Raw genomic sequence first — 72089 nt, forward strand, 5'->3', positions numbered from 1 at the left:
CCATGTTATGAACAACTTTCGGAATAGACACCTCCAACTATCATGGTAAGAGCGGCTATCGGAATGTTACGAACATGTGGAGAGATTATTGATCAACTCCCAGCTGTAAAAAACAATTAATAAAAAAAATATTAGCGAGGGGAAAAAAACTAATATTTGACACAGTAGGCATACCGGGTGAAGAGAGGAATACCCCTCCCCCCCAAAAAAAACATCCATTTAGTCGTTGATGCTGTGGTAATGTTGACTCGAAACTTCTGTGTGTGATTATTGTTTTTATTAATTACTGCAATAATTTCACTCATCACAGTAATCCCCCCCCCAAATAAAACCAAAATAAAAAATAAATATAAAATCAAATGAAGGTTTTTCGTTTCATTTTGATAAAAAATAAGAAAAATGTAGAACGTAAAAAGCACATAAATAAAACTTTTGGGGTTTTACTAAACATGTACTACTAAAAATAATGTACTAGTTTTCCCCACAGTTAAAATATTGGTGTCTAACTGCTCTCGTGGGGAGGAAAGTAAATAACTATTATTTTTTAATATTATTTTCAGCTTTTTATTTCTTTTTTTAAATAATAAAGTTCCGTTTTCTGATGACGCGACTGATTAATTTCTGAAAACATAAAAGGTCAATGTGCGCTGCTTGTTCAACCTGCAAAGGGTTTTCAAAGTCGTGGAAAGGTTGAAAATGAAAATGCCTTTAGGAATTACAACCCCAACCTCCCTATGTTAAGAACGGCTTTCGGAATAAACACCCTTTGCAGGTTGAACAAGAAGTGGACAATGACAAAAAAAAGCTAAGAATCATTTTTTATAATTTTCTCAAAATTTTTTAATTTACTTTAATTTACTTTAATTTTAATCTAATGCTAGTTTTTTTAATTAAACTAGAGTAAAAAGGTTCAAACTAAATCTTAAATAAACCGGCTGACTGGGATAGCTTCTGTACATTCATATCTGACCTACCTCTGCATTTCATGTTTAAAAAGGATGTGTCCTCTATAGTATCAGACCTGATCGAATGGTTAATTAGAGGCATAGACCGATTCATATCATCCAAAAAATTCCAACAAAAACCTAACAGCCAGCCATGGTTCTCCCCTGAATGTGCTGCTGCCATCGCGCACAGAAATCACTTTTTCCATAGCTACCAACGTAATAGATGTACTGAGACTAAAGCTGCTTTCAGGACTGCCAGCAACCACTGTAAAAGAGTAATAAAAAATGCAAGCGAGCTACATGCTCAGTCTGTTAAATCCAAAGTAGCTGATCAGCGGCTTGGTTCCCACCAGTTCTGACAAATAGCAAACAGGATCTTGAACAGAAGTGTGCATTCTATCCCAACTATCATCAATGGACCTGAGGTCATCTCGTCAGCATCAGACAAGGCCAGACTATTTGCCAAGAACTTTGCAGCTAATTCTACCCTATGCGACAATGACCATCAACTCCTTGTATTTCCTCCTATAACAGACAACACACTATGCAACATACAAATATCTGCGCGTGAGGTCGCCAAGCTAATCAAGAACCTTGATTCCAGTGAAGCAACTGGCCCTGATGCCATTCCAGTTATAGTGCTGAAAAAGCTCCAACCAGAACTTGCCCCCATACTTACAAAACTGTTTAAGCATTGCCTTAAGGAGAAGTGCTTTCCAACACCCTGGAAAAGTTCATCAGTATGCCCTGTATTTAAGAATTCAGGTGATAAGTCATCTTCCTCTCAGTACAGACCAAGAAGTCTCCTGTGTGTCATGAGTAAGTTGTTGGAATCCATATTAAATAAAGAAGTAGTCAACCACCTCAACAGAAACAACCTTCTTAGTGACACGCAATATGGTTTCCGCTCTGCTAGATCTACAGCGGATGTGCTAACGGCTATATCACACAGGATTAGTGAATCTCTTGACAAAGGTTTCCTTTCCAGGGCAATTGCTCTTGACATATCCGAAGCCTTCGATAAGGTATGGCATAAGGGTCTACTTCACAAGATTTCCAGCTACGGTATTACTGGAAATGTTTTCTCAATCATTAAAACATTTCTCTCCGATAGGTTCATAAGAGTAGTGGTTGATGGGCAGAAATCAGAGGCCCACAGTATTAATGCTGGAGTCCCTCAGGGGTCCATCCTGGGTCCAACTCTCTTCCTGATCTACATCAATGATCTCCCAAAACACATACTTAAATCATTCGTTGACATCTATGCTGATGACACGACCATCTATGGCAACACGTCTAAGGCCATAAATGACAAAGTTCTCTTTAATTCTCTCTCCTCTGATCTTGAGCACGTGGTACAATGGGGGAAGAGGTGGCTGGTCACTTTTAATGCATCCAAAACCAAGCTTCTATCTTTACATCATCAACGCTCTGATCCCCATCTAGCATCAATTGAAATGGATGGCTCTCGTCTTGGAGAGGCTCCATGTTTTGACAAGCTTCTAGGTTTGACCTTTACCCCTGATCTAAAATGGAACACGTACATCAAATCTGTTGCCAGGGACGCTGGGAAAATGGTGGGATCCTTCTACCGCTCCAGAAGATATCTCACTACTGATGCAATTCTCTATCTGTATAAAAGCCAAGTACGTCCAAGGATGGAGTACTGCTGCCACATCTGGACAGGAGCCTATCCTGCCTTGTCAGAGTACAAAATAGACTTCGTGGTTTAGTGGGGGATGCCCTTTTCCTTTCCCTGCAACCTCTTTCCCACAGAAGAGACGTTGCAAGCCTGTCTTTGTTTAATCGTTATTTCCATAGCAGGTGCTCGTCTGAGCTCCAATCCCTCCTCCCTCCTCGCCAATCTTTCACGAGAAACACCCGTCTGGCTGAAACTACTGTCAATAATTTTCCCCACTTTTTATCTGTGCCTAAATCCAAACGTATGTTCCATGAGCAAAGCTTCTTTCTTAGAACTGCACGTCAGTGGAACTCTCTGCCGCTTGCCTGTTTCCCACCTGACTACAACTTGGACGTCTTCAAGTCCAACATAAACAAACTCCTGACAAACCGCCCCCTTAAGTAAGACACTCTATCAAAACCCCTAATACTAATGATTACTACAATACTATCTCATTGATTACTGTACACGCAATAACCCTTATCCCTGAGTGGCCTTCGAGCCTTGATAAGTGGTGACCCCCATGTAAAAAAAAAACAAAAAAAAAACGGTTACTTTTTTCTTTAATGTTGATTTCTTTTTTTTTAACACAAACCAAATTGTAAAACTTTTAAATGAAAATACGGAATAAAAGTAGCAGACAGAATTGGAAAGAACAATATGAAAAAAAAAAATTAGTCGTATAATGATCGGGAATAAAATCTCGTTCATATTTAGTAAAATCGAACCTTTTTCAATGTTAAAACTTTCTCCATTCAAAATAAATAAACTACGTTACATTAACGCGAACCTGAAACGCCTATATTCCGACTCTGCTCCTTATCCACTTGTTACACTGACGAAATTGAAATAACGTTGTGTTTTTTTACTATTTAAACCAGATCAAGAAAGTTGCGACCCTTGTTAAATTCGCGGTGTTTTGTTTAAAATCGGAAGAAGAAAAACTAGCGAACATTGTTTTGTTTAGGATGAATGAAAGTGAAAAAAATAATTTCTATATTTATCCCCACCCCTCACGATGGGATGATGTGATTCACAGGTCGAAAAGTAAGATGTGAAGAGCCAGCATCTGAGATGAAGAGGACTCTGGTCTGTAAAAAAAAATGGCTGTGCAGTTCCGTCAGCATTCAGCAGTAGAAACGCCTGACGATTAGCCATGAACTAATCCTTTTTCAAAAGGAGAAGATAAAGTCTGGGTGGGTGGACCTCTTAGAACTACACAAGGTCAACAGGTAAAAACTCATCTCAGCAAGTCTAGAGCATGTTGGCTTTTGGTGATGAGGGAAACCCCCGGAATTTTTATCATTAAGCATCATTTATTTTTTGAGGACGAAATGCTTGCATCTCTCTCAATATTTACATCGGCCATCTTTTAACTATTTAGTATGAAACTTCATGAGTTTAAAGTTGACATCATCAACTTTAAAAATCACATAATTTTTGCATATCGCGATTGCAAATCACAGCTTTCTGCACTTTTTGATTTGCCTAATCAATATTTGCGATGCCCACGGTTCGTATCTGCAATTCATTTGCAAGTTTCGTACGAGAGAAAAAAAAAAAAGAAAAAATTATCTTGTTTCTATTTCTTCAGTCAGTTTCTTCATTTAGAAAAGAGACTTTCGCCTCAAACACACAATGGTTTCTCTTGATTCAATTTGGATATATTTAGCAAAAGAATAACATAACAATATTATACAGTTCCCAGACGATACTACAGTACCGTAATTGTTCCATTCAATGGTTGAATTCTGCATGTGTTATTTGTTGGGGACAATTAATGCATTGATGCATACCTAGCTTGAAGTGTCTCTTTCTCGCTAAGTGAATCACAAGCAGAAAGACTTTATTATAATGATAAAATGTCTTTTCATTTATATATATATATATATATATATATATATATATATATATATATATAAATATATATATATATACGTATATATATATATATATATATGTATGTGTATATATATATATATATATATATATATATATATATATATATATATATATGCATGTATATATATATATAGAGAGAGAGATTGTTGAACAGCACGGAGTGTTTCAACTTAATCGTCTTTCTTTGAAATTTGTTCATTTTCGTATAGCCGTTCTTATATCTCGGTCGAATTTGTGTAAGAAAGTTCCATAGTCGTTTTTGTCCATCTGTTTTTCTATTTTATTTTTTTTACAAGTACTTTTATCTGATTTTCTCCAGTCGTTTTCAGGTAGTTTCTGTTTACTGTTCCGTTAAAAATCTGGATGCTTTTATATGATCCAGTTCAAATGAGATTTAAATTACTTAAAATAGTGAAGCGTCCCTTGTGTACAAAAAGTTTAAATAAATGTACGATGGTTTAAAAGTGTGATTTACAAAATGGTATGGAAGTTAATTTTTTTATTTATTTAATTTATAAATTAAAATCATGCGTACACACATACACACACACATATATCTCAAACATATATATATATATCCTATATATATCCAATATATATATATATATATATATATATATATATATATATATATATATATATATATATATATATATATAGGAGCCTTGACTGTCGTACAGACGGTCGGGTTTAAATCCTGACTGATGTAGTTGCCTGTCTAGCCGCACTGATTAGCTGTGAAACAGCGAAACAGTACTGTATGTGGATGACTATGTATATATATATATATATATATATATATATATATATATATATATAGTAGAAATGGTAATTAATAAAAACTGAAGAAAGTGCTCAATACTGTTGTAGAGCAAATATGCATTTTATATATTTTTTTTTTACACAGTGATCACCACTTATCAAGGCCCGGAAGCCACTCAGGGATAAGGGTTATTGCAAGTACATCACGTTAGTGAGGAGATTTTATGAAGTGTTTAATTAGGGGGGCGGTTCATTAGGAATTTGTTAACATTAGACTTGAAGACATCCAAGTTGTAGTCCGGAGGGAAGCAGGCAGACGGAACAGAGTTCCACAGGCGTGCAGTTCTAAGTTTAAAATCATTTTATTACCGTATCTTTCTGTTAAGTTACATTATTGTTTCAGCTACCCGACCTTTTGGGGGGGCGTCTGTAGCTTCCTCAGACTTTTACAGAAATGTTCGTTATTATGGGATGAAAGAGTGAAAGAGTGAATGATGTCAGGTGCGGGGTGCGAGAAGGGCGGAAAAAAGAGGAAGGGAACAAGGGGGAAAGGTGGGAGGGGGTTCTAGGTATGTCGGTAATGTTTTAGTTTTGGAGTTTAAGGAACTTGTGGGGGAGGGTCTGGGAAGTTCATTTCTGATGTGGCTGAGGGCATAGGGATACATGGAGGGGGAAAGGGAATATGTGGGGGTACGAGGAGGGGGTTACTTTAAAATTCGAGTCTTAATGTTAAAGTTTTTGGCGTCTCGTTGGTGAGATGATTTCTTGATAAGTATATCTTGATCTGTTGGGTGTTCGCTTAGATTCGGAGACGGGGGGGGGCTATGATTCGGTTTATTTATTTAGTTTTTATTTGTTGTTAATTGTTTGGGGAGGGTTAGCTAGCGGCCGCGAACACACACATGCGCACGTACACACATATATACTTAAAGAAACGTACATGTGAACGTTTCTTTAAGTATATATATATATATATAATATGTATATATCATGAAAATAATGGAAATAGTATTTCGACAAAATAGAGAAATAAAAAGGAACGAACCGTACTATGTGTTGATCAACGTTTCGTCTTTATTTCGAGACTTCCTCTGGATGAATGAGATTAAGAAACAAAAAATACCAGTACAAAATATTTGAAAATATTTCACGTGCAAAGTGTGACGCAGTTCTAGTTCAGAAAAACAGAAAAAGACGTTGGAAATGCAAAAGGGAGGGGGGCTGGTGCTGTTAAAGAGAGGGAAATTTTAGTGACGTTCTATAGTCCTTAATGTAATTTTAAAAAATATGAACGCAGTTAATATTCTTACTGGAAAAATGATAAATCTGTTGAAATTCAAATATAGGTTTGTAACAGAAATGAAATGAGTGTTTTTTGTTATGTAATTTATTGATTGAGATTATATGTATTAATTATTATAGGGGGTGTTTGAATGGTGTGAGAAGATAACCTGTGTCTACAGTTAAATGATGTTCTTTACATAAAAGTTTACTTATTAATGGCGCTATGTTATAGAAACCTGCACGGTGTTTAATTGTGCTTGAAATTGTGATAAACGCAGATTTAAGAAGTCTCCAACGCGGTTTATTTGAAATAAATTTAACTACTTTTGCTTGTTTAAAGTCAAAGGTGTGATTATGTTGCAATGAATGAGAGAATAATGCACTTAGAGAATTGCTATTTTTTATATCTCTTTTATGTTCACTGAGCCTGTTTTCCAATTTCTGTTTGGTTTCACCAACGTATTTATGATGGCAATTTTGGCAAGGAATAGTGTATATACCTCCGTTGGAAACTGGTTTGTTTTGGAGATGTTTCGTAGTTTTTAATATATGTCTTATGGTTAGTGATGTGGTTTGTACGATAGGAATTTCTAGTTTGTTTAGTGTGTTACAGATTATTGTATTATTGGTGTGTGTAGGTAAAAGAAGATGTCTACACCAGACCTTTCTCTCATAAACAGACATCTTCTTTTACCTAATTTTTTATTTAATGCATTTTAGTAAATATGTACTGTATTAGATTATCTCCACTTAACTGAAACTAATAAGATAAAGTAATTATCTCCATGCACCAGCTAAAATCAACAGAAGGCAGACCAGAAACCATGCAAAATCAGAACAGTATGTATTTATAAAAATGCATTAAATAAAACAGTAAAAAATTAGAAAATTCATATTAGAATAAAATAAAATATACAGAGATAGGAATAAGCTATAGTTAAATAAAAATGAATATCATTATAAACAATAAATGCGGGCCTCAATTTTGTTCCTCAGACGGAAACAACATGGCTGACAAGAGCCTAACATCATTTAGGTTTTACCATTAAGTGGTCACCTTTATGTTGGGCTGGAATAAGACGGTACCAATGTATTTTTCTGAAGTTCGGTACTATTAAATAAATAAATATAAAGCTCTTATATCGAAAAAGTTTTTCTTTATAATCGAGCATTTTGTTGGGATTCTTTCCCGCACCAAAATTAACAAATATATATACATACATACATATATATATACATATATATATATATATATATATATATATATATATATATATATATATATATAAACTTTTAAAAAAAAGGAAGGAAAACGTCTACCTTAAACCACTAACCTAGTTCTAAGACAGATCTTTTGTTCGATAAAATGCATGCCCATTGGCTGATAGGAAGGCGCGTGGTGGATACTAGAAAGCTGATTGGCAAACTAAAAATCCTCAACATATATAAAAACAAGAAGCAACCACAGAATTTGCGCATAAGCCCGACGAATCCTATAGTGGATGAAACGCTGAATATTCAGTGTAGCTTAATCGCCATATATATTTTATAAATTACTATATATATATATATATATCCAATATATATGTATATATATATATATATATATATATATATATATATATATGGTTTTAAATAAAATGGTAGGCGGCAGTTTCTCGAGAGCTCTTTCGGCTATCATCTCTTCAGGAGCAAATCGATAGCAATCTAAATAATATTGTGGCGAAAATAAAGAGTTCTATAGGGGAACTTATTTAATGTGCCAACGTACGGGGGCATTAATTAAATTTATTTACGTTTAAAAAACGATTAAAAATGTTGGCACAACGAGGGAGAAAGAAAAAAAAAAAAAAAAAAAAAAAAAAAAAAGCGGGAGAAAAAATTCAAAGTTCCCCAAAGAGAAACAATGCGTTAGATGTTTCTTTTTGCCGGCACAAAGAAGGTTGACGCACCGCAATAGAGACAGCCTCCAAAATCTTTAAATGATTTTTGGAGTCCGCTCTATGTAGCACCTCGAACCAATCTATTTTATATCTATCGGCACAGCATGGGTTGTCAACCAAATGCTGGCCAATAGCAGAGTCCAAGGCTGCAGAAGGAGGGAGACCTCCAAACCCCATCCTCCCTTGTCTGATCTTCGATGGAACATGCTGGTTTATACGAGTCAAAAGGTGCAAGGATGTTCGCCCAACATAACCAGCATCGCACTGGCATTTAAACTGATATACAATATTACTATTTTGAATGTAAGGCAAACTATCCTTGCGGAAAGACGGAAAAGCAGATCTCGTAGTATATACCACACGCAAGGTCACCGAATTGAAGCAATCGTAAATACTTCTTCGAATCTTTTTTGAAATTATATTACTCCCCTCCCCTATCCACGGTAATTTCAAATAAACCGGGCATTTCAAGGGTCCAAACTTTTTAGGGGATTTAAAATCCGCAACCTTTTTGCAAATACAATCATTGTTTCTCTTTGGGGAACTTTGAATTTTTTCTCCCGCTTTTTTTTTTTTTTTTTTTTTTTTTTTTTTTTTTTTTTCTTTCTCCCTCGTTGTGCCAACATTTTTAATCGTTTTTTAAACGTAAATAAATTTAATTAATGCCCCCGTACGTTGGCACATTAAATAAGTTCCCCTATAGAACTCTTTATTTTCGCCACAATATTATTTAGATTGCTATCGATTTGCTCCTGAAGAGATGATAGCCGAAAGAGCTCTCGAGAAACTGCCGCCTACCATTTTATTTAAAACCATATATAAATTCTGTACCTCTAAACATTTATATATATATATATATATATATATATATGATGAAAATAATGGAAATAGTATTCCGACAAAATAGAGAAAATAAAATGGTGAACACATAATACGGTTTGTTCCTTTTTTATTTTCTCTCTATATATATATATATCCAATATATATGTATATATATATATATATATATATCTCCAATATATATATATATTTATATATATATATATATCCAATATATATATATCCTATATATATATATATATATATATATATATATCCTGTATTTATATATATCTAATATATATATATATATATATATATATATATATATAAATTACTATATATATATATATCCAATATATATGTATATATATATATATATATCTCCAATATATATGTATATATATATATATATCTCCAATATATATATATATTTATATATATATATCCAATATATATATATCCTATATATATATATATATATATATATATATATATATATATATATATATATATATATATATATATATATATATATCCAATATATATATATATGTATATATATATCAAGTAAAAATTACAATTAAATTTACCAAAATGATCAAGATGGTAAAACTAAAGTATATTGTAAATATTAAAGAATTAATATTTATAAAGTTATCGCAGTCAGATGTAAAAGCTCGATAAAACCAAATAGGAGATAGAGCTTATAATAGGGGCAAACGGTTAATAAAACATGTTAAAAACACTTTGAAAAAGAGTTAAAACCATATTTAATCTGAAAAGGAAAAACTTGATAAGTGGATAGTTCTTAATCCGCGGAGTTTCGAAGAAATACTTTCCTTCTCATCAGAGGGTAGGAATTAGCAAAATGCGGGATCGGATTTTGCATACAAAAGTATTTGATGAAACAACAAGTAAATCAAATATCTTACTTGATAACAAAAAAGTGAAGCAGAGGGAATGTGGTGAAGAAAAGGGTGATTACACGTGAATGGATAGTCTGGTGAAAGATAAATAATCCAATGACGGTAAAATCCAAAAATATAACTACAAGAAAGTTAATTGAATTTCCATTTGCACAAGTAAAATCCAAGGAAATCCCGTAATTGGAAGATGGTCCAAAATAATCCAAAGGCCGAAATCCATGGAATAATTCACAAATATGAACAAGGGAAAAGGGGAAAAATTTCAATAATATTAATAAAAGAAAGATAAGACATGCTTTTATCACTGCTGTCGAGACATAAATATAAATAAGAAAGATCAGGGAAGAAAAAGGGGGGAAAAGCAGGGAAGAAGAGGGGGGGGAAATTAAATGTGATAGAATTAAATATAAAATAGAAAACAAAAGTCAAAATGACCCAGACAGGAAATGTTAAAAGGCGCGAAAAAATGTATAGGGCAAAATAATATAGGTCAACTGAAATGTACAGTTTATTACTTAAGAAAATATCAGCAAGAGTTGTTAAAAGACACTAAATGGAAAATAAATAAATAAATTAATTAATTAATTAATTAATTAACAGAAAATAAATAATAAATAAACAATAAATAAATAACTCTGAAGAAGGAAAACTCTGAAGCTAAACCTAAGGGGAGGAAGGCCTCTCCACTCTTTGATGACAACCTTCCTAGAGCTGGTGACTCAAACAAATTACCGGTCTGCAAACCTAAACTGTTTAAGGAGTAGATAGGCACTGTCTATCGCCCGGATTCCATACTCCTTCTTTGCCTATTAGCTAGGCGTAGAGGTTGAATCACAGGGAGTCGACAGACCTTCAGTGGTCGATCTTGTTTCCTGACTAGGGCAATGAACGCCGTTTTCCTCACTCCTGACACATCCCATCCCCTAAACTGGGCACTTGAGAGTGCTTGAATGCCATAATGCCAGTACAAGTAGATTGGGTTGCCCATCGTCTGATAGGTTGAGTGTACCGGATAGACAGTTCCTGGCTGCTGTTCCCGCCTGGTAGTATAGGATCCCTAACTCTTTGGTGGCGCTTAGAGCGGCTGCTCCATCAACAGTTGTATAATATTGGGTTGTTTGTAGTGCCATGTCGCGCATGGAAAGGGATCCTGCACTCATCCCCGGTGGGCTATTCCGAGGCCACAATCCTAGTAGATGGCAGGACAACTGATGGCCTGCTTGTGTTGCATGCCTGGTATTCTGCATAACCACTTGTTCAGCATCCCTTACCTAAACTGAAACTAAAAAAAATGACAGTACAATAAAAAATTACGCTAAAACCAGGCCCAAACTAATATTCATATATGACCTCCCTGACAAAATTGCCTGTGAGATGGGTATATATGCTGACGACACCACACTCTATAACAGACATGACAGGAAAACAAATGAACACATATCTAAAGAAATGGCAGAAGCACTAGAGGATGACCTCCGATCTGTAGTGGAATGGGGACATAAATGGATGGTCACATTCAATGCTGCCAAGACTAAACTCGTTTCCTTCAATAATTACAAGAAACTTTCTCTACCACCAATAGCAATGGCCAATGACTCTTTATCTGAAAGTACATCCTTTAAACTCCTCGGCCTAACGCTCTCAGGAAACATGAGTTGGAACAATTACCTCAAGAGTATCGCCAGGACCGCTGCGAAGAAGGTAAGTTCTCTCTACCGTGCTAGAAAGATACTAACGCCCGAAAGTATCCTATACTTCTATAAGGCCACCATTCGCTCATGTACGGAGTATTGTTGTCATATTTGGACTGGTGCATCTGCCACTAGTCTCTCGCTCCTAGACAAGTTTCAAAAGAGAGTTACCAACCTAATAGGTCCTGAACTGTCATCTAAACTTCAGCCTCTGTCCCATCGATGAAATGTTGCATCCCTCTGCCTTTTCTACAAGTACTTTAACAGTGAATGCTCTGAAGAACTGCAAACACTTGTGCTCCCTCGACGTAAATACCCCCGACAAACCCGACAAGCAGCTAAATCCCACCCCTTCACAGTAAAGATCCCTAGATGTAAGAGAGCCTTCTACTCCAGTAGTTTCTTCCCCAGGACAGCTAAACTTTGGAACTCCCTGTCGGGTCCCTGCTTCCCCAACTGTACTGACATGCAGAAGTTCAAGTGCAACGTGAACCGACATCTTGCTGCCCAACCCCCTACACAGTACCCCTGATGCCCATGTCCCTGATAGTAGCCTCCTACAACAAAGTGGCAATATGCCTTGTTTGGGGTGAAAATGTAATAATAAAAAGAATATATATATATATATATATTTAAAAGAGTGTAGCCATCAACAATTGTGGGTTTTTTTTAAAGGTTTTCATCATATTTTTATTTTAAAATATTTTTATAACGCGTTTCGAGCTTAGGGTGTGCTCTCTTCAGATGTTTTCGTAAGAAGTTTTTCTTTAAAATAGGAGTTTGTACAGTTACCTCCGCTGATATTAAATATGTTTTTCAGAGTGATGATGCGTGTGTTCAGACATTCTGGCTCCAACTGTAAGTGTTCAAATGTCCGGTCAAAGTTATTTTCAAAGAGTGTTTTTTAGTCCATATGGTGAAGGTTTTTATGGGTTTTTAAGGGTTCTTTTTAAAGACTTTCTTTCCTCATGTATAGCATACACTCACACACAATCACACACGCATACATATATATTTATATATGTTTACGATCTAACAGCCTCGCCAGACCTTACAGAAATGGTTCAGAACCATTTATGTAAGGTCTGGCGAGGCTGTTAGATCGTAAACACGGTCGAACATCCGAAACACATGTAACCAAACAGATAAAACGGTAATAAAAAAATAAAACACATATTTGCTCTGCAATAGTATTGAGCACTCTCTTCAGGTTTTTACTAATTACCAGTTTTACCAAATATATATATATATATATATATATATATATATATATATATATATATATATATATATATATTCATATATATATTAGCAAAGATACCCGTACATCGCACGGGACTTTTGTACACAGTTAGGTACGCGATTTTTGGGCACCTTTCCAGTAAGTGGATGTTGTAAGAGGGAAGTAAATTTCAACTCGATGCTTAAATCTTATCCAACACATTGAATACTGAAAACTGCCACAATCAGATCAGATCAGATCAGTTCTTCATCATATCCTTTTGTAGAACTTTTCATTGAAGAGCCTTGTGGTAAACTACATTTCTGCTTCTTTGATTTTGAGCCAGAATGTAGAGTTTTTCTGAACTTCCTGTCCTGATGAAGATGTAGAACTTACCGTGACTGAAGCAGTCTGATGTCAGGTCTACGCTAATGGTTTTAAACGTCTGACCTTGTCTTTTATTTATGCTCATTGCAAAACACACCTTCACAGGAAACATTTCTAAATAGTACAATTACAACAACGCCCCAACATCCCCTCCCGGCCGCCGTCGACATCCCCCTTGCCCCAATATAAACAAAATGTTTTTTTTGGCAGGGGGGGGTCAACGTGTGGGTGCTCATATTAGGTTAAATTATCATAGAAAAATGATCCCCACTTTATTGAAACTAATATTTCTTCAAAAAGTCCTAGGGTCCAGGAGTTCATACCATGCAAACGGTAAATTTGTGATGGGTTTGATTATCAAATTTGGTATCAGAAGAAAAAAATCGGTTTGTGTCAAAAAACGAAAATAAACGTCTTTTTTTTATCATAAAAATAATTATTTTATCATAAAAATAATCATGAGAAAGTGAAAGGAGGCCTGGGGTCATTTTTTGGCTCGTTTGGCTCTTTTTGGTATTTTTTAGAAAATGCACTGGCGGCCAAACTGTAGTGATTACGCTGGAGACTGAATGTCTTTAAATATGACTAACTACTCGCTTGCTCAAGAAATAAATGCAATATTCGTTCTCAGCGTCCCCCAAAACCTTAAAAAGTCGACAATTCAAAGGTGAATGCCGAGGGGTTGGTAAACTAAAAAAAATACCGATTTATGGTAATGATTATACCATAGCGATGCATGTGATATCATATATGGTAAAAAAATTATATTTTATATTAAATCGATATAATTATAAAACTCAAATGATCTTGCAATGGGTATTGCAACCCAATATCCGGTTTACGACTTCTGGTTGCATATACGTACATAAACCTACACCCATAACAGCGTAAACAAATAAACATAAATCGCTACTTTTCCAGAATTTGAGCATTGACCTGCGCACTAAAATATTAATGTTATTATTTAGAAATTATTATTTAACATGGGAAGGGTGGAGATGTTTTGCAACTATTCTGTATTACAACTATACTGTCACAATTTTCTTACAAATAAATCAACTCTAACCCATTGACAACGTATTGTTTCATCTCTCTGATACAGATATTGACGGTGCGAGACTCTAAGAAAGCAGCCCTTTTCATGGACATGCATCAGAGGCAGGTATGCATTAGTGAATACCTTCATGCAGAAAAAATGAACCGATCAACATTGATCGGCGCCTGTTGAACGTTTACAAAGCCGGTGCAGTTGATGTCGGCACAGTTAAGAGATATATTCGTCGATTTCAGAGTGACATCAGAAATGTGAGTGACAAAGCGTGCTCCAGACTTTTACGGCCAGGGTATCAAAATAGGCTTTTGCCAAGTGCATTCAGAATAGTGGTGACTATGTAGAAAAATAAATTCTGGAGTAAAGACTGTCGCTCATTTAAATGGTACCACTCCCGCTTTTGTATCTCTTCAACGTTTTAGTTTTTGAGTAAAATAATATAAGGCCCTACTTTTAGAACGACCCTGATATATATACTAGCAGATCAAATCTGTGCTTGGGTGTTGCTTGGTAAAATCGAAAGAGCAAGGAATTTACCGCTTCTACTTCTGAACTCCACATAAGATGATCTAATCGGTTGGTTGTTTTTGTTTTACGGCATATCGACCCTTTTCAGGTTATTTAATGCCAAATCCAGTGATTTTGAAGAAAAACTGCTAAATAGATTTTTTTTTTTCAAGTCGGTTTCTATTTAACCCATAGTTGGGACCCTAACAGTTACTACCACTCCGGGTCAGAGTGGACCTGGGAGCAATGGCAATTAAAGGGTGGCTTCACACTCCCCAAAACCCGCAAGCTGGGGCCTCACCATCGGATATAGTTTAAGGTCATATCCAGGACCAAGACGATCTGAACTATTAAAATAACTTTTATGCAAAGTCTGACTTTCTTTGTCAACATTAACTTTTAACTGATCTCGGCGCTTTTTCCAATAATTCGATACATTTTTGACACAACGGTTTGTCTTTGATCTTAAAATACACCTCAGTTTCTAATATCTCTTCTTCATTGCGACCAAAGTGTTCGTTTCATGGAGTAAAAGAAAATAAAAAGAAAGATAAGAGAAGATGTGGAGAACAGATTAGATGCAGAAATAAGTTGAAGTGGAATTTATAGTTTTGTTGCCATCTTTGGGATCAACTTGTGACACAGTGCATTCTAAATCCCGTGTATTGCTTTATTGCAGGTCATTTTTTTTTTAATTTTGGAAATTGCTATGAAATGCAGAAAAGTGAAATTTGGTACACTAGAAGAGCATAACAACATGTTTTATTTCACTGATTTTTGTGGAATTTAAACAAATATTTTGAAAATTATGCTAATTTTTCTATTTTCTGGTAATTTCAAATGTGTATCACATTTTTAGGCACATTGCATGTGCCTAAAAATGTATATTTTCGGTAATAAAACAATATTCTAACTTCATATTATTATTTAAATAAAACTAACGTTGCCCGGGCGTTTGTAGGTGTGTGTTGATCTAAAAAAAAAAAAGTTGTAGTAGGCAGGCAGGCTGGAACCCATACAGCAAAGGGGGTGGGTTGAAAGAATGTGAAAAAAAGAATTGGTAAATAAAAGACGAAATAAAAAAAATAAAATAAGAAGATAGCGAGAGAGGTGGGATCGAACTCAGAAACGTGGAGTGGGTGGTCTTTCTTGCTAACCATTGCACCATATCGGATAGTCAAATGAATGAGTTTGTGATTAAGTTAAGAATCACGCAGGCGCAGAAATGAATGCCACGCATGCACAGAAATGAAGGTTGCTTTTTAAATCTGGCTGAAGGCCAGTTAAGCTTCCCACTTTCTGCCGTTTTATTTATTTGGTTTCCCACGATGTCGGGGAAAGCCAGCTCCCCCCGAAAAGGGAGAACTTTGGCAGTGCCCAAATGAATAGCAATTGTCTGATATGAAGGGTTTCCCCCACATTGATCAAAGCTGATTGCCTTCAAAACGTCCCGGCTAGTAGAGCCAGGCGGTACATTTGCTTCGATTAGTTTTACTTTATTTATACAAGAAAAACAAACACAGGAAACCAGGGATTTTTTAAAAACTTGATTAAAAAAGATAGAGACAACGTCTGTTTTCGAATCTGGGATATTATAATCTAGTAAGTATGAGGACATTTCTCCAAAATAGTAACTTTGTCAAGAAGCTCGGCAAAAAAGCCTTTCTTGGACATGCACAAACGCTTGCTCCCATTTTGTGTTTTATATTATAGACTAGCAGGGGTACCCAGCGTTGCCTGTATGTTTGGAGGTGTAAAAGAAGGGAAAATGTTTTGGTAGGAAGATAGGCTCGAACCCGAAGCCTTAACACGGAGATGCAGAAGGGGAAAAAACCTGCTCGACTACGACAGGAGAGGAATGAACACCGTTTTAATTTAAGGATTAAAAAGTTGAATAAAAACAAGTGCGTGAATTTAATGCGGTCAAACATCACGTCATAAAGGGAATGAAATCACGCACTTAACTTTTGCTGCGAGGCAGTTTTTTTTTATTTTGTTTCATCAACTTTGGCTGCACGGTAGTTTTTTGGTTGGGGAGAACCCCCCCTCAAAAGGAGAGTTAGCAATTGTCTGATATAAGGGGTTTCCCCTGCATTACTCAAACCTCATTGCTTTTCTGGACGAGTACCAGGGAGTTTATTTAAGGTACGGATTCTATTTCGCTTTTATACTGAAAAGCCAAAAAAACATGTGTAGACAAGAAATATCGTGAAAATAGCTTGTAAAAGTCGTTGAAATAAAAGACAGACGCAACCTCCCTCTGCAAATCGTAGATATCATAATTTAGATAGTATATAAAAAGCGCCCCCAGCCTTTGCCGAACATACCATTTTGTATTTTATATATATAGATAAAGAACATATCCAGTAAGAATATTAACCAAAAACAAGAACAAATTTCACATTATTTTGTTTAAGGAAATATTTATTTATCATCATAACTCCCATGCTTCAAAATCACTTTGAATAGCCTCATGTCAACTGATAATGTCAATCGTCGGATTTAAGATGATATGCTATAGGAAACTTCCAAAATCTTCCTCCAAAGTTCATCAAATGGTTCGAAAATGTGGTGAGACGACAACAACTATGGAAGGACATAATTGCTGAGAATGCAAGAGATTCGGAATTCCTCTCCTGCTGCAGAATGCCAAAGGAATAGGTGTCGAAACATCATGAAACAACTAAAAGATGAAGACAACAGACCCCAATAAATTAACTGAGTCAATTTATTTTGAAGTTTTTATTGGTCTATGAACATTGTCTTGTGCCAATACCAATTGTCACTATCCAGCTCCCCTACTCCCCGGGGAGCTGGCCCCCATTTCCCCTTCAATCCTCACATTAAAAACTGGCCTTTTGCCTAATTTGCTCGGTGGTGGAGCAAATATATACCCTTGGCCAAGATCAAAGTGACTGGGATAGCTTCCGTACATTCATATCTGATTTACCTCTGCACTTCATGTTTAAAAAGTGTCCTCTATAGTATCAGATCTGACTGAATGGTTAATTGTAGGCATAGACCAATTCATACCATCCAAAAAATTCCAACAAAAACCTAACAGTCAGCCATGTTTCTCCCCAGAATGTGCTGCTGCTATCGCACACAGAAATCACCTTTTCCATAGCTACCAACGTAATAGATGCACTGAGACTAAAGCTGCTTTCAGGACTGCCAGCAACCATTGTAAAAGAGTAATAAAACATGCAAGAGAGCTATATGCCCAGTCTGTTAAATCCAAAGTAGCTGAGCAGCGGCTTGGTTCCCACCAGTTTTGGCAAATAACAAATAGGATCCTGAACAGAAGTGTGCGTTCTATCCCAACCATTATCAATGGACCAGAGGTCATCTCGTCAGCGTCAGACAAGGCCAAACTATTTGCAAAGAACTTTGCTGCTAATTCTACCCTATGCGACGAAGGCCATCAACTCCCCATATATCCTCCTATAACACAGAACAAGGTAGGTAACATACAAATATCTGTGCATGAGGTCGCCAGGCTAATCAAGAACCTAGATTCCAGTAAAGCAACTGGCCCTGATGGCATCCCAATTATAGTGTGAAAAAAGCTTCAACCAGAACTTGCTCCCATACTTACGAAACTATTTAAGCGCTGCCTTAAGGAGAAGTGCTTTCCGACTCCCTGGAAGACCTCATTAGTTTGCCCTGTATTTAAAAATTCAGGTGATAAGTCATCCCCCTCTCAGTACAGACCAATAAGTCTCCTGTGTGTTATGAGTAAGTTGCTGGAATCCATATTGAATAGAGAAATAGTCAACCACCTCAGCAGGAATAACCTTCTTAGTGACACACAATATGGTTTCCGCTCTGCAAGATGTACCGCAGATGTGCTGACGGTTATATCCCACAGGATTAGTGAATCTCTTGACAAAGGCTTCCTTTCTAGGGCAATTGCTCTTGACATATCGAAGGCCTTCGACAAGGTACGGCATAAGGGTCTACTTCACAAGATTTCCAGCTACGGTATAACTGGAAATGTTTTCTCAATCATTAAATCATTTCTCTCCGATAGGCTCATAAGAGTAGTGGTAGATGGACAAAAATCGGAGGCCTGCAATATAAATGCTGGAGTACCTCAGGGGTCAATCCTGGGCCCAACTCTCTTCCTGATCTACATCAATGACCTCCCTAAACACATACTTAAATCATTCGTTGACATCTATGCTGATGACACGACCATCTATGGCAACACATCAAAGGCTGTAAATGACAAAGTTCTCTCTAATTCTCTCTCCTCTGATCTCGAGTGCGTGATTCAGTGGAGGAAGATGTGGCTGGTTACCTTTAATGCATCCAAAACCAAACTCCTATCCTTACATCATCAACGCTCTGATCCCCATCTGGCATCAATTGTGATGGATGGCTCTCGTCTGGGTGAGGCCCCGTGTTTTGACAAGCTTCTGGGTTTGACCTTTACTCCTGATCTGAAATGGAACACGTACATCAAGTCTGTTGCCAAGGTCGCTGGAAAGATGGTGGGATCCTTCTACCGCTCCAGAAGATATCTCACTACTGATGCAATTCTCTATCTATATAAAAGCCAAGTACGTCCAAGGATGGAATACTGTTGCAATATCTGGGCAGGAGTTGCTAAAAATAGCCTATCCTGCCTTGACAGAGTACAAAATAGACTTTGTGGCTTAGTGGAGTATACCCTTTTCTCTACCCTGCAACCTCTCTCCCACAGAAGAGACGTTGCGAGCCTATTCTTGTTTTATCGTTATTTCTATGGCAGGTGCTCGTCTGAACTCCAATCTCTGGTTCCCCCTCACCAATCTTTCATGAAAACCACCCGTCTAGCTGAATCTACTGTGAAAAATTTCCCCCACTCTTTATCTGTGCCTAAATCAAAACGCGGATTCCATGAACAAAGCTTCTTTCTTAGAACTGCACGCCTGTGGAACCATGTTCCGTCTGCCTGCTTCCTACCGGACTACAACTTGGATGTCTTCAAGTCCAATGTTACCAAATTCCTAATGAACCGCCCCCTTAAGTAAACACTTCATCAAATCTCCACACTAACGTAATGTACTTGCAATAATCCTTATCCCTGAGTGGCTTCCGGGCCTTGATAAGTGGTGATCACTGTGTAAAAAAAAAAAAAAAAAAAGTATCTGTTCCGGCAGATACTGCAAGCAAAGACCATATGTTGCGGCAACCACACATATAAGACCTTGGTCAATGTAGGGGACACCCTTCATACCAATTGTCACTAACCAGCTCCCCTACTCTCCAGGGAGCTGGTCCCCATTTCCACTTCAATCCTCACTTTAAAAATTGACCTTGTGCCTAATTTGCTCGGTGGGGGAGCAAATAAATACCAACTCCACATATAAGACCTTGGTCAATGTAGGGGCAACCCTTCATACCAATTGTAACTATCCAGCTCCCCTACTCCCCGGGGAGCTGGTCCCCATTTCCCCTTCACTCCTCACATTAAAAATCGGCCTTGTGCCTAATTTGCTCGGTGGGGGAGCAAATAAATACCAACTCCACATATAAGACCTTGGTCAATGTAGGGGCAACCCTTCATACCAATTGTCACTATGCAGCTCCCCTATTCCCCGAGGAGTTGGTCGCCATTTCCCCTTCACTCCTCACATTAAAAATCGGCCTTGTGCCTTATTTGCTCGGCGGGGGAGCAAATAAATACCCTTTTCTTGGCCTTTTGGCCAAGATCAAAGTGTAGTATCTGTTCCGGCATATACTGCAAGCAAAGACCATATGTGGGCGCAACCTCACATATAAGACCTTGGTCAATGTAGGGGAGACCCTTCATACCAATTGTCATTATCCAGCTCCCCTATTCCCCGAGGAGCTGGTCCCCATTTTCCCTTCACTCCTCACATTAAAAATCGGCCTTGTGCCTAATTTGCTTGGTGGGGGAGCAAATAAATATAATTTTTCTTGGCGTTTTGTCCAAGATCAAAGTGTAATATCTGTTCTTACTACATGCTGTACTTGTGATATAAAGTGGGGGATCACTTTTCTGTGTTAATTTAATCTAAAATTATCACCCACTTTACAACCAGTCAGTCTCAAAGCCATTCAAGTCATTCTCCAGATCGTTCAAGTTGTTTTTGAAGGATTCCAGTTATTTTTTAAGCGTTCAAGTCATTCTTAAGGTCATTCAATTCATCCTTAAGTTCATTTAAGTCATTCTAAGTCATTTACTTTTTATTTATTTAAGTCATTTCAGCCCATTTTTCGGTCATTTTAGTTTATCTTTAAGAATTTCATATCAATCCTACATTCAAGCATTCATTCATTGCACAAGAGCACGCGACTAATGGCTATCGGCCTTCTTCAAATCCGAATCAATTAATGTTTCCATAAAAATCGTTATTTTATATATAAAAAAAGCGGATCGATTTTGTCGTTTTCTTGTTGCATTTGTTAATTTAATGAATTAAAAGCCATCAAATTGATGCACTTTTGCCCGGTTGTAAATCCTTTCCGAACCGAGCTTAGTTTATTCTAATTGGCTTAAAATGTTAAGCAAAAAACGAGTGTCACATTATATGCCAAACTAATAGGCTTTTCCAAAATAGGAAATAATTTCACTATAAAACAGAACGAAAAACTAGAATCTTCAATACGAAATGTTCAATTCAACGACTCCCACTAATAGCCTCTCATTAGGATGAGTTGCACAGCAGTTTCAAAAAACAAGAATGGATTTTCGTAAGATGCTTTCATTCAAATTATACAAACGAAAAATAAAAACTATATTTCAAACTTAAACGTGTCAGGGTAATGAGAATGCTATTTAAAAATTAAACATAACAAACTGACATAAAGACAAAGTTTTAAAGATACATGAATGTGTCCATATCTATATGATAAAATAAAGTAAATTTGTTCCCTATTTCATTGACCATTAGAGGTTTAGAACCAAAATCTTGGCGAATCCATTCCACCAACGATGTAGGCCAATTTCTGGTGCGCATTATCAGAAAATATGAATTCGTTTCCATTCCCTTTCAAATTTCCTTACATTTTTTTCTGGGTAAGCAGTATCTCTGAAAACGGACTTTTACTAAGAAGATTTCAGTTATTTTCGCTCTCAGTAATATCCACGTCTACCACCACTAATGACGCTAACTGTATTTCTTATTTCCAGCGTTTGTTACAATAATACAATACAGGAATAGTGATTTACCATAAAAGCAACAAAAAATAAAACACAGCGCCAATTTTTCATATTAAAAGTAGTTATTGAATTTTTCAAATTTCCAACATGAAATAATTCATGTCACAACAAAAATTACTTTCTTGCATTACATGAAATATGCTTAAGCGTTTTTAACTTTACTTCAGAATTTTCGTCAATTTACAGACATTTGCAAATAAAATCGTCAGAATATACTATCAATAAAATATACGGATATATAAGTAATTTCGTTTGAATTTACTTCTTAATTTCTACTTTTCTTATTTCTGTGACCCGATGGGGACCGGGCGATGCCAGGTGACCTTGCTAGTTGATTAAGGAACAGCTTGTCGTCTGGGTGGTCCTATTGACACGAATTCAGGGGAATTCGCACGGCTGAATTCTAATGATGATGATGGTGGTTCGATGTTGTTTTAAACAGAATACATCTGTTTCTTGATGGATAATCAAAATGATCTCCCCCCCCCACCCGCCCCAAGAATGGATAGCTGGAACAAGATGAGAGAGGAAAACCTTTTCTTTCTTTTTTTGCTTTCATAATTGTAAAGGTCGCTTTTTATTATTTTCTTTTCTTTCTCTTCTGTAACCAGACGTTCAAAGTGCGGCAGGACATTACTGCCCCCCCCCCCGAACAAAAGCGCGGCCGCTGATTGGTTGATCGCCACTTGTGGACATATGGGGAGAGGTTGGCTGTTGCAGCTTACCGATATTGATAAAAGAAGGTGAGAGAAAGATGAAAAACTTTTTTGCCACGCGCTTGAGCGGCACGCTTCTTTGTGTACTGACCTCTCCGTATACTGACAGTAGAAAAGACGAAATACTTGGTAAAAGAAAGAAAACTGCCAGCCACCTGTTTGCATGACCAGGCCAGTGTGTAACTATTATTTGTAAAGTCGAAAGCAATAATTATTCTGTTAAGAAAAAACAATTAAGCTTTGACTTTTTTTTCTTTGTTTGAAAACGCAGTTGTTGAATGCAATATATTCCTCAGACAGCCCAGGTGACAGTTTGGAAGCTGATTCAAAAGTCGAGACAGAGAGCGGACAATGGCGATGGAGACAAACTTGACCACTAGACGAAAACACGGGTAACGCCACAGGTATCGGCTACAGCTAAATCTCAACCCCAACTCTGTGCATCTGAGCTGCCCTGTAGGGGTTACATTCTTTTTTTTTTTTTTGAGATAAAACTAAATATTTTGCATTAATTTCATTAGCAAATAGTTCAACAGTTCAGCGTTGGGGCTGGAAATTTCTTGCATTAATATACTTTGATAAACAACACCGGCCTTGTTAGTATGAAGAAGTGCAGAATTTGTCATATAGGGCACAATCACATATGCGCACCAGTTCCCATTACATTTCCGAAATCAGTCGACATTGAGCCGGGTTAGTATTGATGATGTTTGGTCATCACTTGCTAAGGTAATAGTTGTTTTCTAGGTGAAAAGATGGATTGTCAGTCTGATCTGAGCTTTAACATATCTTCCATATGAAGGGCAACTGCTGGATGATTCTCTAACAAAGATGCTGATTGCTCTGTCTTTTTGAATAGTACGTTTCCTCTCGTGTTATTCAATATGTGTAGATTCAATAATCATTGCTCTTTTTGTAGCTTTTTTTTTTTTAAATTACATTTTCACCCCAAACAAGGCACATTGCCACTTTGGTGTAGGGGGCTACTATCAGAGGCAATGACTACTGGGGCACTATGTAGGAATTTGGGCAGCAAGATGTCTGTTCACGTTGCACTTGAAATTCTGCACGTCAGTACAGTTGGGGAAGCAGGGACCTGGAATGGAATTCCAAAGTCTAGCGGTTCTGGGGAAGAAACTACTGGAGTAGAAAGATCTTTTACATCTAGGGATCTCTACAGTGTGGGAGTGGGATTTTGCAGCCTGTCGGGTCTGTCGAGGGTGTTCAGGTCGTGGGGGTACAAGTGCTTACAGTTCGTCAGAGCATTCACCATTAAAATACTTGTAGAACAGGCAGAGGGATGCAACGTTTCGTCGATGGGATAAAGGCTGAAGCTAAGATGCCAGTTCAGGGCCTATCAGATTTGCGACTCTCTTTTGAACCTTGTCAAGGAGCGAGAGGCTAGTAGCCGATGCACCAGCCCAAATATGACAGCAATACTCCATACATAGGCGAATGGTTGCCTTATAGAGGTACAAGATACTTTCGGGTGTTAGTAGTTTTCTAGCACGGTAGAGAGAGCCCACCTTCCTCGCAGCAGCCCTGGCAATGCCCTCGATGTAATTGTTCCAACTCATGTTTTCTGTGAACGTTAGGCCAAGGAGCTTGAAAGACGTACTCTCAGATAAAGAGTCGTTGGCCATTGCTATAGGTGGTAGAGAAGGTTTCTTGTAATTATTGAATGAAACTAGTTTAGTCTTGGCGGCACTGAATGTGACCATCCATTTTTGTCCCCATTCCACCACAACAGATTGGAGGTCATCCTCTAGTGTTTCTGCCATTTCTTTAGATATGTGCTTACAGTATGCTAGGAACATCTGTTTTAGTTCGACTTTCCCACGAGTTAGAATATAAACCGAATTGTTTGAAGGGCATCTTCAAGCTGTCTTTAGACAGTTTCTGCTGTATTTCTATGGTTCTATTGCCTTTGACCAGCTTAGCATAAAGGAGCTGCTTTGTGTATTTTACGCTCACATGCGACATGTATGACCCGCCCAACGAACCTAATATTGGGTCTGTTATCTTGTTCTGACAGTTGGTTTTCATCAATCTACAGAGCTAAGTCATGTTTTTTGGGGTTTTTTTTTTACATAGGCGTCACAACTTATCAAGGCCGAGAGGCCACTCACGGATAAGGGTTAAAGAGTGTACAGCAGTCAAAAGGACAATATAGTAATCGATAGTAATGGAAGTTCGGTAAATTTATTAACTTAAGTGTAACGGCTTATCAGAGGTTGAAACCCAATTAGAGGAGACTAAACCAGACATATTATTTCTAAGTGAAACTGGCATTGGACAGATCATTTCTCTAGATGAGTTCGTAATTAAAGAATACTCTGATTTAACTTCCAAATCTGACCCCCAAATCGCCATGGGCATGGCCCTATATAAAAGATGGCTTTCCATGTGATGATGGGTTGCACTAGCTCAAACTACTCTCTATCGCCCCCACAACAGCGGAATTACTATCTTTAAAAGCATTTCTGAGAAAATTGACCACACCCTATCTGCTTACCCTTCAGCTAATATTCATGTCTGTGGATACTTCAATGTTAACAATGTGGAATGGTTAACCCACTGAAACAAGACCGATAATCAGGGGAGGTTCTGTTATGATTTCTCCATTGCTTATGATCTCAATCAGATTGTTCACAAACCCACCCATATGCCCGATAATGACGGCCAGTATGCAAGTCTCCTAGACCTTTTTCTCACAACTTGCCCTGAACTGTGTTCAGCTTCTGTTCTGTCTCCACTTGGATCTTCCGACCACTAAGTTGTATCAGTTAAGATAAAATTAAATGTAATAAGTCTCCAGATGTACCTCTCCACTGTACAGTATATCGATACTCTATGGCTGACTGGGATAGATCCGCACATTTATATCAGATGTATCTCTGCGTTCCATGTTTAAAAAGGATGTATCCTCTATAGTATCACACCTGACAGAATGGTTAATGATAAGTATAGACCGTTTCATACCCTCGAAAAAATTCCAGCAAAAACCTAATAGCCAGCTGTGGTTTTCTGCGGAATGTGCTGCTGCCATTGCGCATAGAAATCACTTTTTCCATTGCTTCCAACTTAATAGATGTACTGAGACTAAAGCCGCTTTCAGAACTGCCAGCAACCACTGTAAAAAAGTAATAAAGAACGTAAGAGAGTTGTATGCTCAGTCCGTTAAGTCCAAAGTAGCTGAGCAGCGGCTTGGTTCCCACCAGTTTTGGCAAATAGCAAACAGAATCCTGAACAGAAGCGTATGCTCTATCCCAACTATCATCAATGGACCTGAGGTAATCTCGTCAGCATCAGACAAAGCCAAAGTCTTTGCCATGAACTTTGCCGCTAATTCTACCCTTTGCGACCAAGGCTACCAACCCCCAATATTTCCTCCTGTATCAGAAAACATGCTATGTGATATACAAATATCTGTAAGTGATGTTGCCAAGCTAATTAAAAACCTTGATTCCAGTAAAGCAACCAGCCCTGACAGTATTCCAATTATAGTAATCAAAAAACTTCAACCAGAACTAGCGCCCATACTTACAAAACTGTTTAAACGTTGTCTTAAGGAGAATTGCTCCCCATCACCCTGGAAAATTTCATAATTATGCCCTGTATTTAAGAATTCGGGTGATCGTTCATCCTCCTCTCAGTACAGGCTCATAAGTCTCCTGTGCATCATGAGTAAGTTGCTGGAATCTGTGTTAAATACAGAAGTAATCAACCATCTCAGCAAAATAACTTTCTTAGTGACACTCAATATGGTTTCCGTTCTGCTAGATCAACAGCAGATGTGCTTACAGTTATATCTCATAGGATTAGCGAATCTCTCGATAGAGGCACCCTTTCTAGGACAATTGCTCTTGACATATCAAAGGCCTTTGATAGGGTATGGCATAAAGGTTTACTTCACAAGATCTCCAGCTATAGTATAGCTGGAAATGTCTTCTCAATTATTAAATCATTTCTCTCTGATAGTTTCATAAGAGTAGTAGTTGATGGGCAAAAATCAGAAGCTCAAAGTATTAATGCTGGAGTCCCTCAGGGGTCCATCCTGGGCCCAACTCTTTTTCTGATCTGCATTAATGATCTTCCAAATCACATTCTTACATCATTTGTAGACATTTTTGCTGATGACACTACCATCTATGGTAGCACATCTAAGACAGTGAACGACCAAGTTCTTTCCGATTCTCTCTCCTCTGATCTGGATCACATTGTGCAATGGGGAAAGGAGTGGCTGGTTACTTTTAATGCATCTAAAACCAAGCTTCTATCTTTACATCATCAACGTTCTGGTCCCCATCTGGCATCAATTAAAATGAATGGCTTTCGTCTTGGAGAGGCCTCAAGTTTTGACAAGCTTCTGATGAGCAAAAAACACCATGTAAACTGTACCACGCCCCGCATAAAAATCACATTGATTTTCTTAGGAACAAATTACAATAAATAAAACACGTGTTGAAAAGCTAAGAAAAGCGGATACACTGATTATATAAATTGTTCTTACATTGAATAGCGACACACAATAAAGAAATAATGTATTAGAAAGTCGTTTGGTTCGTCTGTTATATATATGTTTGGTTTTCTGGACAGTATTTGGGAATAGAGTCACTCAATCAGAAATAAAAACCTCATAGGCCAAAACTAGTGACAGTTTGTAATATATGATTAGATCGTCAGCAGATGACAAACATCTATACACTTTGAAAATCGCACCAGAAAAGTATCATTTTCCATGTATAGACAGAACGGGATTACAAACTCCTTCACTGGAGAGCTCCTTCTATATTATTGTCGAAAATAGGTATCAAAAGGAAGCTAACTTTGACTCAACACTTCTATAGAAACTCATGTTGTCTATAGCATTATTCAGTGTGAAAAGCCATGGATGGTGGTCAGCACGAAGAATATATTTCCCAAATAAGTTTGGAAGAGTTAAATTACTGCAAAAATTGTGGACTTCATTTTCTCTGCCATTTTCAATAAAAAAAACAGCAATGAAACAAACAAAAAATAAACAGCGTTTTGTATTTGTTCTTTTTTTTTCTAGTTTTCTTCTCTTCCAGTTTTCTGCTGGCCATCTGTTGGGTTGTTGGAGGTGAGTGAGACGGGTATAAAAGAAAAATAGGAAATAATTTGTGCTAAATATGGACAAGGAAATCTGTCACGTTTGAATTTATTTCCTCTTTCACTCACTGCCAGGAATATTTATAGACCATTGTCTTGGAGATGCAACAAATAATGAAATCTGTCAAATGAAAGCAATTCCAAATCATCCGCAAAATTCTTCTTTTTTGTAGGAAATTCCACGGTGGAAATTTCATGGTTACCTGCCATAAAAATAACTATTGCCTTTAAATAAGTAAAAAAAAAAATTTTTTTTAATTGATAGGAAATTCATAATCACATTGACACACCGGTTCCCACTGGATCACCGAAGTTAAGCAAAGTTGAACCTGGTCAGTAATAAATGGGTGACCATTTAAGACTTTCAGGTGCTGTATGTGTTCTCTGCTTATCTCGGCATTGTTCCCAGTCGTCCTGGACTTATCCTTGTTACTGGACTCAAACACTGCCGATTCAGCAGAAATGTGGTTGGAGATTGCGAAACCTTTGCCTCACAATCACAGGGGGTATCCTTTGTCTTTCGGGACTGAATGGAGGCATCATACAGGAAATTCAACTTATGATTTTTTATTCTATCTTAAAATTGATAAAATATTAACATTTAGCACCCAGACACACTCGATAGTCTACAATTATTTAGAGATGCTTCACTACCACATATTTTAATGGGTGCAGAGGTGATGAAGTACGTACAAACGAACATATACATTTCTGTTTAGTCATTTTAATATATTCAGAGAAATGGAACTATTTTTTTACTTTTTCTTTTAAAAATTTCTGCAGACCTAAAAAAATCTTGCCCCCCCCCCTTTATATTTTTTATTTTCGTCTTTTCTTTCAATTTTTTCAGCCGATTATTATCAAATGGACACTAGTCTACCAGATTATCAAAAAAAAAAAAATGAAACAGTCAATATTTAAATATTTGTAGATGTTGCTCAGTTTCTAATGCAACGTTCTAGTAAATTGATCCCCCATTTTAGAACCCCTCGATGTTTCTAAGCCTAATTTCATTAATTTAGACTTTTTTAAAAAGTAGTTTGGCCTTTTTTTGAATTTTGCTTTCTAAAATAATCTAAAAAAAAAAAACGGCTACACTGCTTAAAAAATGCTAATTTCGCTAAATTTGGTATAAAAACATCAAGTTAATTGATCGGTTAATTAATTTAGACATAAATCCTGTCTATAGAAATATATAAATATATACATAAAATTCATAATGACCGGTTAATTAGTTTATACGTATATCCTGTCCATAGAAATATATATCTACTCATACATAAAATTCAGAATGATCGATTAATTAGTTTAAATGTAAATATGTTCATATAAATATATAAACATATACACATACATAAAAGTCATAATGATCGGTTAATTAGTTTGAACGTAAATCCTGCCCATAGAAATATATAAACACTATGAGAGATGTAATACAGGAGGATTAAATTTGTAGTAAAAAAAATGTGAAAAGTTATTTGAAACTCCCAGTAGTTTTAAATTGTCAAAATACATAGCCACATACAAATATACAAAGTCATGAGAAATATTATAAAAGTGAAAGATTGTCTATTGTTTTTCTCTGGGAATTAATCCCTATTTTAGTCACGTAGCAATAACATACTGAATTTTCAAGAGTCTACGACAATTTTAAATGCTTGTACAAAACAGTCTGAAGGCACCTTTTATATTGCATAGCGCATATGACGTGCACGTGAGAAAATCAGCGACACCCGTAGAATTGCTGGCTAGCAAAAATATTAGCAGCAGCTGCTGCTAAGGCACATATGCAAATTAGCAAATGTGCACGTGCTGACGTCACGGGAAGAAGAAGGAGAAAAAAAGGACAGCACGCGATCGAGGAAGAAAAAAAAGTGAGCTCTAGGAAAGATTGACGTGTGAAGTTCAGGGGAAATGCATTTCGTTTGCACTTAAAAAATGCTGACTTGGATTTTTAATTCTTTTCTGTTTTGTTTGTTTCTATCCGACGCTACCAAACAACGTGTAGGTCCGGTAGATTTGAAATATAAAGACACAGTTAAAAGTAACAGCCGTTACATTTCTTCTTCCTCGCCGTTACATTTCTTGTAATTTGCCGTTGTAATTTTCTTTATATCTTCTTTGCAACTGACAACAACTTCATCTGCATAAGATACTCTCTCCCTCCCTGGGAACAAAAAAAAAACGTCTTTTTGTACAGTCGCCTCGAACCGCGATAGCTCCCAAATTTGCATTTATCTTCTTACATTTTGGTTCGAATGCGAGCACTTCTCTACAGAGAGTACACTCCAACCGTTGGTGCTTATTGCATTGGTTCTCCACACCCCTTCTTAATCTCATGATTACATAGGCGACATCCCAGTGGTGGTCGAGTATTTCTTCACAGAAATGGGGCTTCCTCGGGAGCGTGTGCTTCTACTTCTGCCTCACAAAAATCTCCCGGCTCCGTTACATTGTTGTCTTATATTAACCTCTTTGACTACAACTGGCCGACAATACACCACCAGACGCAACTGGCACACACTACACTGCCAGACACAAGTGGTCCACGCTACACAGTCAGGCAAAACTGGCCCATATTACACCGCTAGAAAAAAAAAAAACTGGCCCACGATATACTGTCAGACAAAACGCACGTCTCAAAAATCAGACTCGATTCATAATTTAATCTTTTCATGACGGCAACAAATTTCAAAAAGTCCAGCACCCGAATTGTGAATAAAAATTCTCTAAAGATCGACGAATTTTCACAAAGTGTGACTTGCATGCGCATATTAAAACTTCTCCGTAGCCTGAGAAATTTTCACAAAGTCCAATTTTTGAATACGTATTTAAAATTCTCCACAGCATGATGAATTTTCACTTTGACTTTCAAATCCTCATTTAACATTCAACCGAATCGTATTTTAATATATTGATTTTACGATAACGACAATTTTTCAAAAATTCGAATCGAATCCTAACACCGATGCCAATTAAAAAAAAAAAAAAAAAAAAGGTTCAACTCATTTCAGTTGCATTAACGTTTGTCCATCTTCAAGTACCGAGACAATGCATGCCTCTCCAGATACAATGTTTGCAGGATCGCCACATCATTAACCTTCAGCCACGCAATCACATGCCCCTCCCCGGTAAGCGGCCTCACTATATCACTGCTGGTTTTTATGTTCGCCGTAATAACGGCGGAAATAGCTTGAATGATTGTCAATAGTTTTTCTCAGTGAATTAATCTCTATTTTAGTTACGTAAATTCGTTCGACGTACAAGTCGTGTCCATGTTCGACGGAATGTTTGTTTGTTCTCAAAACAGAGACAAGAAGAGAAAAAAAGGTTGAATTCGGAATTCTTCTTAACAATCAGTATTCTAGTTCTTCACCATCGCCGCCAAAGTCGTAATTCTCTTTACGTCTTCGCAACTGACAACTTCACGTGCACGAGATAATCTGTCGTTCCCTTGGAACTCAAAAAACAGTCTACTTGTACTGTCGCTTCGAACTGTGATAGCACTTAAATTTCCTTTTATCTTCTTATTTTTTTTCTATCGGACAAAAAAATATACATATATATAATTCCAGAATTCCAGGTTAATATTTTCCAGAGGTAAAATAAACGACCAAGTTTAAAAAAAAATTAATACAAGGGTGCTCAACACTGAAGAAGGGTAAGATATACTTTTATTTGTTTTACATAAGCATTAATATGTCGCTACACATTCGTGAGCATATTTCGGTCAGCCAGTTACTAGTAGCGATGTTGCTAATACAAAAGAAGCAACATTGCCTCAAGATGTCTTTAGTTGTTAGTAACATGCTGATGTAAAATAAATAAAAACTATATATATATATATACACATATATATATATATATGCATATATATATATATGCATATATATACACATATATATATACACACATATATATATATATATATATATATATATGTGTGTGTGTGTGTGTTTTTTTCCTTCATAATTCTGGTGAGGGTTAAAAGCCAATATGATTAAAGGAAACAGATAAATAAAGCTAAGAAAACAAATAAAAATAAAAGTAATAAAGAAGCCCCCCCCCCTGCCGCCAAATATTGCTGTTTCTTTTACCCCAAACGAATCCATCATTGTCGTTAAAAAGCAATCATTGGGAAACAATGCCTTCCTACAAGGAAGACGTGGATTCCAGTGATAATGATAAAAATTCAACATTGGATGATATACGAGATGAATTGAAAAAAATCTTAACCTGCATATTTCACGAGAGATGAAGACGATGAGGAAGAAAGGATGGAGATGAAGGATGTTTATCGAGATTTCTTGTGAACGATGTCTCTTGCGATGATCAGATTTTCATTCTGCTTGTGGAATTTTTTTTCAAATTTTGCATTTTATAAAATGAACGACGATAAAGTGTTTCACTTTGTTGCATTGTTTAGCATTTGATAATTTTTTCAATAATTTTTCTTCAATACAACAAATAAGATGTTCCGTATATTGAAGCGGTTGGCTTCCAAAATGGTTTCCCACTAATATTAACTTCCTTTTTAGAGAAATAGTAATCTTTTTTGCTTTAGAAGCAAAATAAAATTTTGGATTCCAAATTGTATTGACTGCTTTTGGGAGCAGTTTTATGAGTAAATTAATCAACTTATTAATTTTACTGTTTGATTTTATGCACATTTCTTTTTTTTTTTTCAAATATTGTTTTCTTATTTGGAAAATTATTTTGCAAATACCAATACTCTAATAGTTTCTTTCCTCGAAATGCTAGATTTAGGAATTTCTGTTGTATGTTAGTACCGTAGGGGCTGGATTTCCAGTGCTTCTATGAAAATGCAGGTATCGATGGACGATCGAACTAATGTACAATGTTATTGAAATATAAAATATTTTCACTAGCAAAAAGAATGTTGGAAAATAAATATTTTTATAATAAGAGATTTTAAAGTTTAAATAAAATGTTTACAAATATTATAAAACCTGTTAAAATATTTGTAATAAACAAAGGAATTGCATACTGGTTAGTTTTTAGAAGAGTACTGATGTTATATATGTGTTGTTATTCATATTAGTAAGAGAGTCTTACAGTGTTCATATTAGAAGAGATAGTTTGACATTTATACTGTTGACAGTTCTGTGAATGGGAGTGTTTCTATAACATTGACACATATATTTCATTACCTATTTTTGAGATGATGATTTTCACAAAGTTCTCATAATATAAATTCATAATACCTTTCTGCTGTTGAATAACATAACACGAAGATACAAAATTATGAAGTTGCTCGTTTATTCCATTCTGACCTGTCAATGGTTTTGCATCAAGGAATTAAAGTCTTTACATGATTCTTTCTTCTCCCCTTCGCTTCCAAGGTTCCATGTCAACTCTGTCTCTGACTCCTCTCTCCTCCCCTGACTGACTGACTTACTCTTTGCCAAGCTCCAACTATATTGATAACTCATGACATCATTGCATGACCAACACGTGCATATCAGACATGTAGCATGACACGCCTCACGTTTCCACATAGCCGACTCTCTAACCTAATTTCTGATTAACCCAGTTTACATTTTCCATTGTCCGTTTTTAAATTCCTTATTTTAATTTCATTTCTTTAACAGAAACAAAATTACATCATTACATTTCTTTTTCAATAAACAGATATCTAACTATTTTATGTGAACTAAACAATGGTAATTCTACATTCCATTTTCAATAACATTCTGTATTATTTATTTTAACTTATGATAGGAATGCTCAATTCCAAATCTAGCTTCGCAAGTTCGAATCCTCGGCTATCCCATCTCATATTTACTCACTTACAAGAAGAGACGGCTGTTCTTTAACATTCCTACCACCCATATTTTCAAAAAAATGTACGCATTTTTAAATTCTAGTACATTTTTTCCTCTATATTTACACAACCACACGGCTAAGAAAGGTCAGGCTAAAAAAAGTCCTTTAGTCAGCCTTTCCAACTGATTTCACAATTATTATTTATTTATTTATTTTTATTAGATCAGACCCTTTCTGATCTTCTTAGCATTTGCTTTTGGGGTGTAGGGTATTCCTCCTCTGATCCACGTCAGCTGCTTTACTCAGCCACCCTTATGCCGTAAACTAGAGGTCTCACTTTATCTCTTTCGAAATCGACGACTCCTTTCGTCCCAAAAGTGCTTTGATCGTATCCTTTGTCCGGTTGTTCTATTAATTATGGATTTGTTTTCATTTTGTAACTATCTTATCTTTTCCGGGACATCTCAAAGCTCATAATTAATCTTCGTGGTTGGCTTCCAAAGTTTAAGATATACCTTTCATCCACTGATTCACTTGGATTTCCTTGCTCGGACTCTTGAAACTCCGATGAAGATTTAGAGGTCATCACCCTTAACTAATTAACCCCCAACCTTTGCACCATGATTCCTATTTGCACCTAAATTCTAGCTAATGGCCCGATTTTTGTGATCTTTCTTTTCTCTCATCAGAGCCCCCAAGATCCAGCAGAGATATCCCGCATTCATGCATCTCTAAAAAAAAAAAAGATATATCTTCTTACGTACCTACAGTATATTTTACTTTTCTCTCACCTCATTAATCAATATGTGATTTGCCTACGGTACTGCATCTCATAGGTCTTGGTACCATTAAGGATTCTCGTATCCTCTCCATGCCTGTCTCTAATTAATTGAGCCAAGTCTTACCTCCTGATTGGAATCGTCACATGCGACCAGCTTTTTTTCAAGCACTCAATTTCCCACATGATCCATTTTATTCTCCGAACGGGACATCTCTAATGCTTTCCCAGCAAGTTACTCTTCTTGTGAAAAATATTTATGGACTTTAAAAAAATACAAAAAACAAATTATTAAAAAAGAAAATCTCTCTTTTGGCTTGTCACATGTGTAAAAACTTCTCAAAAATACCCGTTTACGTAATTGTTATTTTTTACCCCTCTAAAATTCTAATTCATTCTAGGCCAACCATTTAACCAGTATCATCTTATTTTTCCTAAATCATTTCAATTCTAATGTATATAACTAATCATGACTTTGAATTCCTTTCGCAAAAATACAATAACATTTACATACTTTCAAGACATTTTACAATATATAAAACATTTAAAAAAAAACGTTACATCATACATTTAAACTATGATTTTCACCAAACAGTTGTAACTTTTCTCAAGAAAAGAAAAAAATTTCTTTTCTGTAACACAAAGTCCGTTAACAACAAAACAATTTGTCCCTTTTTTTCAAAAACAAAACAATTAAAACACATTAATAGAAAATGCTTTTTGCATCTTTTTTTTAACGATATACGTATTTTTGTTCTGATCATCATTAAAGTACAACGACCTTGAAAAAAAATTTCAACAATTCATACTGACACACATTTCGATCTAATTTCAACACACTGGTCTCTTTTTTGTGTGTGTTTGCGAACTGCATATTTTCCAAATATATTTAAAACAATGAATACTATTTATGGTTTGCTCAACATTTGTGCGTGTGCGTGTATATCTATCAAATAAATTTTAAACAATTCTTTTATGATTGAATTATGCATGGTGACAAATGAATTTTTTCCATTCATTATTACTGTTTTCTTTTGCGGCATATCGGCCCTTTTTTCTTGTATACTTTTTGTTCATTGTGTATGTGTGTGTGTGCGTATTTCTTTTTCTTTTTTTTTCTTAATTATTTTTTTTTTATATCGTCTCGTATTTATTTTCGTGGTATTTATATAATAGACCCAAAAACGTTGTGATTTTCCGTGGTAACCGAAGTTTCTTTTTTTCAAACCCACCCTTGTATGAGTGGACTGGTCACGATACGGCACCAAATAACATGTAGTATGTTATTTTTTAGAAGAGGACTGATGTTATATATTTGTTGTTGTTGTTGTTCATATTAGTAAGAGAGTCTTAGAGTGTTCATGTTGTGAGATAGATACAGGTCTTATATACAAAGAGAGACAGGGACATTTTAATACAGACATGATGGAGGAAGTAAAAATTATAGACAGAGAAGAAAGCAACACATATGCTGGGAGATAATCGATTACTAAGTAATATAGGAACTATTAATTATCAGTAACAGATAATATACAGTAATAAATAAACAATAACATTAATATATATATATATATATATATATATATATATATATATGCATGTATAGAGAGTAATATATATGATAAAGTACAGTAATAATACCTAGTAATGAATCGTGATATTCATAACTAGAGAAAAAAAATTGTATTAGAATTGTCCGCAAGGGCCCGTAACGCACCTGCACTTGGAAAAATCAATTGTAAAGTGATACCATCATGAAGGCTGAAGGTTCAATTTTCAGTGTGGGCGACTGAAAAATACAATTGCGAATTACTTAGGATCTCTATCCAGTCATGGCTGACGGAACAAGAACATACTACTCCCATGAAGTAAATAAAAGGTTGTATTCGAAATTCTATTCAAATTCCCGAGTTCGACAGAAACATTTCTAAGTTCGACAAGATACACCTGAAGAATGTCGGAGGTGACAATAACATTCAAGATGAGAACAGTAGTCTGAAGAATCCAAATAATATGAATAAGTAATCGTCATCTCAAAAAATTCAGAAATGTAAAAAAAAAGTTGGAATTCAAATTATACAGCAAAACAATAAACGATTGAATTAAAAAAAAAGATTTCTTTAAAATTATACACTTTTTTTCTTCGTTTCTTTGGTTTCACCAGCAATAAATGTTATTTGTTTATCCTGAATTTTTCATTCTTTTGCTCATCCTCTCATGGTATATCTGGAAACTTGGTTTTCTCATCCTTTTCTTGGCTTCTCTGTTTGCCTCCAAATACACATCCTTATTCACTTACCACATCGTTTTCCCTATTTGTCTCCAAATTCCTCATCCCATCACCAAAGGAAGAGTTTAATAGACATGTGTTCGTGTTAAGGTGATGTATGAAAGAAAAACCTAACCAGTGAGGGTTGAGGACATGAGGAGGGATGATATAAGAATGATACGATGCATATATAATGCAAGTATTAAAGTCAAACTAAAATCTGACGACCTCAGGGGAAATTTAAATCTGGACAGTATAAGTAATGTGTGCAGAACAGGAGCCACATTGAAAGAATGGGTAAGTTTATTTATTAGTAGATATACAACAGTTGAAATAGCAGGGTCAGTTCAGAGGAGGAAGGCAAGGAAACCATGGGAGGAAATGAACTTGAGAGAAACATAGATGACGGCATGTGCAGAGATAGGATAGTTGGGAAGATGATTTTTTAAATTCGTCGAATGCATGCCAGAATGTAAAACAGTGAGTAAACTTAATAAACACCTGAAGAAGATCGGAGGCTAAATTGACCGAAACGTTGTAAAAATGACACTCAAGAAAGTAAAAGTAGCTAATGTTATGTTGTATGTTTAGTCTAAAGCACATAAAGGCTTTATCGTCCGTTTCTAGGTTTGTTTGTCTAGTCAGGGGGAGGGTGTTACGAATGTAAACTCAAAGTCCGTGCATATGTCTGTCAGAGTGGGAAATAGCCAGGCATGTTAAAGTAGTTCGAGGGGATGGAGGAGTGTAGGTTAGTCCCGCTTAGTGCTAAGATATCCGGGGTATTTGTTAGGAGAAATGCTTCAACATCAGCTAAATTAGTTCTAAGCCCACGGATGTTAGTGAATGCAAGCCTCAAGGGAGGAGGCAAGTTGGATTTGTTTGTCCCTAGGCCTGGTTTAAGCTTATTGTTTTTTATTGTACTGTCATGTTTTTAAAGAGTTTCAGTTAGGTGAGGGGAAGCTGAACAAGAGGTCATGCAGGGTATCAGACATGCAACACAAGTAGACCATCAACTGACCTTTCTTTAACTAGGACTGTGGCCTCAGGAAAGCCCATCGAAATGAGTGCAGGGTCCCTTTCCATGCACGACATGGCACTACAAACATCCCGATATTATACAACTCTTGATGGAGCAGCTGCTCTAAGCGCTACCAAAGAGTTAGGGCACCTGTACTACCAGTCGGAAACAGCAGCCAGGAACTGTCAATCCGGTACCCTCAGCCCATCAGAAGAAGATCACCCCAATCTAATTGCACAGGCATGTGTGGTACTCAAGCACTCCCAAGTGTCCAGTTTTGAGGGGTGGGATGTGTCGGAACGGCATTCATTGCCCTAGACAAGAAACAAGATCTACCACTAAGTGTTTTGTCGACTCACTTGTCATAGTGTCTCTGCGCCTGACTAATAGGCAAAGAAGGAGTATCGAAGCCGGCGATAGACAGAGCCTATCTACTCCTTAAGCAATTTAGGTTTGCAGACCGGTAATTTGTTTGAGTCACCAGCTCTAGGAAGGTTGTCATCCAAGACTGGAGAGGCCTCCCTCCCCTTTGGTTTAGTTTCAGAGTTTTCCTTCTCCTAGACGGGTGATCTAGGAAGATCTACTGGGTCCATCAGCCCTGAGAGGGTTTGCTCCATGCCTGGGTCCTAATCCAGGTATTTCTGCGACCCTGCGTGGTTAGTTAATGTTACAGGGTTAGTCTGTAGAAGTTATATATCTAATGAATAGTTACACTCCTCAAAGTGATTTAGGGGCATGCAGTGGAAGCAGTTTTGTGGGGAGGCTTGTTAGAAAAGCGTTAGTGCGGATTAATACTTTTAATAGGTTTTTCCATTTTTTTTAACTTGATGTTAGTTTAGGTTAAGGATAACGTTATAGTTTGAGTAGGTATTAGGAATTGAGCTAAAATGTTGCCCAGTCACTGTATATTAAGATTTACGAAGGTTAAGGTGTAGGTGCAGTACACTCAGGGTGTAACTGGAGGTACATTTTAAGTCATGGCGTATTCCGTATGTATAATTAAGTAAATAGATATTTGGGCAAGTTTTCAGTAGATGCAAATAGATAGAAGTTGTGTTAATGTTTCTACTATTGAGGGAAGATAATTTCAGTTTTCATTTAAGAGTCATCGAGCGTTTTGCATGACAGGGAGTATCGGATTTGGTTTAGTATTGTTTGTTACAAAACCATCTAGGAAGAAGCAATTGTTATGTAATGAAGATTGCTTTGCATCCGAGTGCACCTTTGGCTGGTAAGTACCAAACTGGATAGGAATGAACTCTAATGCATGTCAGAGGTAGAAATGTATGGATGTTTAGTGATGACTGTTAAGCGGTTAGAATGTGAAAGTTAGGAGCTTGAGGCTAAGGATTCCACTACTAAGGCGTATGTATAATGTAGGGTTTTAGTGGCAGCTAGAGGGGTGGGCAGATTGTTAGCTTTCAAGGGTCGAGGTTATTAACTTACAGAATACAGTAAAGTTTCATTTGGATTTCGAGTTTACAGTGTTGTTTTAGCTTGGGAGAAAGGAATAAAATCTTCCCTTCTTTTCCCTTATTTTGCATGCAGGTTAGACATAGGCAGTAAAGAGGTCAAGAGAAACAATTATTTCGCTGTGATTCGGATTTCATATTGATAGGCAGTCGTTAAGGTTTGGAACAAAACAATTGTATCTATTCAGAAGAAAGTCCTAGTGACGCAGCTAAGATCACTGTAGATTTCAGTTACAATTTTAGTACAGTTAATTATAAGCTATATCCAGAGGTTTAGTAGAGAAAAAAACAAAATATCTTTATTAATACTAGCGAGTATAAGGTAATTGTAGATTTTACATGGGAGTCACCACTTATTAAGGCCCGGAGGCCATTCGAGGATAAGAGTAAAAGAGTGTACAGTAATCAATGGGATAATATTGTAGTAATCGTAAGTAATGGAGATTTGATCAATTGGATTACTTAAGGGGACGATTTATCAGGAATTTGTTTGTATTGGACTTGAAGATATCCAAGTTGTAGTAAGGTGGGACACAGGCAAACGAAAGAGAGTTCCACAGGCGTGCAGTTCCAGGAAAGAAGCTTTGTTCATGGAATCTACGTTTTGATTTAGGCACAGATAAAGAATGGGGAAAATTATTGACAGTGGTTTCAACTAAACGGGTGTTTTTCGTGAAATATTGGCGAGGGGGGAAGTAGAAATTGGAGCTCAGACGAGCACTTGCCATTGAAAAAACGATAAAACAAAGGCAGGCTCGCAACATCTCTACTGTACTGTTGCAGGGAAAGGAAAAGGGAATGCCCCACTAATCTACGAAGTTTATACTCTGTCAAGGCAGGATAGGCTGTTTTTAGCAACTCCTGCCCAAATGTGGCAGCAGTACTCCATCCTTGGACGTACCTGGCTTTTATATAGATAGAGAATTGCATCAGAAGTGAGATATCTACTGGAGCGGTAGAAGGATACCACCATTTTTACAGCACCCTTGGCAGCGGATTTGATGTATGTATTCCATTTCAGATCAGGAGCAAAGGTCAATCCCAGAAGCTTGTCTAAATATGGAGCCTCGACAAGACGAGAGCCATTCATTTCAATTGATGCCAGATGGGGATCAGAGCGTTGATGATTTAAGGATAGGAGCTTAGTTTTAGATGCATTAAAAGTAACCAGCCACCTGTTCCCCCATTATACCCCATGCTCAAGATCAGAGGAAAGAAAATCAGAGAGAACTTTGTCATTTATGGCCTTGGATGTGTTGCCATAGATGGTAGTGTCATCAGCATAAATGTCAAAAAATGATTTAAGTATATGTTTTGGGAGATCATTGATGTAGATTAGGAAGAGAGTTGGGCCCAGGATGGATCCCTGAGGGACTCCAGCATTACTACTGTGGGCTTCTGATTTCTGCCCATCAACCACTACTCTTATGAGCCTATCAGAGAGAAATGATTTAACGATTGAGAAAACATTTCCAGTTATACCATAGCTGGAAACCTTGTGAAGTAGGCGTTTATGCCATAGCCTATCGAAGGCCTTCGATATGTCAAAAGCAATTGCCATAGAGAGGAAGCATTTATCAAGAGATTCACTTACCCTATGAGATATAACCTTTAGCACATCTGCTGTAGATCTTGCAGAACGAAAACCATATTGCATGTCACTAAGAAGGTTATTTCTGCTGAGGTGGTTGACTTCTTCTTTATTTAGTATGGATTCCAGCAGCTTACTCACGACACACAGGAGACTTATTGGTCTGTACTGAGAGGTAGATGACTTTTCACCTAGATTCTTAAATACAGAGCATACTGATGAGGTTTTCCAGGGTGTTTGGAAGCAATTCTCATTAAGACGATGCTTAAACAGTTTTGTAAGTATGGGAGCAAGTTCTGGTTAAAGCTTTTTCAACACTATAATTGGAATGCTGTCAGGGTCAGTTGCTTTACTGGAATCAAGATTCTTGATTAGCTTGGCGACGTCGTGCACAGATAGTTGTATGTCATATAGCATGTTGTCTTGTATAGGAGGAAATACGGGGCGTTTATGGCCTTGGTCGCATAGGGTAGAATTAGCTGCAAAGTTCTTGGCAAATAGTTTTGCTTTGTCTGATGTTGACGAGATGACCTCAGGTCCATTGATGATGGTTGGAATAGAATGCACGCTTCTGTTCAAGATCCTGTTTGCTATTTGCCAAAACTGGTGGGAACCAAGCCGCTGCTCAGCTACTTTGGACTTGACGGACTGAGCATACAACTGGGAATGAAACTTCTGTATCAGTCTATTTTCAAAGCACTGCCTATCGTTACTGTTATAGGTAATCTTATATACCTATTTCTCAAATAGTGGACTTACTCTTATTACTTTACCCGTTTCTTACTTATTTATCGGTTTTGCTCCCTTCCTTCCCCATGTCCGAGAGTTGGAAGTTCTGTCATGTCTATATCCATTTGCCACCATTCTCGATTCAATGCTTGTTCAGGTTTGAGGTCTGTGTTCCTTCAAATCCTCATTGATGCAGACGGCCTCGGAGATAGGAGCCAGAGACGAAGATTACTCTCAGTTTTCACACTATGCACTAAAGGTGGCCGTATCAGCGCAACCTGCTTCACTGAAGAACCGCCTCAACACCAGCAAAACTTAATCAAAACCTCCGACACTATTAATATATTTATATTTTAACATGTTATTAGGTAGCAATTCATACCAGTTATAGCCCCAGAATCATGACGTGTACTTCTGTAACTTATTTTTGTTAAAACACTTTTTGTTAACTATATCAATGTGTTTGTCTTGATTGTTACCAGCTTGCGAGGTTACAGCAATTACCATCTACATTGGTGATACTCTCCTCAACACTGGATGCTTAGGATTCATTTTGAATTCAAAGCGATGTTGGTATTGATCAAAACATTACATGATGATAAGCACATGAACAGGAACAGCATATGAGTTGAAATGCAAAAAAAAAAAAAATTACAAAAGCCAATAACATATGCTGGTAATGTAAAAGAAAATCTTTCAATTTATTGCATCATAAAGTTTGGAAATGTGAAGTTTGACGAGATGCGACCTGTTTGCATCAAAGAAACCAATTTTGGTGCAAAATTCGATAAGCAACAGCGAATGTGTTTCGGCCTGGATGTGGGTAGCAGATCGTTTGCCAAAAAGCTTAGACATAGAATTTCAGAATATCTGGTATCTAACAAGTTGCATATCTAAATAAACAATGTTTAGTTTTGATCGTCTAAACAACAGATATCACTAATAAGCATTCTTTAGTAGAATATATGTAACACTTCACAGGTCGTAAATGACTAAAATCACTCTGATTTTCTCTCATCTGATCCTGATCACGTGGTGCAATGAGAAAAGGCATGGATGGTTTATTTTAATGCATTTGAAATCAGGATTCTATCTATCCATCATCAATGCTCTGTCCTCCGTCAAGCATCAATTGAAATAAATGGCTATCGTCTTGGGGAGGCTCCATGTTTTGACTTCTGGATCTGACCTTTAGTCCTGATCTGAAATGGAACGTGTACATCAAATCCATTTCTATGGTTGCTGGAAAAATGGTGTGACCATTCTATTGCAATTCTCTATCTGTCTGGTAATGCAGATTTTGTTTTTATAAATTTAGACAATATAGAGAACACTATCAGTTAATATCGATGATATATATATATATATATTTATATATTTATATATATATATATATATATATATATAAAGCTGAACGTCTGTGTGTGTCTGGTCACGAATAGGCTCCTATATGGTTGACTATTATAGAAAACTGATCACATATAATGATAGAAGATGTATCGAGACACAGGAATGAGTATGCTTGATCTGGCATAATGATGAGTCATTAAAATTGTGGGGTCTGCGTTCACGCCTGATCCACAAAGTATGGAAACAAAAAATTTTTAAAAACGTTTACAAGTGTTTTTGATATAGATGTACACAATAATACTTTGATAAGCATGTTTTAACTTAAATAGGGATGGTATAATAAAATTGTGGGGTCTGCGTTCACGCCTGGCCTCCATAAAATTGAAATAGGCACAAACTTTAATAAAGACTTTTCATATCTATCTGTGTAAGTATACTTTGATAATTATGTTTCAGTTTGAAGAAATATGGTATAATAAAATTATGGGGTGTTCGTTCGTGCCTTACCTCCATAGAATGGAAATATGTCACAAAGTTTAACAAGGTTTTTTAATATAGATCCACAGAATATTGTGATAAGTATTTCAGTGTGAACAGGTATTGTATAATAAATTATGGGGTTTATCTATTTTATTTTTACTTTCATCATATTTTATCTTTGGTTTTGATACCCCCAAATTCGAAGCTATCTCTTTACAACCCTTCCTTTTCATAACCTATCATACTTTCATAAATCAGAGTCCATTTTCTGTAGGCTGTTTTTGAACCCAGTCAACGATTGGTACTTTTTCTGGTATATATATATATATATATATATATATATATATATATATATATATATATATGAACGAGTATGGGACATTTCGAACTGTATAAACGATTATGTTATTTGAGTGCTGGGACATGGTAGAGCATGATCGGTTGCAATGGCGACAAGAAATTAGTGCTGCGAACAGTCCTATGATGTGGAGAGACAGCTTTTCTTTCTTTTTATTATTCAATTTTCACCCCAAACAACGCACAGTGCCACTTTGAAGTAGGGGGCTACTATCGGGAACATAATTTGGGGGCATTATGAAGGGAGATGAGTGGCAAGATGTTTGTTCACTTGAACTTCTGCATATCAGTATAGTTGGGAAAGCAGAATCCCGGAAGGGAGTTCCAAAGTTTAGCAATTCTGGGAAAGAAACTATTGGAGTAAAACGCTTTCTTACACCGAGGGATCTCTACTGTAAAGGGGTGGGACTTAGTTGCTTGTTGGGTTTGTCGGGGGTAGTCACATCGAGGAGGTACAAGTGCTTGCATTTCGTCAGAGCATTCACCATTAAAGTATTTGTAGAACAGGCAGAGGGATGCAACATTTCGTCGATGGGACAGACGCTGAAGCCTAGATGACAGTACAGGACCTATTAGGTTGGCAACTCTCTTTTGAACCCTGTCCAAGAGTGAGAGACAAGCAGCAGATGCACTAGCGCAGATGTGCCAACAATACTCCATACATGGGCGAATGGTGGCCTTATAGATGTACAGGAATCTTTCAGGTGCAAGTAATTTTCTACCACGGTAGAGAGAGCCCACCTACTTTGCAGCAGCCTTGGCAATGCTCTCAATGTATCTATTCCAGTTCATGTTCCCTGTAAATGTTAGGTCGAGGAGTTTAAAAGAAGTACTTTCAGGCAACGTGTTCTTGGCCATTGCTATTGGTGGTAGAGAAGGTTTCTTGTAATTATTGAAGGAAACAAGCCTAATCTTGGCAGCATTGAATGTGACCATCCATTTTTGTCCCCATTCCACTACAGATTGAAGGTCATCCTCTAGTGTTTCTGCCATTTCCTTAGATATGTGTTCATTTGTTTTTCCCTCGTGCCTGTTATAGAGAGTGGTGTCATTTGCAAATATACCCATCTCTGAAACAATTTTATCAGGGAGATCATTTATGAATATCAGGAATAATAAAGATCCAAGGATAGACCCCTGAGTTACTCTCGCATTTATATAATATTGTTTAGCTGTACGACCGTCGAGGACAACTTGGATTTTTCTCTTACTTAAGAAGGATTTTTCTCTTACTTAAGAAGGATTTAATACATTCTTCCAGTGATACCATATGATCTAATTTTCCTTAGAAGACCATCGTGCCACACCCTGTCAAAAGCCTTAGATATATCAAGGTCTACAGCTCTACCTTCCCCTGTTTTGTTCAGTGAACGCTATATACGTTCAGAGACTATAGTTAAGATATCTGCTGTTGAATGGGCTTGCCTAAATCTATATTGTTTGTCGGTAAGAAGTTTCACAGCTGTGAAGTGTTGGACTAGAGCTTGATTAACTAAGGACTCAAATATTTTGGTGAAAAGCGGGAGAAGGCTAATGGGGCAATAATTTAGTGGTTCAGTTCTTTCACCAGTATTCTTGAAGACTGGTACCACAGAAGCGATTTTCCAGCAGTTGGGAAAGCAAGATTCGTTAAGGCATTTATTGTAAAGTTTGAAGAGAACTGGAGTAACCTCAGCAGAGCATTTTTTAATAGCACAGCCGGGATGAGATGCTTTTGAGGTGTCTAGGTTTTTTTATGTGAGGTGTCTAGGTTTTTCATGTGTGGAAACTTGGTGGGAATCTTTTTGAAATGTGGATGGCTCCAAGTGGTTGCAGGCTTCATCAAATATCACACAGTTTTTTAGAGCTGCAATGAAAATTTCAGCAATGTTCCTCTGGGTTATAAAATAACAGACACTCTCGCACGGATACAGCAATTATCATGTTGACAATAAAGCCCTTGCATGTTTTAACTTTTAAATTAAATGTTGTTAATAATTTATTTGATTGAGGGAACTTTTGTTGAGGGACTATAAGTGCAGTAATTTCATCCGAGCACATTCCGTATACATGTTATGTAATGGTTTTATTTTTATAGAAGGTACCAAATATGAGAGTATGTTACATTGTTCTTATTTAGATGACGACTTATATATTTGTTGTTCTTCATGTTTGTAATGGGTCTTAGAGTGATAGAGACAGTCTTAGGAGTGTTCATGTTGTGATGTTGTGAGATGTTAGATATTATATGTATTCATTGTGAGTGTTCATATTGTCTTAAGATGTTCATGTTTGTTGAGATAGCATATTGGAGACATAAACACGGTATATATAAAGAAACAGACAGTTTTTATATATAACGAGACAGGGTACAGACAACTACAAGAGAACATAGCCTGTAATTCAACTAGAAGAGATTTTTGAATATCTTGATAGATAGACCAAGAGTGCGTTTGACATTTACGTTTGACAGTTGTGCATATAAAAACAATTACCTTTCTCGTTGTAATGATGAACACAGAAAGACGGCAGTTATAACAAACATGATGATCATTTATTCTTCCTTCGACCGGTCGGACATGATTTTATACTTCAAGAAGTCAAAGTTCATTTTGAGGGTGCTGGCAATGGTCCTGTTGTCATAACTTGGATCGGTAGGGAGCATGAGTTGTACAGCGGCGCATCTCCGATCTCGCTTGTTGAACATTGTGTCACTTTCAGGCATGATAGAAGGCTCCTATCGCTCTTGGGATTTGTACACAACTGGCCAACTAGTAGATGGTCTGAAACAAAAAAAGAAAAACGCTTTTCATCAAACGAAATTTTTTTGCTAAGGAGTTACCACTTATCAAGGCCAAAAGGCCACTTGAGAATAAGGGAATCATGCCGTCTTTTCTAGGCGACAATTTGATCATTCCACCCTGTACTTGAAAAACGAGCCCAGAAATGTTCCAATGAGGTGTTATGGAACCGATTTCATTCAAACTATGCACACACATACATAGTGTCATCAGTTTGTGTTGGAATTCATTTCACTAATGCCACCGCCCTGGAAGAGATTGATTCAAAATCAATTCACACTTAAAGAATTTTTATTTATAAATGGAGCCATTTCGTAGGATTTATTAAATAATGCCCATCATAAAATTGTGGCACTTTCTTAAAAATAGAAAATGGATTGAGAAATCTGCCAGTAGTGATGATGAAGAACACTCATAAATGGATGAAGAAAGGAAGAAAAAGTCTGAAGAAATAAATTCTTTCGTTCACAGTTTTGGTCAAAATAAACAATGGCTGCTGCAAATTGATATTCGTTGCAATAAAAGAATTACATTTCGAAAAACTGTATAAGTTTTTATTGATTATTGATTCTAGGTTATCTACTAAATATACAATATACAAACATAATTTAAAGGCGCTTATATATATATATATATATATATATATATATATATATATATATATATATATGTGCATATATCTAGATATATATATATATATGCACATATATCTATCTATCTATCTATTTATCTCTCTCTATATATTCACATGAATCTTTATATATATATATATATATATATATATATATATATCACCTGACCTTTAATCTGTGACCTATTTCGCTTATATTTATGCACATATAAATTTACCCTGTATATATAATAGATAATATCAAACATAGAATGATTAAAATATATATACACTTTTCCAAATGTATTGTGGATGAGAATATATATATATATATATATATATATATATATATATATATATATATATATATATATATATATATATATATATATATGTGTGTGTGTGTGTGTGTGTGTGTGTGTGTGTATAGTCTAGCAGACCGCCCGGCGGTGCCCGGTTGTAAAATATGCATAAGTATTCTATTTTAATTCATACAGGCACAACCATAAGAATAAAAAACTATATCAGCACCTATATGTACACATTAGAACAAAAATACACATCTACCATCTCAAACCACTGCATGCATACAGTTTCAGAAATTGTAAACTTTTTTATTTTGCCATACAATGAAGAAACACTGATCGACTTCTATCAAGACCCCAACAAATGTCGCAACAGTATATACTTCATCACTGCACACACCTCATTTTCAGACGTCCTATAACATAATAACATCACTCTACACTAAACCAAAAGCCGGTTTGAAAGCTACTACTACTACTACTACTAATACTGCTACTACTAATAATAATAATAGTATCAGCAACTATGAACACACAAAATCTATTGACTTATGAAACCAATACTAATCATTCTCTCAAATACCAATGGTATTCAACTCCAACCAGAACACTAAAAGTTACCCAACCCTCTCAAAACGATATTCAATGATGTGACTGGTTACCTTACCTTTAATGCATCCAAAACCAAACTCCTATCTTTACATCATCAACGCTCTGATCCCCATCTGGCATCAATTGTGATGGATGGCTCTCGTCTGGGTGAGGCCCCGTGTTTTGACAAGCTTCTGGGTTTGACCTTTACTCCTAATCTGAAATGGAACACGTACATCAAGTCTGTTGCCAAGGTCGCTGGAAAGATGGTGGAATCCTTCTACCGCTCCAGAAGATATCTCACTACTGATGCAATTCTCTATCTATATAAAAGCCAAGTAGGTCCAAGGATGGAATATTGTTGCCATATCTGGGCAGGAGTTGCTAAAAACAGCCTATCCTGCCTTGACAGAGTACAAAATAGACTTCGTGGCTTAGTGGGGGATGCCCTTTTCTCTACCCTGCAACCTCTCTCCCACAGAAGAGACGTTGCGAGCCTATACTTGTTTTATCGTTATTTCCATGGCAGGTGCTCGTCTGAACTCCAATCTCTCATCCCCCCTCGCCAATCTTTCACGAAAACCACCCGTCTAGCTGAATCCACTGTGAAAAATTTCCCCCACTCTATATCTGCGCCTAAATCAAAACGCAGATTCCATCAACAAAGCTTCTTTCTTAGAACTGCACGCCTGTGGAACTCTGTTCCGTCTGCCTGCTTCCCACCAGACTACAACTTGGATGTCTTCATGTCTTCAAGTCCAACGTTAACAAATTCCTAATGAACCGCCCCCTTAAGTAAACACTTCATCAAATCTCCACACTAACGTATTGTACTTGCAATAACCCTTATCCCTGAGTGGCTTCCAGGCCTTGATAAATGGTGATCACTGAGTAAAAAAAACCAAAAAAAAAACCAAAAAAAAACCCCCAGCTATAACATAACCCCACACTGGAGACAATATATAACCCCTCCTCATTAGCACATTTGCTACAAACATCCACAGAAATTCACAACACTTTCTCATTTCAAGGAAATAAAACACGCAATAAACCTAGATGCAAAATATCTTAACAAATCAACACAAGCGACTCATTCGCAATATAATATCCAATTAAATCTCCCGCCTCTCACTTACAATATTCCCAATGTGGTTTATTAAATATACTACATCACATGCAGTATATTTTTCTTTTACAGCGCTTTCATTTTTCAAGTTTTTACTTTCTTCATATCCAACTATCGTATTCTACCATTTTTTATGCACTATGTGCATATATATATATATATATATATATATATATATATATATATATATATATACAAGGTGTCCATAAAGCCCGTGTGCAATTTTAAAATGAATTGTTCCAAATTAAAATCCTTTTTACATGTTATTTCTATTGCAATCACAAATAAAATTATAAATATTTTAAGGCGCACACGGACTTTATGGGCACTCTATATATATATATATATATATATATATATATATATATGCATGTATAAGCTGTAAGTAGCTGAGCTACAGCTTGGTTCCCATCAGTTTTGGCAAGTAATAAAGTGTCCTGAACAGAAGCGTGTGCTCAGTCCCAACCATCATCAATGGACCGGAGGTAATCTCGTCGGCATCGAGCAAAGTCAAACTCTTTGACAAGAACTTTGCAGCAAATTCTACTCTATGCGATCAGGGCCGCCAACTCCTCGTATTTCCTCCTGTGTCTGAAAACATGCTATGTGGCATACAAATATCTTTGTTCCGTCATTGCCATGGTGAAGGAATATAGAACAATAAATTTATCTTCAAACAATAATTCTTTGTGTATCACTTTTGATAAAAAATGAAAAAGAAATCCAATGGCAGTAATGTGAATCAAATAGGATTTACAAAGCTTCAAATAAATTTAACGAACTTCCCCAAAATAAACCTCATAAATTATATTAAATATTACTTGTCTAAATGTTTATGTTAAGACAAAACAATGATCTTCTTTTCTACTTTATTGATTTTCTCTTTTCGAATTGGGGATGCTCCATTTAGCTTAAGACTATGATGTTCGCCCATTGCTTGTTAAGATGACTGTGATCATGCAATTATTCTGTGGGTTCGAAGATGGCTTGTTTGACTGATTCGAGCTCTGAAGTATTTCCCGCATGTTGGACACTTTTGGGATAATTCTGTATCAGAGATGTTGATTACTCTCTTTTCTAATGTTGCATTTTCTCTTGCATTCTTCATTGCATGTAGATTCAGCAATTGTAGCCCCTTTGTGAGTTGCGGCACGCCAAGAACATCTGCCTTGAATCAGTTTTTCCCATGAGTTCGAATACAAACTGAACTGTTTGAGCAAGACCTTCAGATTGTCCTTGAACCATTTCCGCTGTAATCCTGCGGGTCTTTTTTCTTTGGACACTTCACCGTAAAATACTATACAAGTAGTGTTAAACACCAATCCTACAGGTCTTTATAGTTTTGAAAGGGACTACTTTTTATGTGTAAAAGCTAGTTTATGATACACAAATTATTTTCAAATATTGGTTATGGCCTCAAATAACCCCAAAAGTGTTGACTTTTAATCTGTCATAAAATAGATTCCCATTTCTGGAAGAAAGCGACTCCTCATTGACCAATATAGCAGTATAGAAAAACGAGATGGTTGGATTCTACTGTGGTTTTTACCCGAAATTTGGGTGATTGACTTTAATGTCCACTTTTTGAAAATGACCTCACATATCAATCGCCGAATATTATAAAGAAATAATATTTTATGTATCGAATTTCAATATTTATTTCAACACTGCTCAATATGTGAGTAGAACTAGTTAGGAAATTATCAAAAAAATATTTATGGCAAGTAAGCTCCAAAGAGTCTTCTGCATTTAATTCATGTATGGAATCTTAATGCCAAAATATCCTTTTATTTTGTCTTTATGCTTTAGAATTTTGTATGAACCCATTAATGTCAACTCCTTGAGACTGACGTCACGTAGTCCAGCTTAAAGCTCACCGATAGTGCTAATTTCATTCCGTCCTTGAATTGACTCTGTGATATTTAACACAGTTTCGTTAGCACCTTTGCAAAATTTAAAATGTTGTTTGTGTAATTCTGTTTGTGTAATTCGTGTGGAATATCCGTCTACTTCAAATTCAGTTTTCTTTCGTGATTACACGTAAACGACCTGAAACGAAATCTGCATAAAAAAAAAAAAAAAAAACCCTACATAGTTAAAATTTGAAAGTGGGACAAATTTCCTATAGAAATTTAACATAAAATGAGCACCCACTTGCAGCACAGTGTAATCTGTAAATTGAGACTTTAACGGAATGGTTTCTCAATTTTGAGAAAGAAAATTTGGTGTAGAGACTTTTTTTACACACCCATTTTTCTTCAATTTTATATATATATATATATATATATATATATATATATATATATATATATATATATATATATATTTCCTTGGGTATGGAGAGAGAGGCTTTTTTAAATTAAATTATCGACAAATTCACAGAAAAAACAATCCTGCTAACTAAAAGTGAAAATAACGTTCGTTTACTTCAACGAACAATCTACACTATACGAGCTAAACTCTTGTATTTAATTTCTACCCTAACCCTAAACTAACCCTAACCATACGATAAACTAACCGCAACGTGATTCTAAACTAACCCGGAACTAAACATAAGCTAACAATTAACTAAGTTTTACTTTTTGTTGATTTAGTTCCGTTTGTATTATGTAGTAACAGCAGAACTTGAATCGACCTTGTTTAGTGGGAATTTCTGGATACCTATTCCTAAAAAGGTAAAAGAACAAGCCCTCTCTCCATCATCCTTACAAAATGGAGAAGGGGAACGAAAAATATATCCTGAAACCGTAACTATCGTCTCCACACTTTTAATTTATTGTAGGGAAAAATTCTACCCTACTCGCTCACAAACAAAGTAAAATATAAATATAAGCTTTGTTAACACAATTTTTTATCCCCCCCCCAATATTTATAAAACATTTTGTTCCAAAAAATATTGCCATGATGGAAATGAGTCGGCATTTATATAGAAAAATTATGTCTCCCCATATATATATATATATATATATATATATATATATATATATATATATATATATATATATATATATATATATAATTATTTATAATTACAAGTAGCCCCGTTGCAGCCAGATGGCTGCATATTGTGAAAGAAAAGCGAGTAAGTACAGTGTATTTACACAATTTTTATTTGCATGAAACAACAAAAGTGGAAACAACAACAGGAAGGAAGTATTAAACACGAAAGTATTTGAAGTTTTAGGATTTTTTATACACCACGTTCCTCGTCTTTTTACAGTTACTTTTTTTCAGATCGAAGATCAGATCATCTGGGTTTCTTACCCGCGATGCCGCTACATACAGTTGACCATCGGTGAAAGTCAGTTCTTCCAGCCATACACCCACCTTGCTGAGCGTCTAGCCTTGACTTTTATTGATTGTCATGGCAGAGGCAGGCCTCACCGGGAATTGGCGACGATTCCACATGACAAATTGTTCATCTTGATGATTCATTTGTATTCTTGGTATCAGTACCTCCTTCCCCACATGGTCTCCTGAGGCGATTTTGCATTAGAGCAGGATGTTGGTGGTTCTACTGAGGACCAGTCTCATGCCATTGCAGAGCCCTTGCCTGGGAGACAGGTTCCTCAGGAGCATGAGTACCATACCTTTCTTCAGGTAGAGATGATGCGGAGAGAGACCAACAGGGGTGAGTTTGTTGAGGAACTCAATGGGAAACCTGGTCGAATCTCTGGATTCGCTTGTGCTGTCAGCACTTGGCAGTATGATGGCTTCCCCCGGCAACAGTTCTTGTGAAATGATGGCATTGATCTTGTCAACAGAGTTGTTCCTGGGTGCCAGTATTACCATCTGTGCTACCCAAGAGATCCAATACTGCTCTGGGGCTTTGAGGTTTGCCGTGATGTTGGGGAAAACTTTTTCAACAAACTGTCTCAAGGATTCCTTGATAGCAATAAATCCCTTTCCAGCTTCAGCTTGTATCACAAAGAGATTTTCTGATGGAATATGAATGATGTCAGGCTTTTCTGCAATTAGTAAGTCTCCATTTCCATCTGTCGAAGTCCTGAAGAGAAGGATCTTGGCCAATGCTCATGTTTTCTTTGAGTTCAAAGACAGTAAAGAATCGCCAGAGGGGGCTCTTCGTCATCGATGCTGCTGTAATATGAGCTCTGGAACCTCTCGGAATGACTGGTGCGTGGTGACTCCCCTTGCCTCGCATTAGCAGTGACCTCCCGATCCTCTTGCAGTCTTTTATCCCTGGTGTGTGGTGCTTCCTATCGCCTCGCATCAGCCTGTGGCCTGCCGATTTCTCTCAAGCCTTCTTTTTTTTTTGGCTCTGGAGACATTTGCTGTTTTCTCTCTTGAGATTTCACAGCTTGATTCGTTTTCTGACCCAAAACACTTTTCCATCTTTTAGGCATAGTGATCGCTGGAACAATAATACTATAGAATAAAATGATGTTGGAGAAAATGAATATTAGACATGGACAGATAGACAGACATACGTAGGCATATAGACACACACATAGACACACAGAGATAGATAGATACATAGGACATTATAGGCATATAGATATATAGATACACAGAAAGGTGTATAGACATAGACACAGATATATAGATATATAGCCAAGATAGATAGATATATAGTTATATAGATACACAAATATATAGACGCATCGACACATATATATAGATATATTGGCATATAGACACACAGAAAGTTATATAGACACACATAGATAAATAGATACACAGGACATTATAAGCATATAGATATATAGACCACAGAAAGATATATAGACTTAGACACAAATCTATAGAAATATAGGCCTACTATATACATACACAGAAAATTCTGTAAGACACAGATATATAGATATATAGGTATATAGATATATAAATACAGGGATTGAGAACGCACTAAAAATGTGAATTTTTTGCATTATTTTACATTTTTTTGCATTTTTTTTTTTTGCATTTCCATACACCAAACATGAATATAAATATAACTAAAACATCCGCTGGGTCATAAGCTTCATTTCAGTACCTAACTTGCCTGGGTGGGTTGCCTCTAGGCTGAGATAAACCGCGTCACACACACACATACACACACACACACACACACACACACACACACACACACAAGGGAAATTTATATATAGATATATATAATTTACTTTTTTGTAGATATTTTTAATATTTCAATTATTCCTTATGTGTTCTGCAAGTTATATATATATATATTTAAAGTGATGGTTGTGTAGTTCCAACGAGAGAAAAAATGTATATTTAAAAGAGTGTAGCCATCAACAATTGTGAGTTTTTTTTAAAGGTTTTCATCATATTTTTATTTTAAAATATTTTTATAACGCGTTTCGAGCTTAGGGTGTGCTCTCTTCAGATATTTTCGTAAAAAGTTTTTCTTTAAAATGGGAGTTTGTGGATATGTCTCCGCTGATATTAAATATGTTTTTCATAGTGGTGCGATGAGTGTGTTCAGTGTTTAGACGTTCTGTCTCCAACCGTAAGTGTTTTACTGTGACCGGTCAAAGTTAGTTTCAAAGAGTGTTTTTTAGTCCATATGGTGAAGGTTTTTATGGCTTCTTTAGGGTTCTTTTTTAAAGACTTTCTTTCCCCATGTATAGCATACACTCACACACAATCCCATACGCATACATATATATTCATGTACATGTACACATGCACACGAACACAGGCACACACACATACACACACGTACATACATAGAAATATATGTAGGAGCATACATATATACACATATACATACCCACCTACACACTCACACACGCACTCGCATACATCCACCGCTAACAATTATTTTTATTTTTTTATTTTTTATTTTATATACATATATATATATTTTATATATATATATATATATATACATATATATATATATATATATATATATTTTTTTTTTTTCCTAATAAAACACGCATGTATATATGCGCTTAATCATTCAGACATATGTACACGCACCCACACACACACACAAGTAAGATGGAGAATAATAGGTAGAAGATATATATACACACACATACACGCACATACACACATATATGTACACACATATATGTATGTGCACATACACTCACAAACATCCACATACTATGTAGGCACATACACATACGCACACACATGCACACACACAGACATATGCAGGGGCTCACACATACGCGTATATCCATATTCACACGAACACATTTACCCACTCATACATGTGCATACATATGTATATATACATACATACACACATACATACGGATGTGTATACACTCATCCACCCATATATATATATATATGGGCACATGCATTCACAATCCCACACACATATACATATTCATACATCCCACCTTATGTATATATTGGTTGGAGTTTCCTTTCCAATCCATGCACATATGCATACATGGATTCGGTCACCCAAACATAAGTGCACGTATATATACAAACAAGATGTAGCATAGATAACAGATGATATATAATTATACACACACGCATACACAATCATATGTGTACACCCACGCACATACACATATACACACGCACACACGCGCGCACACACACATACATACGTTTAATTTCTAGTTGTTTGTTTAGTTAAGAGAAATGGTACTGTACTGGGTATGGGCGCGCGCACCCGCGAAAGTGTGCGTGTGCCTTATTGTGCTTTTTTGTTGTTTCGTGTGTGAGGGTGCACACCTACCCAAGCATGCATGCGTGTAAGTGTATTTTGTGTTTTGCCTATTTATGTGTATAATTATGGAGAGACGTTTAAGGCGGGGTTAAACTTTGTTATGAAATTTTTTTTTAGGAAGCCCCCAGGGAACAACAATTCCAGGTTAGAAAAAATTAGACCCAAAATCATCAATTTATCCACATACTCCTTATCAAAGAACGAAATGGAAATACTGAAGCTGGGCCTCAAATTCTGCCCCACCCCTAAAAGCAATATAGCAGAACTAAAAAAGGACCTTAAAGAATTCGAACGGAAATTTAGACTAATAGAAACACTAGATAACAAAGGGGACAAAGATGATTCTTTAGTAAAAAACAAATCAACATATTTCCCTAATAAACAGAACAACACAAAAGAACTAAACAGCTACTTCGAAAATCTCTGGAACCTTAACCTCCAAAAAAAAACACAAAACCACAAGCAACCTCACACATAAGCAAAAACAAGCACTCGAAAATATCCGTAATAATAATGACATAATAATAAAAGAAGCAGACAAAGGCAGTGCCGTAGTAATCATGGACAGAACGTATTATGAAACAAAAATTACAGAATTACTGGATGACAAACACTACTATAAACCCATTAGTACCAACATAGATAACACCACCATCTCAAAAATCACAAAACTTTGTACAACACACAACAAAATATTAAAAAAGAAAGAAAAGGACATCCTCACAAATTTCGTTACAAAGACCAACCACTTCTACGGACTGCCTAAAATACACAAATCTGGCACAATAAAACTTGCCATCGATACACAAAACTCAGAATATATTAGCGCTCCAAACCCTAGCGACCTTACATTTAGACCCATTGTAGCAGGACCAGCCTGTCCGACAAGCAGACTTAGCAACTTAATAGACATCTTATTACAACCTTTCACAGATCAAGTTAAGAGCTACATAAGGGACGACATCCATTTTCTCACTACCTTACCACATACAGTAGAAAACGGGACACTATTAGTTACATTTGACGTTAGTAGTTTATATAGTAATATACCCCATGAATTAGGAAAAGAAGCAATACTATTTTGGATCAACAGACACGCACAAACACTACATCCCAGATTCACAAAGCAATTCATTATCGATAGTATAGACATAATTCTAAATAATAATTCCTTCGAATTCAACAATACCAACTACATCCAAACACTAGGTACAGCAATGGGAACGAAAATGGCACCGACTTACGCAACCCTTACATTAGCCTACCTAGAAGAAACCCTATATAAAAAAATAGAACAAAAATTTGGCCACAGCACTAAAATACTGTGTGTAGAATCATGGAAAAGGTACTTAGATGACTGCTTCATCCTATGGAAACCCACATGGGGGGACATCACAGACTTACACACCATACTCCAGAACCTACACCCAAAAATTAAATTCACCATAGAACAAAGCTCTACAGAATTACCTTTCCTAGACATACTGGTAAAGATTAAAGACAATAACATTATCACAGACATTTACCGCAAACCTACAGACACCCAACAATACCTACACTTTAAAAGTCACCACCCTAAAAGCTGCATAAAATCAATTCCCTACACCCTAGCACGTAGAATCTGCACCATAATCACGGACAATAACCTTCGAAAAATCCGACTCAAGGAACTACGAATAAATTTAAGAAAAAGAAAATACCCATCACAACTTATAGACAAAGGGATCCAACTTGCGACAAATATACCAGTAGAAGATTTGAGAACCCCTAAAGAACGAAACAAAGAACAAATCCTAACATACGTCTCCACACACAACACAAACAACCCTGAACTTTTCACAGAGATAACGAAAAACCTCGTCCTACTTAACCAAAACAGCAAACTAAACAATTTCCTTAAAACAACAAAAATAATAAAAAGCAAACGCCAACCCAAAAACCTAAAACGCATTCTTACCTCATCCAAACTCAATCAAGACGCAACAAAAGGAGTCACAAAATGCAACAAACAACGATGTGGAGTCTGCAACATAATATTAGAGGGAAACACATACACATTTGCGAACCCCATACAAACATTCAGAATTAAAAAAAACCTAGATTGCACCTCAAAAAACGTAATCTATGTAATAAAATGTCCAGCATGCGATAAATCCTACATAGGCGCTACAAAAAACCTTAGTAATAGAGTAGCCCTACACCGATCCAACATCAAAATCGCGGAAAATAGACACCTACATGTATCACAACATATACACGCATGCAGTGGAGGCAGATTCGAGATAATGCCCATCTTCCAAACTGACAACTACTTCTACCTGCTAACTCAAGAAAAAAATTTCATAACAAAGTTTAACCCCGCCTTAAACGTCTCTCCATAATTATACACATAAATAGGCAAAACACAAAATACACTTACACGCATGCATGCTTGGGTAGGTGTGCACCCTCACACACGAAACAACAAAAAAGCACAATAAGGCACACGCACACTTTCGCGGGTGCGCGCGCCCATACCCAGTACAGTACCATTTCTCTTAACTAAACAAACAACTAGAAATTAAACGTATGTATGTGTGTGTGCGCGCGTGTGTGCGTGTGTATATGTGTATGTGCGTGGGTGTACACATATGATTGTGTATGCGTGTGTGTATAATTATATATCATCTGTTATCTATGCTACATCTTGTTTGTATATATACGTGCACTTATGTTTGGGTGACCGAATCCATGTATGCATATGTGCATGGATTGGAAAGGAAACTCCAACCAATATATACATAAGGTGGGATGTATGAATATGTATATGTGTGTGGGATTGTGAATGCATGTGCCCATATATATATATATATATGGGTGGATGAGTGTATACACATCCGTATGTATGTGTGTATGTATGTATATATACATATGTATGCACATGTATGAGTGGGTAAATGTGTTCGTGTGAATATGGATATACGCGTATGTGTGAGCCCCTGCATATGTCTGTGTGTGTGCATGTGTGTGCGTATGTGTATGTGCCTACATAGTATGTGGATGTTTGTGAGTGTATGTGCACATACATATATGTGTGTACATATATGTGTGTATGTGCGTGTATGTGTGTGTATATATATCTTCTACCTATTATTCTCCATCTTACTTGTGTGTGTGTGGGGGTGCGTGTACATATGTCTGAATGATTAAGCGCATATATACATGCGTGTTTTATTAGGAAAAAAAAAATATATATATATATGTATATATATATATATATATATATATATATAATATATATATATATGTATATAAAATAAAAAATAAAAAATAAAAATAATTGTTAGCGGTGGATGTATGCGAGTGCGTGTGTGAGTGTGTAGGTGGGTATGTATATGTGTATATATGTATGCTCCTACATATATTTCTATGTATGTACGTGTGTGTATGTGTGTGTGCCTGTGTGCGTGTGCATGTGTACATGTACATGAATATATATGTATGCGTATGGGATTGTGTGTGAGTGTATGCTATACATGGGGAAAGAAAGTCTTTAAAAAAGAACCCTAAAGAAGCCATAAAAACCTTCACCATATGGACTAAAAAACACTCTTTGAAACTAACTTTGACCGGTCACAGTAAAACACTTACGGTTGGAGACAGAACGTCTAAACACTGAACACACGCATCGCACCACTATGAAAAACATATTTAATATCAGCGGAGACATATCCACAAACTCCCATTTTAAAGAAAAACTTTTTACGAAAATATCTGAAGAGAGCACACCCTAAGCTCGAAACGCGTTATAAAAATATTTTAAAATAAAAATATGATGAAAACCTTTAAAAAAAACCCACAATTGTTGATGGCTACACTCTTTTAAATATATATATATATATATATATATATATATATATATATATATATATATATATATATATATATATATATATATATATATATATATATTAATGTTTGGACGATTAATTAGAATGGAATCAGGTATCGAAAAAAATCGGAATTAGTGGGTATCAGAATCGGTATCAGGAAGAGAAAAATTGTGTCTATATTCCAATGCCAAAAACAATTCTAAACTTAATTTTCTACGGCTTGTATTAATGATGAAATGATCAATATTTAATGATTTTAAAATTAAACCCTATAGATCATCTCCATACCTATATTCATACGTTTATAACATTAATAGTACATATTTCATGGTTTTTGCTGTAACTCATCCCCCAAAGACAACTCTATTTTTAGAAATTTAAACGAATCAGAATTGGAATTTGTAATTATATCAGAATTTTAAACAGAATCGGTAATTATATCGGAATCGGAAATTTATTGGAATCCTCTAATCTCTACTTACAACAGGGTATATATATATATATATATATATATATATATATATATATATATATATATATATATACATATATATATATACATATATATATGTATATATATACATATATATATATACATATATATATATATATATGTGTGTGTTTTATTTTTTATTACCGTTTTACCTGCTTGGTTACATATGTTTTAGATGTTGGACCATGTTTACGATCCAACAGCTTCGTTAGACCATAAGAGGCTGTTGGATCGTAGACATGGTCCAACATCTGAAACATATGTAACCAAACAGATAAAACACATATTTGCTCTGCAATAGTATTGAGCACTCTCTTCAGGTTTTTACTAATTACCAATTTTACCAAATATATATATATATATATATATATATATATATATATATATATATATATATATGTATTCCTGTCTGTTTGTTTGTTTGTTCACAATGACGTCATGGCATATACATAATACGTCAGTAGATAATCTCATGGATGACGTCATGTATGGGGAAAAGCAAATTGAAAGTAAAGTTTCTCCGGTAACTGCAGGCAACCTGCTAGTATCTATATATATGAGAGAGAGAGAGACTGAGAGAGATGAAGCCATGCTCTTTTGTGCGCTTCTCTCACGGCTTTGAATATCTAAAATCGATTAGCAGGAAATCCTGTTGACCACTTCTAATATAAATGATTTTCAAAAAGTTTTGCATGCAGTAAATTTCAAATTGAAGGCATAAATTAACTTTGAAAATAAAAATAACATATTCAAATGATATTCATATCGATTAAATGGACGCATGAACATTTTCACGGATCAACTCAAATATATTCTCCGAAATGGCGTTACCTAAAACAGATTAACATCAAAACACCCCCCACTCTTTGCTCTTGCCCTTCTACCACTTACAACCGACATCTCATACTTTTCATGCTTTCAAATGTTCATTATCTTTATATGCAGTTTTGTAGAATACAACTTTCAATTTCATAATGTTGAAAGTCATAAAATTACGCAACACCTCATTGATTATAGATGTCCAAACAGTTATTCATGTATAGATTCATACAACGTGTTTCTGTTTGATGTTTTGCTCATACGTAAATATCTCTATATAAATACCCAATCTACAGATATTTGCTTCTCTATGCCAAAAAAGATTATACTATTATTAAATTCATGTAAATATGCATGTGTTGAATTATATATATATATATATATAGATATATATATATATATATATATATATATATATATATATATATATATATGTGTATATATATATATGCAGGGTGTTAAAAGATTACTGGAGGATTTTGAACTTAAATAGATTCTTTATTTTTGAGGATATCTTTCTGTAATTTTAACACAATCTGACTAAGACACTGTGAAACGTTTTCCAAAAAAATACAAAATTCTAACAATATTTATTTATGAAAAATAATGTATTTTAAATGTTGCCCATTTTCAGTTTCGTATATTTATGCTCTTTCCAAAATATTATTTATGACAGATTGCAGAATGTCTGGATTGTGATTCAACTCTCTTGTTTAGTTTGTGATATTTTCCTTCAATTCTTGCAGGGTTTAGTGTCCGTTAGCATAGACTCTTTCTTTAAGATATCCCCACAAGGAAAGGTTGAGACTAGTCAAGTCTGGGGGGACATGGAGCCATTGACATTGCTATAGCAAGAGATAATGTTGTCACCAAAGCATTGCTATATCTCTATATAAATACCCAATCTACAGATATTTGCTTCTCTATGCCAAAAAAGATTATACTATTATTAAATTCATGTAAATATGCATGTGTTGAATTATATATATATATATATATATATATATATATATATATATATATATATATATATATATATATATATATATATATATGTATATATATATATGCAGGGTGTTAAAAGATTACTGGAGGGTTTTGAACTTAAATAGATTCTTTATTTTTGAGGATATCTTTCTGTAATTTTAACACAATCTAACTAAGACACTGTGAAACGTTTTCCAAAAAAATACAAAATTCTAACAATATTTATTTATGAAAAATAATGTATTTTAAATGTTGCCCATTTTCAGTTTCGTATATTTATGCTCTTTCCAAAATATTATTTATGACAGATTGCAGAATGTCTGGATTGTGATTCAACTCTCTTGTTTAGTTTGTGATATTTTCCTTCAATTCTTGCAGGGTTTAGTGTCCGTTAGCATAGACTCTTTCTTTAAGATATCCCCACAAGGAAAGGTTGAGACTAGTCAAGTCTGGGGGGACATGGAGCCATTGACATTGCTATAGCAAGAGATAATGTTGTCACCAAAGCATTGCTATATCTCTATATAAATACCCAATCTACAGATATTTGCTTCTCTATGCCAAAAAAGATTATACTATTATTAAATTCATGTAAATATGCATGTGTTGAATTATATATATATATATATATATATATATATATATATATATATATATATATATATATATATATATGTATATATATATATGCAGGGTGTTAAAAGATTACTGGAGGGTTTTGAACTTAAATAGATTCTTTATTTTTGAGGATATCTTTCTGTAATTTTAACACAATCTGACTAAGACACTGTGAAACGTTTTCCAAAAAAATACAAAATTCTAACAATATTTATTTATGAAAAATAATGTATTTTAAATGTTGCCCATTTTCAGTTTCGTATATTTATGCTCTTTCCAAAATATTATTTATGACAGATTGCAGAATGTCTGGATTGTGATTCAACTCCCTTGTTTAGTTTGTGATATTTTCCTTCAATTCTTGCAGGGTTTAGTGTCCGTTAGCATAGACTCTTTCTTTAAGATATCCCCACAAGGAAAGGTTGAGACTAGTCAAGTCTGGGGGGACATGGAGCCATTGACATTGCTATAGCAAGAGATAATGTTGTCACCAAAGCATTGCTATAGCAAGAGATAATGTTGTCACCAAAGCATTGCTATAGCAAGAGATAATGTTGTCACCAAAGCATTGCTATAGCAAGAGATAATGTTGTCACCAAAGCATTGCCTGGGAAGCTTCATGGTGTCTCTCGCCTTTTGTGCTGTTGCCCCATCTTGTTGGAACTATAATCCGTGTCTATTTTGAATTTGTGGGCGCAAGAATTTTCTAATCATGGTCTGGTATCTCTCTCCAGTATCAGTGACAGCATTTTCATCTTGATCTTCAAAAAATAAGGTCCAATCATCTTCTCCTCCGTTACTGCACACCATACATTGCACTTTATGGGATGCAACTTCTTTTGATGAATTGCTCTTGGATTTTCAGAGCCCCAAAATCTGTAATTTTGTTTGTTAACGAATCCATTCAAATGAAAATGGGTTTCATCTGACATAATTAACATTTTCAGAAAATTGGGGTCATTTCGGACAAGTTTTTGCATTTGAACTGCATATTGAACCCTAGTTTGAAAATTCTCAAGCTTCAAGTGTTGAACAAATTGTACATTATAAGGAAAGAGTTTTAAACTGTGCAGAATATTGTGTAGTGAATTTCGACATATCCCAAAATGTGTGGAACGTTGTCGAATCGATGTTTCAGAATGCTGTTCCACGCTCTTTTGCACTCTTTCCCTATTTTCATTTGTGATGACGCTTCGAGGTTTGCTAGCTTGCACAACATCAAGTACAGCTTCTTGGTCTTCAAGTCGGTGCACAATGTTTCGAATTGTATTGTGACTTGGACTTTCTCTTACATGAAAATGTCGTCGATAAGCTTTTTCTGTCAAAACAATTGACCCCTGATTTTTGTAAAACAATTTCATAACTTGCATACGTTGTTCAATGCTATACTTATCTATAATTCATTTCAAAGATATTATCTGCAAAATATTTGCAATAGAGAAAAAAATAATCATTAATGATAAAATGACAAAGATTTTTAACTCTTCAGAGATTTTTTGAACATCGTGTATATTTATTAGGTGGACAAGAAGGTTCTTGCGGAATTTTTAATTTTGATTCCAAATGATGTATTTTCAAAAGAGTTTTCGTTATAATACCTTTACTTTATATATCATCTTAAAGAACGTTTTTCGTTTTATCTAATCGTTTAAATTGCAATCGTTTTAAAACAATTATGTCTTCTTTTCTGATTGTTAAATCAAAGATGGAAAAAAACAATTTTCTCATTTCAATTCAAGCTAGACTGAAAAGCTGCTGAAACAATTTACGATATACACGAAGCGTTTGGCCCAGCAACCACTACTACTGAACGCATAGCACAATGGAGAAATTTAATTTAAGAAATTTTGTGGCAGCGACAAGAGACTTGACGCTGATGTGCATAGTGGTCGGTCATCGGATGTTGACAACAGAGCCAATCCACGCACAACTGTTTGAAAACTTGCTTCTGAATTAGACGTAACGTATACGACAATTTCCAACCACTTGATAGAGATTGGAAAGACAAAAAAACTTGATAAATGGATTCCGCACGAATTGAACAACAACCAAAAGAAACGCCATCATAGGTGTCCCAAAAAATTTGACGCCATTTTAAATGGCAATATCTCGGAAACTACTCAGTGTATCTTAATGAAACTGCATAAACTTTATGTTGAATATCATTTACAATCGTGTACCTCAGAACCCGCAAAACTGTTGTTCGAGGCATCTGGATTTTCGCACTTGCTCTTTTTACAGATTCCGGGGACCTTCCAGGAATGTTTCACGAACTTTCTCGATTTTCTTTTTCGTCCAAATCCTTTAGCCCCGCATAAGCAGCCTTTTTCTTTAAATGTTTAGTGACAAGTGCAAATTTATTTACTAGTTGGTGCATTTTTCGCAAAGTTTGTAAAAAAAGCCAACTGCAGGATCTTGGGTGACTCTGTTCGAACATATTCTCACATACAAAAGGACTTTTCTTTTGAAGTGAACTACATTTCTCAGCCTGAAGAGATAAATGTCAAACATTAAACATACAATCTTGAACTGTTTCTCTATAAGTTGTGAAAATTTGAGGTAATTTCGACGAAAATTGCCAAAATTATTGACCTGCGAAATAACGTTAAATTTTTTTGAGCCCATATATATATATATATATATATATATATATATATATATATATATATATATATATATATATGTATATATTCTTTAATATCTTGACTGTGTGTGTAGGAAAGGTCTTTACCGAACACCTCTGTCAATTTTTGGTCTACGGACTTGAAATTTTATATATAAGGGATTTAGATCCGTGGAAAAAATTCGATTTGGGTAGAAATTTGCGCATGTGTTAGTTCTAAGCATGTGCAAATGCACTTTTATATCTTTTACAATGTTGTTTCGCAAGGTTTTCTATGCATAATATAGATGGTGGTGACTACTATGTTTTAGTTTCCATTCTATCTGATGGTACACTAGTCATTCTTTTTTAAATTTGAAACTATTATTATATATTGGATAATGATCAATAGAGAATTGGCTCTATTCTAATAAATACGAAATCTGCATGAATTAAAATATAATATTTAAGCATATTTTACGATCAGGCAAGGTCGAGCGGCTAGCTAGTATATATATATGTACATAAATATTTTTTCAAGGAGAAAATCTATTAAAAATGACTTCTGTTTCTCAAGTTTTAAAATATTTCAGTTATGAACCTTAAACGCAATAAGCGATAATTGAAGTCGACAAAAAAAAATTGAAAATTTGATGTCATAAAAATTTCTTGAAACCAATTCGAATTTTATAACTCTCTCGTTTTATAACAGCTCCAAAAATAAACAAAGATGATTCGTTTCTAAATTTTATATTTTATACATGTAATATCAATCTTGTTTAATGGTGGAAAACGATCTCAAAATACTTCTAAGCTTATACATTAATCCTAGCAGCCTCGCTTCCATGTAAACTTGTAAAGACTAGACGAACACATGATACCCACTTTGTTTTACGATGCCTTACACAATGAAAAGTTCATCGTCATTAATTGATAATTAGTTGGTCAATGTGTGTGTGTGTGCGTGTGTGTGTGCGTGTGTGCGTGTGTGTGTGCGTGTGTGTGTGTGTGTGTGTGTGTGTGTGTGTGTGTGTGTGTGTGTGTGAGTTGCGTAACTTTCCAACAACTTGAATGTTCCATAGAAGTTCTTTTGTGTGAACGTGTCACTGACCCTCATCACAGCCTCTTTCCATGACAGCTTCTAAGGTTTCCTTGAGTTTAGGGAATAAGCAAAAGTCACAGGGAGCAAGGTGTGGACAACAGGGAGGGTGAGGAACTGTCTTGATGCCATGATAATGTCTTTCTTTCTCATCTTATCTTGGCACCCTTAGGACAAACTCCCTGCAAATCTGTCGCATCTTCAGTTCCTCACTAATAATTGTGTATATTGTTCCACACTGACATCAAACTGTGCATTTATTGTCTCTATGGACACACGATTGTCCTTATCCATGAAACTCTGGTTCTGACTATCTTACTCCTCCCACACCTCTTATCATCCCTCACAGCCTCCCTTCCTTCCTTCCATCTCTATGTCACTTAAAAATCACTGATGCTTGATTTACACAAGATGGTCCAAAAGCAGTCTGAAGCATTCCATACGTTTCTGTGGCATTTTTCCAATTTTAATCAGAATTTTATTGCATATTCTTCTTGTAACGTGTCCTTATGTCCAGATTGCATTTTTGAAATTCAGCAGTTGTGACAATCAGAATTTAACTCCATATGCCTCCCCCAGTCATTTAGTCTTCAATGCATTGTAGTCAACATTGCACCGTAGAGAACCTACTGTTCATTCTATAAACTTATTTTTGATATATATAATGGCTTAAATAAAAGTTTAAAATAAAAAATTCAAATATCATGCTTCAACTGAACAACTAAACAGAACCATTTCGAATGCGTCCTGTCATATCAAAGAACCTAGTTGATTTTATATATTGAGCCTTTCGCTTTGTTTGGTAATAAAATTTCTCTAATCCATTTGTTGTATTAGGCTGAGTAAGGTGTTTACTTTTTCAAAATCGCCTGTTCCTTCTTCCATCAGATTATTTCGATGATCGATTATTGAGAATATCGAAGAGATTTCAGTATAAAACTGATCTAAGAACAATCACAGACACCTAGCGGTTTTCGCGTCAATAGGGAACGAACTCACAGACACACAGACAAAGTTCCAGTTATATATATATATATATATATATATATATATATATATATATATATATATATATATATTAGGTACGGGCAAAAATGGGCGGACAAAAATAGGTGGACTGATTGAAAGTCGATTTATCATAAATTTTTTGTAGGTTTCCGACTACTTTTTTGATTGTATTTGAAAGATTAAAAACTAAACTTAATTTCCAAAAAGAAAAAAAGTATTTGTACACGTGAAAAAAAAAAGGTTATGAAAATATTTTCACGGCGAGCTACTCAATTCAACTAAATTTGGAAGTTAAATAAATTCTTTGTAAAAAATCCTTTAAAAGATAAATATTAGGTTTCTGAGTCTATTTCAGAGATAATTAGTAAATTAAATTCTAAGATATTGAATTAAATAAAGAAAACACCTTGTTTGTACAAGTGAGTTGATAAATACTGAAATTTGATTAAAATTGGTTAATTTCCTGATTTTTGGTGATTTTTTTAAGTAAAGGGAGGGGTCAAAATGTGTATACATTTTGAGCATCGGCATTCATTTTGTCCATACCTTATATATATATATATATATATATATATATATATATATATATATATATATATATATATATATATATATATATATTAAATAATGTGATTTATAATTTAAAAATTTAAAAAAATTTTAAAATTTAAAAATCAAAATTTAATTAAATTAAAAATCAGTTTCATAAGAAGGAACAACAACAACAAAGTCAATTATCTGTACGATCGTTTCGGAAATCCGTGCTTTTTATTTGTGGTATACATGAAGTCACGTAGAACAATTATACATAGTTTTTTTGGTAAGCACGGTCTCCTCATCAGCAAATTTAGGAGGATTTCTATTGAATTGAAAAGACACCAAAAATAAACCTAGCATTAAAAGTAAGGCAGATGAATCTGAAAAATTGAAGTAAAAGGTTTGGATTTAAAATTTATAAGAAAATTAATAAGAAAATTGGTATAGGTTAGAGATAGAAATGAGTAGAAAAAATATATATATATTTTTATTTTTTTTTAATTTACATAATAAATTTGATTTAAAAATATATAGATATATAATTACCTTTTGTTTTTTTCTTTTTTTGAAATCAGGAACTGTATTTAAAGTAGTCATTTAGATGTTTGCTATAGCTTTTTATTTTATTGAATGAATATATATATATATATATATATATATATATATTAAAGTTTGTTTTTGAAATATCATTACTTTCAATGTATACAGTTTTTAACCAGTCTAGATTGTTATTCTAAAACCAGTCACGGTTAATTTTGACTATAGCTCAATGTATCTATTTAATAGTCGCAGAGCATATATAATGTAAAATTTTGTTGAAAATTCAAAGACTCACGTATTCTTTTTTATAACTTTAGTTTATTTCCTGGATTTTACGTTTAAAAAGATTTCCATATCCATGCCTCCTCACTTCCTCCATCTTTTGGTGCTATGTGAAGATAGTTTTTCGTTTTAACTCGTAGTTTCGTATTTTTATTTTTTATTTATTAATTATTTATTTTGGTTTTAATTTCCCCTTTTTTCTATTTGTTTTTTTTTCAATTATCATATAATTGTATATAATTTTATTTCTACATTTATACGTGTTTAATTTAATAGTCCTTTTTTGCTTGTTGTTTCAATTTATATTATTACTCGATCCTTGTGTTTAAAGGGAGGCCACTCTCATGGAATAATTTTATATATCTAGGATTACCTCCCTTGCATCTTTCATCTTTCCTTATATTATACGTTTCGTTTTCACTATTTTTTTCCTAATCTGCTCTAGTGTGTGAAATTAAATTCTGTTTCTGTGCAAACATCCGTGGATTACATCTCGTCGTTTGTTTAATAATTTTTCTTTTGATATTAGTATATGATAAGATTCTAATATGTTGGGTTTATACCTAGCATCTCAAAAAGAATAGCCAAAATATCACAAAATGAAGAATTATTCAACAAAAACAAAGAATATTATAACCAAGCCTTAGCTGGATCAGAATATAAAGAACAAATTAAATTTGTTAAGGAAACTCACACGGACAGAAGTATATGAAAACCAGAAGTAAATGTAAGAAAGAAATAGCTGTGAAGCTCAGAAATTAGAAACCTGTGATTCTGAAAAATCTACAACAGTATAGTGAATAATGGGCAATCGCCAATTCCCCCACAATCCAACAATCATGAAGTTCTTTGCTCAGCAACCAAGAAGGCTAACATGCTTGCCAGTCGGTTTGCTCCCAACTCCACACTAGACCCTGCTAACCAATCTCTCCCAGACTTTCCTTTGTGGACAGACGCCATACTTGACGATCTGAAAATCACCCCTTCTCAGGTGCATGCCATTATAAAAAAGCTTGACACTGCAAAAGCATGTGGACCTGATCTCATCCCGGCTGTGCTATTAAAAATGTGCTCCGCCAAAGTAGCTCCAATCCTCTCCAAACTTTACAACAAATGCCTTAATAAATCTTGCTTTCCGGGCTGCTGGAAAACTGCTTCTGTGGTGCCAGTTATCAAGATTTCTGGCGAAAGAACATACCCAGCAAATTACCGCCCCATTAGGCTCCTCCCACTTTTTGCCAAAATATTTGAGTCCATAATTAACCAAGCTCTAGTCCATCACCTTACTTATGCTAAACTTCTGACCGCCCAACAATATGGATTTAGGCAAGCCTGTTCCACAGCAGACATTCTAACTGTAATCCCTGAGCGTATATACTCTTCACTGGACAAAGCAGAGGTGATAGAACGGTAGCTCTAGATATATCTAAGGCTTTTGACAGGGTATGGCACGAAGGTCTTTTCAGGAAAATCAGATCATACAGTATCACTGGAAGAATACTTAACATAATTAAATCCTTCTTAGATAAGAGAAAAATCCAGGTTGTCCTCGATGGCCGTACATCTAAACAATATGATATAAATGCAGGAGTGCCTCAGGGGTCTATCCTTGGACCTCTATTATTCCTAATATTCATAAATGACCTCCCTGACAAAATTGTCTCTGAGATGGGTATATATGCTGATGACACCACGCTCTATAACAGACACGACAGGAAAAGAAATGAACACATATCTAAAGAAATGGCAGAAACACTAGAGAATGACTTCCAATCAGTAGTGGAATGGGGACAAAAATGGATGGTCACATTCAATGCTGCCAAGACTAAACTTGTTTCCTTCAATAATTACAAGAAACCTTCTCTGCCACCAATAGCAATGGCCAAAGACTCTTTATCTTAAAACATCTTTTAAACTCCTCGGCCTAACGTTCACAGGAAACATGAGTTGGAACAATTACATTGAGAGTATTGCCAGGCCCGCTGTGAAAAAGGTAGGTTCTCTCTACCGTGCTAAAAAGATACTAACGCCTGAAAGTATCCTATACATCTAAAAGGCCACCATTACCTCATGTATGAAGTATTGCCCGTGCATCTGTTACTAGTCTCTCACTCCTAGACAAGGTTCAAAAGAGAGTAGCCAACATAATAGGTCATGAACTATCATCCAAGCTTCAGCCTCTGTCCTATCTACGCAATGTAGCATCCCTCTGCCTGTTCTACAAGTACTTTAACAGTGTATGTTCTGATGAACTGCAAGCATTTGTGCCCCCTCTACGTAAATATTCCCGACAAACCCGACAAGCAGTAGAATCGTAGTATACAAATGCGAAGTTATAACAAATAATGAAACTAAAGTGTAACACCAAAGAGAGGCAGCGTGAAATCGTCAGTGACCATTAACTTTTAGTTAAGACGCAGTAGTATTAGTTGGGAGAACTTCTTTGGTTGTTGAGGACAAGGGGCGTCGTCCTCATATTGAGAATCGCCACCCCATGTGGGGGCGAATGTAACACCAAAGAAAGGCAGCATCAGACCATTAGGGTCGATGTGACGCTTTTATTTAACGTTAGTATTTTATCCCGGGCAATATCTGGTAATTGAAAGATAGATGTTAAGATCTTATTCCGGGCAACACCGGTTAACTAAAAGATATATGTTAATATTTTTGTCCCGGGCCGACATCGAAAAAAGAAAGAATTTCAATTCTGCCAAAGTATTTTTCTCCCTTTCTTCTTCAAAGCATGATTCGAGGAGCACCGGAACTTACTTTAAGGACAGATATCGCAATCACCAAGCATCGTTTAAAAATGAAACTGAGAAAGAAAATAACATCACAAATAGCGAATACAACAACAATGTGGATAAAAATGAAAACAAAAATAGAAAGGATCATAACAATGGTGACAATTACAATTGCTACAACGAAAATAGAAATAGAACCAATAGTAATTACGAAAACAACCGAAAAAAAACAAAGAAAAACTCAACCACTTTAGCAGTATGGATTAAGGAATTAAAGGAAAATAAAACTGAATATAAATTAAGATGGTCAATAATTGATAAGGGGAAAAATATAAACCTAGCAAATCGAAAAGATGCAACCTATGTATATTAGAATATTACCATATATTAATATCAAAAGAAAAATTATTAAACAAACGACGAGATGTAATCCACG

The 72089-nt window shown here is 35.6% G+C and overlaps 1 protein-coding gene and 1 pseudogene across 1 annotated transcript in view; one reads left to right on the forward strand and one right to left on the reverse strand.

Moving 5' to 3' along the window:
• The first annotated feature begins 20797 nt into the window (after positions 1-20797).
• LOC145288452 (U2 spliceosomal RNA) lies at positions 20798-20923 on the forward strand (annotated as a pseudogene).
• A 31960-nt stretch (positions 20924-52883) lies between these two features.
• The window catches only part of LOC145288219 (uncharacterized), a 78655-nt gene continuing 59449 nt past the window's right edge, over positions 52884-72089 (reverse strand). Inside the window, exon 2 of the mRNA XM_080136262.1 lies at positions 52884-53397. Within this exon, the coding sequence (XP_079992388.1) occupies positions 52884-53397 (514 nt within the window). The remainder of the gene's footprint in view (positions 53398-72089) is intronic.

Source organism: Euprymna scolopes, chromosome 11 (assembly GCF_053919585.1).
Source record: "Euprymna scolopes isolate OS-2025 chromosome 11, ASM5391958v1, whole genome shotgun sequence".
Classification (NCBI taxonomy): domain Eukaryota; kingdom Metazoa; phylum Mollusca; class Cephalopoda; order Sepiida; family Sepiolidae; genus Euprymna; species Euprymna scolopes.